Source organism: Triticum aestivum, chromosome 6B (assembly GCF_018294505.1).
Source record: "Triticum aestivum cultivar Chinese Spring chromosome 6B, IWGSC CS RefSeq v2.1, whole genome shotgun sequence".
In the NCBI taxonomy this organism is placed as follows: domain Eukaryota; kingdom Viridiplantae; phylum Streptophyta; class Magnoliopsida; order Poales; family Poaceae; genus Triticum; species Triticum aestivum.
The window spans coordinates 700,065,440-700,137,528 of NC_057810.1; the positions used below are offsets into that span (position 1 = coordinate 700,065,440).

Consider the following 72,089-nt stretch of genomic DNA (forward strand, 5'->3'; position numbering starts at 1 on the left):
CATATCTACTCAAGTCATCAGTGAGAGTGAGAACATAATGATATCCTCCGCGAGCCTCAACGCTCATTGGACCGCACACATCGGTATGTATGATTTCCAACAAGTTGGTTGCTCGCTCCATTGTTCCGGAGAACGGGGTCTTGGTCATTTTGCCCATGAGGCATGGTTCGCATGTGACAAATGATTCATAATCGAGAGACTCTAAAAGTCCATCAGCATGGAGCTTCTTCATGCGCTTGACACCAATGTGACCAAGGCGGCAGTGCCACAAGTATGTGGGACTATCATTATCAACTTTACATCTTTTGGTATTCACGCTATGAATATGTGTAACATTACGTTCGAGATTCATTAAGAATAAACCATTGACCATCGGGGCATGACCATAAAACATATCTCTCATATAAATAGAACAACCATTATTCTCGGATTTAAATGAGTAGCCATCTCGTATTAAACGAGATCCAGATACAATGTTCAAGCTCAAACTTGGCACTAAATAACAATTATTGAGGTTTAAAACTAATCCGTAGGTAAATGTAGAGGTAGCGTGCCGACGGCGATCACATCGACCTTGGAACCATTCCCGATGCGCATCGTCACCTCGTCCTTCGCCAGTCTCCGCTTATTCCGCAGCTCCTGCTGTGAGTTACAAATGTGAGCAACGGCACCGGTATCAAATACCCAGGAGTTGCTACGAGTACTGGTAAGGTACACATCAATTACATGTATATCAAATATACTTTTAGTGTTGCCGGCCTTCTTATCCGCTAAGTATTTGGGGCAGTTCCGCTTCTAGTGACCCTTCCCCTTGCAATAAAAGCACTCAGTTTCAGGCTTGGGTCCATTCTTTGACTTCTTCCCGGCAACTGGCTTACCGGGCGCGGCAACATCTTTGCCGTCCTTCTTGAAGTTCTTCTTACCCTTGCCCTTCTTGAACTTAGTGGTTTTATTGACCATCAACACTTGATGTTCTTTCTTGATTTCAACCTCTGCTGACTTCAGCATTGAAAATACTTCAGGAATGGTCTTCACCATCCCCTGCATATTGTAGTTCATCACAAAGCTCTTGTAGCTTGGTGGGAGCGACTGAAGGATTCTGTCAATGACCGCATCATCCGGGAGGTTAATGTCCAGCTGGGACAGGCAGTTGTGCAACCCAGACATTTTGAGTATATGCTCACTGACAAAACTATTTTCCTCCATCTTACAACTATAGAACTTGTCGGAGACTTCATATCTCTCGACCCAGGCATGAGCTTGGAAAACTAGTTTCAGCTCCTCGAACATCTCATATGCTCCGTGTTGCTCAAAACGCTTTTGGAGCCCTAGTTCTAAGCTGTAAAGCAAGCCGCACTGAACGAGGGAGTAATCATCAGTACGAGACTGCCAAGCATTCATAATGTCTTGGTTCTCTGGGACGGGTGCATCACCTAGCGGTCCTTCTAGGACATATTATTTCCTGGCAGCTATGAGGATGATCCTCAGGTTCCGGACCCAGTCCGTATAGTTTCTGCCATCATCTTTCAGCTTGGTTTTCTCTAGGAGCGCGTTGAAGTTCATGTTGACATGAGCGTTGGCCATTTGATCTACAAGACATATTTTGCAAAAGTTTTAGACTAAGTTCATGATAATTAAGTTCATCTAATCAAATTATTTAATGAACTCCCACTCAGATTAGACATCCCTCTAGTCATCTAAGTGTTACACGATCCGAGTCGACTAGGCCGTGTCCGATCATCACGTGAGACGGACTAGTCATCATCGGTGAACATCTCCATGTTGATTGTATCTTCCATACGACTCGTGTTCGACCTTTTGGTCTCTGTGTTCCGAGGACATGTCTGTACATGCTACGCTCGTCAAGTTAACCCTAAGTGTTCTGCATGTGTAAATCTGTCTTACACCTGTTGTATGTGAACGTAAGGATCTATCACACCCGATCATCACGTGGTGCTTCGAAACGACGAACTTTAGCAACGGTGCACAGTTAGGGGGAACACTTTCTTGAAATTATTATAAGGGATCATCTTATTTACTACCGTCGTTCTAAGTAAACAAGATGCATAAACATAATAAACATCACATGCAATTATATAGTAGTGACATGATATGGCCAATATCATATAGCTCCTCGATCTCCATCTTCGGGGCTCCATGATCATCTTTGTCACCGGCAAGACACCATGATCTCCATCATCGTGTCTTCATGAAGTTGTCACGCCAACGACTACTTCTACTTCTATGGCTAACACGTTTAGCAATAAAGTAAAGTAATTTACATGGCGTTCTTCAATGACACGCGGGTCATACAAAAATAAAGACAACTCCTATGGCTCCTGCCGGTTGTCATACTCATCGACATGCAAGTCGTGATTCCTATTACAAGAACATGATCTCATACATCACAATATATCATTCATCATTCATCACAACTTCTGGCCATATCACATCTCATGACAATTGCTGCAAAAACAAGTTAGACGTCCTCTAATTGTTGTTGCATCTTTTACGTGGCTGCAATTGGGTTCTAGCAAGAACGTTTTCTTACCTACGAATAACCACAACGTGACTTTGTCAACTTCTATTTACCCTTCATAAGGACCCTTTTCATCGAATCCGCTCCAACTAAAGTGGGAGAGACAGACACCCGCCAGCCACCTTATGCAACTAGTGCATGTCAGTCGGTGGAACCGGTCTCACGTAAGCGTACGTGTAAGGTTGGTCCGGGCCGCTTCATCCCACAATACCGCTGAAGCAAGATAAGACTAGTTGCGGCAAGCAAGTTGACAAGATCTACGCCCACAACAAAATTGTGTTCTACTCGTGCAATAGAGAACTACGCATAGACCTAGCTCATGATGCCACTGTTGGGGAACGTTGCAGAAAATTAAAAATTTTCCTACGGTTTCACCAAGATCCATCTATGAGTTCATCTAAGCAACGAGTCATGGGAGAGAGATTGCATCTACATACCACTTGTAGATCGCGTACGGAAGCGTTCGAGGGAACAGTGATGATGGAGTCGTACTCGCCGCGATTCAGATCACCGATGACCAAGTGCTGAACGGACAACACCTCCGCGTTCAACACACGTACGGTATGGACGACGTCTCCTCCTTCTTGATCCAGCAAGGGTGAAGGAGAGGTTGAGGAAGAAGGTTCCAGCAGCAGCACGACGGCGTGATGATGGTGGAGAGGCAGTACTCCGACAGGGCTTCGCCAAGCGCACAACGGGGGAGGAGAGGTGTTGGGGAGGGGAGGGGCTGCGCCTTGGATCAGGTGTTCAGCCCTCCCCTCGCCCCTCTATTTATAGGGGAAGGGGGAAGGGGCCCGACCCCCTCTAGATGAGATCTAGAGGGGGGGCGGCGGCCAAGGAGGAGGCTTGCCCCCCAAGCAAGGGGGGTGCGCCCCCCTTAGGGTTCCCCACCCAACCCTAGGCGCATGGGCCCAAGGGGGGGCGCCCAGCCCTCCAGGGGCTGGTGCCCTGCCCCACGCGGCCCATGTGGCCCACCAAGAGGGGTGGCCCCTCCCGGTGGCCCCGGTACAATACCGATATGCCCCCGAAACTTTTCGGTGTCCGCATGACAACTTCCCATATATAAATCTTTACCTCCGGACCCTTCTGGAACTCCTCGTGACGTCCGGGATCTCATCCGGGACTCCGAACAACATTCGGTAATCACATACAAGTCTTCCTAATAACCCTAGCGTCACCGAACCTTAAGTGTGTAGACCCTACGGGTTCGGGAGACACGCAGACATGACCGAGATGGCTCTCAGGTCAATAACCAACAGCGGGATCTGGATACCCATGTTGGCTCCCACATGCTCCTCGATGATGTCATCAGATGAACCACGATGTCGAGGATTCAAGCAACCCCGTATACTATTCCCTTTGTCAATCGGTACGTTACAAGCCCGAGACTCGATCGTCGGTATCCCAATACCTCGTTCAGTCTCGTTATCGGCAAGTCACTTTACTCGTACCGTAATGCATGATCCCGTGACCAAACACTTGGTCACTTTGAGCTCATTATGATGATGCATTACCGAGTGGGCCCAGAGATACCTCTCCATCATACGGAGTGACAAATCCCAGTCTCGATCCGTGTCAACCCAACAGACACTTTCGGAGATACCTGTAGTGCACCTTTATAGTCACCCAGTTACGTTGTGACGTTTGGTACACCCAAAGCACTCTTACGGTATCCGGGAGTTACACGATCTCATGGTCTAAGGAAGAGATACTTGACATTGAAAAAGCTCTAGCAAATCAAACTACACGATCTTGTGCTATGCTTAGGATTGGGTCTTGTCCATCACGTCATTCTCCTAATGACGTGATCCCGTTGTCAATGACATCTAATGTCCATAGTCAGGAAACCATGACTATCTGTTGACCAGCGAGCTAGTCAACTAGAGGCTTACTAGGGACGTATTGTGGTCTATGTATTCACACGTGTATTACGATTTCCGGATAATACAATTATAGCATGAATAAAAGACAATTATCATGAACAAGGAAATATAATAATAATCCTTTTATTATTGCCTCTAGGGCATATTTCCAACAACTATATCGTCAACGAACATTAAGCGTGCGAACCCTACGGGTTTGAGAACTATGTAGACATGACCGAGACACCTCTCATGTCAATAACCAATAGCGGAACCTGGATGCCCATATTGGCTCCTACATATTCTACGAAGATCTTCATTGGTCAAACCATTATGACAACATACGTAATTCCCTTTGTCCATCAGTATGTTACTTGTCCGAGATTTGATCGTCGGTATCTTCATACCTAGTTCAATCTCGTTACCGACAAGTCTCTTTACTTGTTCTGTAATACATCACCTCATGACTAACTCCTTAGTAGTTTGCTTGCAAGCTTATGATGTGTATTACCGAGAGGGCCCAGAGATGCCTCTCCGATACTCAGAGTGACAAATCCTAATCTCGATCTATGCCAACTCAACAAACACCTTCGGAGATACATGTAGAGCATCTTCATGATCACCTAGTTACGTTGTGACGTTTGAGGGCACACAAGGTATTCCTCCGGTATCCGGGAGTTGCATAATCTCATAGTCGAAGGAATAAGTATTTGACATGAAGAAAGCAATAGCAATAAACTGAACGATCATTATGCTAAGCTAATGGGCGAATCGTGTCCATCACATCATTCTCCTAATGATGTGATATCGTTATCAAATGACAACACATGTCTATGGTTATGAAACTTTAACCATCTTTGATCAACGAGCTAGTCTAGTAGAGGCTTACTAGGGACACAATATTTGTTTATGTATTCACACATGTATTTAAGTTTTCGATCAATACAATTCTAGCATGAATAATAAACCTTTATAATGAATAAGGAAACATAAAATAACAACTTTATTATTGCCTCTAGGGCATATTTCCTTCAATCTCCCACTTGCACTAGAGTCAATAATCTAGTTCACGTCGTCATGTGATTAACACCCATAGTTCACATCGCCATGTGACCAATACCCAAAGAGTTTACTAGAGTCAATAATCTAGTTCACATTGCTATGTGATTAACACCCAAAGAGTCCTAAGGTGCGATCATGTTTTGCTTGTGAGAGGGGTTTAGTCAACGGGTCTACCACATTCAGATCCGTATGTATTTCGCAAATTTCTATGTCTACAATGCTCTGCATGAAGCTACTCTAGCTAATTGCTCCCACTTTCAATATGTATACAGATTGAGACTCGGAGTCATTTGGATCGGTGCAAAAGCTTGCATCGACGTAACTCTTTACGATGAACTCTTTATCACCTCCATAACCGAGAAATATTTCCTTAGTCCTCTAAGGATAATTTTGACCATATGTCTAGTGATCTACTCCTGGATCACTATTGTACCCCCTTGTCAAACTCATGGCAAGGTACACAACAGGTTTGGTACACAACATGGTATACTTTATAGAACCTATGGCTGAGGCATAGGGAATGACTTTCATTCTCTCTCTATCTTCTGTCGTGGTCAGGCTTTGAGTCTTACTCAACTTCACACCTTACAATACAGGCTAGAACTCCTTCTTTGACTGATCCATTTTGAACTCCTTCAAAATCTTGTCAAGGTATGTACTCATTGAAAATCTTATCAAGCGTCTTGATCTATCTCTATAAATCTTGATGCCCAATATATAAGCAACTTCACCGAGGTCTTTCATTGAAAAATTCTTATTCAAGTATCCTTTTATGTCATCCAGAAATTCTATATCATTTCCAATCAGCAATATGTCATCCACATATAATATCATAAATGCTACAGAGCCCCCACTCACTTTCTTGTAAATAAAGACTTCACCGAAAGTCTGTATAAAACCATATGTTTTGATCACCTCATCAAAGCGTATATTCCAACTCCGAGATGCTTGCACCGGTCCATAGATGGATCAGTGTAGCTTGTACACTTTGTTAGTACCTTTAGGATCACTTCAAATATACTTATGAAGGATTGCTTCAGATATACTTTTTTTAACACACATGTATACAAATTTAATCATATACTATTTGCTAAATAGTATGATTTAACAGATGTACCTACATACTCTTTTAAAATAAAAAAAGGGTGTACATCTGTACAGGTTTAACAGATGTACCTATATACTCTTTTTAAACAGAAAAAATGGGTATACATCTGTCAAGGGATGGACATCGATCTCTTTTTGAAGCAAGCAGTCACAGATGATGAGTGGATGGACGATAGAAGTGGACTAGGTCAGAGGAGGCCGGGGGCGCCCAGGTGTTGCAGCGAGGAGCGACACAAGGAAGAGTTTGCAATTACTCCTCTGTCCTGAATTTCAGACGGAGGGAGTGTTTTTTAAGAAAGATTATTATTAGTAGGAGCCAAAAACAATTACCGTATTAGAGAGCGGTGTTTTGGCTCCTAGGTGTATATGCACCTATTGTCGAAATACACATTTTGAAAAGTTGAAAAATTCGGAACAAGAATCCCACATGTATATCCAGACATTTTATGTGCGTTCACAAGGTTTCGGTGAAAAACGAAGTTTTTTGTGGCTTGTGTAAAAAAGATAAAGAAATGCCTTGTGAATAGTTAGAATGAAGCATCAGAAATTATCTTTTTTACACAAGCCACAAAAAACATCGTTTTTCACTGAAACCTTGTGCACGCACATAAAATGTGCGGATATACACACGGGATTTTTGTTCCGAATTTTTCAACTTTTCGAAATGTGTATTTTGACCATGGGTGCATATGCACCTAGGAGCCAAAGACAATTACCGTATTATTCCAACCTTTTTCATTATTGTTTTGTTTTTCATATTTCCTTGTTTTATGGTTTTTAATTTCTGAATTTAGTGATCTGTTGTTTACACTCATTTTCGGATTAAACACCATACCATTCTTCTGATGTACACTTTCAGTCAAGTTTTTTTTGAAATACACAAACATCTATTTTGAAACACGTGGACACTTCTTTTGGTAGCCATGGATATTTTTATCGAAAGTAAATGAGTATTTCCAAATCAATATCAAAAATAAAAATGTTTGCATGTGATACAACTTCCATTTGCAACTCTGCAAATCACATTTCACCAATCGCGTAAACATTTTATTTGATATATATAGATGAAAAAAAAACCCGAAACTATTTGAACAAAATTCAGAAGTAGATTAAAAAATTTCTGGCCTATTAAGATTTATGTACATATTTTTTACTTAAATGATTTCTATCATTAAAAAAATGTAAGACACATGTATATTTCTCTTCAAAATTTCTTGAGAAATTACACAACACATTGCAAGGGGCGACGCCTCTTCCGCGGTGGGCCCACCCCGCGGCCGAGCCCGCTGGCGTGGGCCCCACTCCACGGCCACACGGCGCGCCCACAGCATTTCGAAATTTGAAACGCGCCTCCCCTCTCCTAAATCCCAAACCAAATCCGCCATTCCCAAATCAAACCCCCGTCCCTCCCCTCTTCCCCCAGAGATCCACAAACCCTAGCCCCTCCCGAGCATGGCCGCCCGCCTCAAGGACCGCGGCGGCGGCGGCAGCGGCGTGAAGGCGGCCTCCACCGCCGCCCCGCGCGCGCTCACGCCCAGGCCGTTCCCCCTCTCCTCCTCCTCCTCCTCCGCCCCGCGCCGCACCCCCGGCACCGCCGCCGCTGCGGCGGGCAAGGAGAACTCGGCGTCGAAGCTCTCCAAGCAGCAGCCCGCGTCGGCCGTGCGGTGGTCCACCTCCTCGATCCCGCGGGCCAGCAGGATCCCGGGGGGCTCCGTCGAGCCCTCCTCCAGGCTCGTCTCCACGCTCCGCGCCTCCGCCGCGCTGCCGGCGGGGAGGCCCTCCCTCGGGAAGGACGCGGAGCCGGGCCTGCGGCGGAGCGTCAGCGGCGGGATCAGGTCCGTCTCCACCGAGAGGGGGGGGAGGTCGGTGAGCGCGGCCGCCAGGCCCTCAGATGCCGCCAGGGGAGGCAGCGGCGGGGCTGCCCCCCGGGCTTCAGATGCTGCCGCTCATGAGATCGGCTCGAGGAGCCTAGGGTTCGATTCGAGGGGCCGGAGGGCGAAGGCGGCGGAGGAGATCAGCAGGAAAAGGGAACTCTTGGATGCCAAGGCCAAGCAGGCCGATGGCGTTGGCAGGAACAGAGAGAGCCTTGATGCGAAGCCGAAGCAGATCAGTGGGAAAAAAGTGAGCTTGGATGTGAATGGGGTGAAGCAATGTGATGTGTTCAGAGAGAGCAGCGGAGCATCTGACTTGACTGTGAAGAAGCAGAGTGATGAGGGAAATGGGAAAAGACAGGGCATCTTGGATGCGAGGGCAAAGCTAGGCGATGAAATTAGTGGGAAGCAAGAGGAGGGGCATGACCTGAGACTGGTGAATGAGATTAGTTCCAAGAATTTTGTTGCTGGTCTTACTGGTTCAGGGGAGGTTTCTGCCAAAGCATTTTCTGCTACCCAGAGTGACTGTGATGGAGGCAGCAGTTCTGTTATTCCTGTGTTTACCGTGCACGTTGTAGACTCAGATGATGTTTGTTCGGGAGTGAAAGAACATCAAAAGAAGCCTGAGGAGTTTAATAAGCAAGGAGAGAAGGGGAAATTGGCTGACAAGATTAGAGTTTTTGAGAAAGCAGCAACAAGTGGGGAGGGAAAATTGGTGAAAACTTTGTGCAGTGTGAACAAGTACCCAAGCAAGCTGCATGAGAAGCTGGCTGCGCTGGAAGGGAGGGTTCAGAAGATTGCCACCGATATCAAGAAGACCAAGGAGATGCTGGACGACAACAACCCAGATGAGCCAAAGCAGATATTGTCAAATATCCAGAAAGAGATTAATGCAATTGAGCAGGCGATTTCTCATGTCAAAGTTGATAACAAGAGTCAGTTAGGTACTGAAGAGAACAGTGACTGTGAGATTTCTCATGCTAAGAAGGGTGTGAGTGAGAAATCTGCTGTCGTGAAGCCACGCGACCTGAAGAATGCTGGAAAAGGAATGAATACTGATGAACTGGAGGCAAGGTTTTTCCCACATCATAAACTATTGAGGGATCGTAAGGCTTCTGCTACTCAACAGGAGTCGTGCGTGGCTCTGATAAAAGGCTGTAATGGAAAAATGGAACCTGGTACCCTTGAGCCCCGTGATGACGAGAACAGTATAGCCATGGAATTTCTGGCTTCTTTAGATGGTGAAGAGAGTGACTTCTTCAAGGATCGCAGAGCTAAGAACTTGGAAAAGCAAATGATTTGTGAAGCAGCAGATGCTAGTGGCAAGACGTCTAGCCAAGGTAGCTCAAAGATTCCAGATGGTTCAACTAATGAAGTGGAAATGGAATTGTGTGGTGAGAACCTAGAAGAGTTTGATGAGCAGGAAAACAAGTCATCAATGGCGATACAGGAGGAAACCGAGGAGTCTTCCATTGATCAATTATCAGGGATAGGAAATAAGTCTGCAACAGGTGGATGGTTTGTTTCAGAGGGGGAAGCTGTTCTTCTTGCTCATGGAGATGGCACCTGCTCTTATTATGATATTGCAAACCATGAGGTACTTGATTATTGACTTGAAATATTCTTTTATTTCCATAGTTTTGTGCACAGATAATGTTTCCGTTCAAGTGCTGATTCAATTGAACTTTTCTGATACAGTTCAAGTCTGAATATAAACCTCCTAGTGTGGTGTCACATAATACTTGGGGTGATTGCTGGTTGATCCGTGCCCCAGGTGTAGATGGATGCTCTGGTAGATATGTGGTCGCAGCATCTGCTGGTAATGCATTGGAACCTGGGTTTTGCAGCTGGGATTACTACAATAGAGAAGTGCAAGCATTTCATGTCGAGGAGGAGGCATCTCTTGCTCCTGTACCATCAGCCAGGACAGTTCTTGGGCCTCTTCCTAATATAGGTTCATCAAGATCTAGTTCTGCTATTTCAACCATAGAACGGCCGCAATGGTGGTACAGACCATGCGGACCTCTCCTCCTTTCTACTGCTAGCAAGCAGAAGATGGTCACGGCTTATGACATCCGCGATGGCGATGTGGTGATGAAATGGGAAGTAAGCAGTCCAGTACTCGGAATGGAGTACTCCAGCCCACTACAGTGGCGTAGCAGGGGGAAGGTCGTTATTGCTGGGACCGAATCAATTGGGTTGTGGGATGTGAATTCGCTTAACCCACAACCCCTATTATCTGTTGCTTCTGCTGGTAAAAGAGTTTACTGCCTTCATGTTAACAACACAGATGCTGAGGTGGGCGGAGGAGTTCGTCAAAGGTAGCTTAAACAATCTTGTCTTAACTGCATTTCACTGTTCTGTTATTAATGCTATTTGAGATCCTGCCTATAGATTAAGTTGACTTGTTCCGGTGAAGTTAGATGTTTTTTTGGTTACTATGGGCCTATGATGTAAGCATTTGATATTTGTCCTGATCATTGATAAAGCTGAAACTTCGAAAGGCTACAAGTATCTGAAAACAGATTTAGGCAATTCTGCTCTATGTGATCTGGCTCGGCTCCATCATTAACCTGTATGTGTCTGTGTTTTGCAGAGTTAGTTCATCCGAGGTGGAGGGAAATGATGGTGTTTTCACTACACAAGAAAGTGTTAATGTATTTGACTTCCGTGTACCTTCTGGCATCGGTCTTAAAATGGCAAGAAACGGTGGAACGGCGAACTCGGTCTTCTCACGCGGAGACTCAGTATTTATTGGTAGCACAGAAGGCAGGTTGCAAATAAAAGGGGGGCCGAAATCACGAGTTCAGCAGTATTCACTGAAAAAGGGGAGGCTTGTGGCAACCTATGAATTACCGGAGTTCAATGCCCACTTCCATCACTCTTCAATAACCCAAGTGTGGGGCAATTCCAATGTTGTCTTGGCTTCATGCGGTATGGGCTTGTTCGCTTTTGACACCTTCAATGAAGAAGGCGTCCAACAAACTTACAGCTTTGACCGTGGAAACACCATTGGAGCAAGAGAGGTTATTGGCTCTGATGATTTGTACTGCCCTACATTTGATTACTCATCATCGAGGGTTCTTCTGGTCTCGAAAGACCGCCCAGCCCATTGGAGGTACTTGCCATAGTTGTCTGTTTATTGTGTGCATCATGTGACATGTAAAATATGTACTGTCCGTATGCTTTGATTGTGTAGTCATTTGTCGTGATAAGCATCTTGCTTTCGCTGTATTATCGGATAATACTGGGCTTTTACTGAGTTAAGTTATGCCTATTGTATCTTGTTTCATCTGTTATTTTGTGTTCTTCCCCAACACTGGATTGTTGCGTGTGTGTGCCAAACCATTGTTCAAAATCAATTGTTGCGTTGTAAATATTAACACGTGCAATATTATCTTAGCATCAATCCCTAGCACACACAACACACACACACACACACACACACACAGCTTAATCATCAACAAAGCTAAAATCTTTGCTGATCTATGCACATCAATCTTCAATGGACAATGAGGATCCTACCCCCTCTTTCTTGACCAGAATGCCTCAGCTAGCTGTGCCCTGGCGAACTTGATACAATGCGCCATCTGAGCTTATTCCATCTTAAGATCAGCAACATTGTGATCTTGTGGATATGCTCTCTGAAGGCTTTATTACCACCTCGACACCAAATCTAGCAGCAAGCACTACTAGGGTCAGCTCAACCATTCCTGGAACTCTGAACCTAAATTCCCTTGGTATTGGGAGCATGCTGTCACACTATTCTCTCCGTCTAATCATCAATCCGTTTCGAGTTCACGAAATGGCAATGGGACAGTCTTCACTGCTCTGAACTTGCCAACATTGTTCAGGTGTTCGTTCTCCAGCCTGCAATCCCGTATACCCGAGTTATAACAAAAACATTAAACTGAAGATATTGATTCCAGCTCTACACTAGTTCCAAATACCTGTAGAAATTCCAATGTCCTCGCCGGATTATCTCCAAGGAGGCGAGGGAGAAATCCAGCAGGCGAGTCTCATTCTTATTAATACGGATCTTCATCACACTTTGAGCCCATGCTAGCCGAAGCACTAGATTTAGCATCTGCATTGTGAAAGAATTAGTGATCATAAATCTGGTAATTTTCTGCATTGATGCTGTACTATAACTCAGTTGGACAAAGTACAATACCATGGAAAGGTAGTAGGTGAACTTGTTCTTCAGGATGAGATCATCCCGAAGCCATAGATTCCTAGATTTGGGAGTGAAAAAGCCCCAATCCTTGACAAAGTCCCAGTAGAGCTGGTAAACGGTGGCGCCTGAGGACGAGATGAGGACCATCGACATCCAGAATGGCGTCGGTGTGACATTGTACTTGAATCTGACGGCAGCCGCCACCATCGCCGACACGTACTTCCCGGCGTTGGCGAGCTGATTAATGTCATGTTCCTCTATGTACCTTCTTAAACACTTCCAAGGAAAAGATGGCCACAAATTTCAGTTTGAAACCGATTTTGACAACTTGAGATCTTACTGTTGTTGGTATGTCGATTCATACCTGCATAGCTCTCCAATAGTAAGGGAGAAAAGAGATGACATAGGCCAGGTGTTTGTACTGCTGGCTGGTAGTACAAGTCTCATATGGGTTAGCCCTAAAGCTTCCTGCCATGAAGTAGCACGCTGCAAACTCCATGTGTCTTAACAATGGAATCTGGAACATGTACAAGTTTAGCTCGTAAGAACTTGCATTTTAAGGCCCCTAGGCTGTAGTGTAATCGTGCAATTATATTATTAATTATTACCTGGCTAGTTAACTGATCAGCCATGAAGAAATCGGCCATCAGAACCTGGATCACAAGGCAAGGCAGGTTTATCATCAGCTATATGTTCATAGCTGTTTTGCTGATTGGAAACTATAGATGTCTCCCCTTACCTTGTAGAATGGTGAGAACACGATGTTGCGCATGATGCGCATGAAGCAGTAACGCGTCGAGCGGTAGAACACATTGAACGGGCAGAGCAAAAGTCCGGCTGACAGCTGAAACAGGTAGATTCAGAATTTTGAGAATTGACATCAGTTGCAACATAGCCCAAGTTCGAAAGTCATCTTTTTGGTTCCACATATATAGTTTGTGTTTCTTACCACTATGAGCCCCCCGGGCACGGCGTTGGCGTAGGATGCGCCGGCATTCCTGAGGAAGAGGTTGATGACCAGCGCGGCGACGACGGTGCACATGATGGAGGCGGACATGAGGAAGGCGTCCCGGTGCGTGAGGGCGGTGTTGGGGGCGAAGTCGAAGATGAAGTTCTGGTTGATCCTGGTGCTCTTCCACATGAAGAGGTTGCACCCGTAGAGGAAGCAGTGCAGGCTGATGAGCGCGAACATGCTGCACAAGAGCAAAGGCACAATCTACTGTCAGGCCAAGGTAAAACTGACTGCATCCCTAACGATCTGAGATATGGAATAAAATGAAATCATGCCAAGAACAGAGCTCTTATCTATGATCCAAACCTTGGCCTTAGATTACCTGAAGACATGGTAGACTACCTCCATGTAGGCCGTGTTTCCAGTTGAGGCGAAAATGCCGGAGACATGTGCCAGGATGGCGTATATGATGAACAGACTCACAAATGTGCCCGTGAACAGCCCTGAAAATTTTAAAACCACAGAGTTAGAATTCTGAATTTCTTCACCATAGGTACATGGTAGGACTGAATGTGTGAATCTATGCGCCTGCCTACCTACGAGGAAGGTGATCATGTGGGTGTTCTTGGGCTGCTGCGGGTTGAGGTACTTCATTGCCACCATCCTGTCATTGCCCGCGAAGTGCTTCAGGAAGAGTGCCTCCACCTCGTCCGACAGCTGAAGAACCTGCTCGAAATTTCATGGCATATACACACATCAATTCATTCTGTTTCTGTGTCTTGTAGGTCTGAAACTCTTGTAAGAATTTGTAAGACGACGATACCTTGTCGGAGGTGCTGAACGACGATCTCTTCACCTTCTGCGAGAAAAGGTCCGTCGCCCGCTGCTGCTCCGACACCTGAGAGAGCATTTTGTGTCAGTTGCCGTCAGCAAACTACACATTAATTTTGTTACAAGTTTTTTTTCCAGTGCTGCCCATAAATCACTAGGTGTGCTATATCTGCAGCTGCCCATTCACTAGAACCACACAGATCACTAGCTGAGCTGTGCTATTTGATAATAGTTGACAGTATTCTTTTTCCAGATTAAGAGCTGATACTACTACACGATAGCAAGTATATACTCCCATAAAAGAAGTATTGAGAATACTCTCTTCTCTTTTTTCTGGATAAAGAGCTGATGCTACTAGTGGAGAATATACTGTCTTCTCTTTATCCTGTCTATTGTTTAGGACTCTAGACTGTTCCTGGCCATCCATTTTCCATCCAAAGTATACATATTCAGTAAATCACTATTGCTAGCATCAGTTCAACTATGCATGTCAATTCTATTGCTAGCATCTTTTTCTTTCAGAGCTAGGCCAGTGCAAACTGCAGTAGTATGTCAACTCAGTAAATCACTAGGACGACCCTAAAAGATACCATAACATGTCACTCACTAGCCATGTCTTGATTATAGCCGATGAAGAGTATATTCTCCCCTAAAAGAAGTGTTAATCAAGTACTACAACCTCCTTACTCATGTTGTTTAAGAGACTCCACACTGTTCCTGTCCATCCATTTTGCAAAGTACGTGTGCATTTTTATATGCTGCTAGCTAGTGGGCAGAGTAAGATAATTATGACGTAGCTACGTACCTTGACGAATTTCTTGAGAATCTTGGTGAAGGCCTTTACGTTCAGAGAACTGCACCCATCCATCCATCATCCATGCAACAGAAAAAGCACAACAAATCCGTCAGCCCCCAAAGATGTCACAGTTCTCACGGCGAAAGCAAAGGGAATTTTAATCAACTGAATCGGTCGTGCATGGGGAATGGCAATGGCGGCCGGAGGCGGAGTGTGCACCTGAACTTCTTGAGCAGCTCGAGGCCGCGGTAGAGGGCCATGAAGGCGTCGCGGATGTTCTTCTCGGCGTGCTGCACCTTCTTGCGGTGCACGAAGGCGGCGGCGGGGTCGGCGCCGTCCTTGCGCAGCACGTTCACCAGCTCCTCCCACACCTTGAGCGCCGCCCGCCCCGGGTTGCTCGCCGGGATGTCGATCCGCACCGTCGACGGCAGCTGCAGCCTCCCGCCCCTGCCGCTGCCCTCCTTCTTGGCGTCCTTTTTGCCGGGTAGCCCCACGAAGCTGACGCCGTTGCGCTCCAGCGCCGCCATCACCTCGTCGGCCACCGCCGCGCCCTCCGTCATCTGCGCCTGCTGCAGCTCCACGCTCCCATCTGCACCGTGCCATGCGTGTCAGTGCCTGCTGCAGCCTCCGATCGATCGATCGATCGATGGAGATGGTGCTCACGTGCCATGTTGCCATGCACACGCGTAAAGGAGAGATGATCGAGAGGCTGATAGTGGGGTTCATGTGCTGGGACGTGACGTGGGTTGGTTGGGTGTCGTACGTCGACGCCAACGGACGTGCGTGTGCGCGCACCGGTAGTATGGAGTATGGAGTATGTGCACCTACCTGACATGGACTGCGGCGTGGCGAGGCCCGAGAGGAGGTAGCGGCCGGAGCCGCTGAGCGCCGGCGAGGGCGGCGCCACCGCCGGCATGGAGCGGCTGCGGCCCAGGAGGGAGCCCCGGGCGCGGCGGGTGGCGGCGTGGTCGGCCAGGATGCGCTTGACGTCGGCGAGGATGCGCAGCTGGTCGATGAGCGCCTCGCCGCGGCCCAGCAGCTCCGCCTCCTGCGTGGCGTAGAAGGTGTTCACCTTCTCCAGCTCCTCGTCCGCCTTCTCCAGGAACTCCCGCTCCTGCACGGCATCAAACACGTCAATTGCTTGCACAATTTAGACGGATAATCAGCCGCAGGTGCACCGATGAATGCATGCGTGCATGCTCACATGCTTGTCCGTGGATCGCACGAGCTCGCCGGAATCCCCGCTCTCCTCGTCATCCTGCACGCAGAAATGCACATCAGTACCGTGCACGCACGCACGTAGCCAGATGATCAACTCGTATCGCCAGACGCGCGCAAGCACGCACGCACGCACCATGGAGGCCTGCACCCTGGGCCCGAAGCGGGCGGCGAGGGCGCGGACGGGGTCGAGCACGGAGAAGCCGGCGCCATAGCGGGCGCTCTCGACGCCGGCGGCGAGGGCGGCGCTCTCCGGCGAGGAGTCCCCTTCGGACTCGGCGTCGCGCCGTGCGACCTTGATCTTCTTGATGAGCTTCTTGAGGCACTTGTAGTCGACGAAGGCGCCCTTCCACTCGGGGATGATGCTGGCCTCGTACTCCCGCGAGAACTTCACCATGTCCTCTGCTAGCTCCGCCTATATACCACACTCCACTACGATCAGGGGTCGGGGATTGAAGCGGGTTGCTTCTCGTCCGAGCCGATCGATCGACCGAGCTGGTTACATGCGGAGGACAAGAGGAGGAGGGAGGCCGGAGGGGACAGGGACAGGCAGGAGTGATGGGAGAAGCAACCCTGCTTATATAGACGGAGGGAGGGACACACGATCGGGGAAGCTACAAACGATGGATACTCATTCTTTCCCGCGTCTCTTTCTCCCTCTCCTCCCACTCACGGATGAACGAATGTGTGTGTGTGTGTGCACGATTGAGCACCAAAATGGGAGGCACTAGTGCTCGCGATGAGGGCTGGATCGCTAGTGCTGCGGAAAGAGGGAGGAGATGCCCGAAAAGTATTAGGCCGGACGAATTAAAAGGAGGAACTAATCGTAAAGCAGCTAGCGGGGCCGATCGAGAAAGTCGACCAAAAATTTCTAGTGGACACAATGCGGTACGCGATGTATATATATTGCTGCTCGATCTGTAACTGGTTGCAATTTGCATGCGTCACTCAGGAAGAAAGCAGGGGCAGCAAGGAAAGGGTGGCCAGGGGTAGACGAAGATGAGTGAGTGAGAGAATTAAAGGGTTGCCTGCTTTAGTTCGTTCGTTCGTCTGATATAATTTTGCTTCTCGAGCTAGCTAAGCTTGGTGCCCCCATCTTTTGGGCGAAAAGACAGGGGAGCACGAGCGATTGCAGGGAGGGCAACGCGGTCGCTTGGGCGACCCGCTCACGCACGCACTCTGCCGCTCGTCCGGCCTGCCTGAAAACGCCAACCAACTGATCGCAGCTGGATATATCACACGTTTGGTTATTGCATTAGATCCATACGGCATGTATGATCGGCACCCCGTGTCGCGTCGCTATGGCCGTGTGTGCATCGCAATGATACAGAGGCGAAAATCTCGGGGTCTCGACGTAGGGCCCTCAGGGGCCGGGTTGAGTGGCCGGAGCACCCAAATTAATTATCAGGGCAATCTGGTTTCTTCTACTTCTAGTAGGTTAACTTGATTGATTAATGCCGTGTGTAACTACATAATAAATAATCACGCTTTTATTTAATTGATTTGGCGCAATGGCGCACGTTATACGTGGATGGGTCGATGAGTGTGGTGTGCTTTACACATTTCGTGGGTGGATTGGGCGGCAAAGGTCGACGGATTAATCGCAAGTTGGAGGGAGATCCATTAGTTGTACTACGTACGTGTGCGAGCGAGCAAGCACGCACTCACGTACGCCAGCGGCGGATGGTGGTGGCGGTGCGGGCGCGGCAGCCGGTGGTGGCGAGCGGCGGGGTCTTGACGTGGCCGTGACGCGCCGGCGACAGCCTCCGCACCTGACTGCGTGCATGCATGCACAAGTGGGACGTGCCTAGCTTTTCGCCCTGCACCGGGCAGTCGGGCACGTGGCGCACGTGGTGCTAACAAGGCTGCTGCATCGGTCAAAACTGGTGTATATATAGTACCTAGTAAAAATAAGTAGACCGTGTCTAGCCAAAGAACTAACCGATGCCAAAAAAGAGAGAGGAAAAACCACATGGCATGGACACGGCTCAAGTCAAGGCATTGGTCAGTTTTTTTTAGAAAGGCAGCAAATGTCATTTTTCACGCAAAAGAAGAAGCAAATGTCATTTTTATATTTGAATAGTTACGAAGGAAAACAGTAGTGAAAATAGTATATATAATGAAAAGACAGCAAGGCGCAAAACATCCAATAAAAACAATTACTTCAAAAACCGTACTGACCCTCTTCGGCCATCAAGAAAGCAAGTTAAAGCTAACGACCGATTTGTCTGATCCGAGCAATAATGACATGTGTGCTCGTGCGAAAAATCATCACCAGACAACCGTCAATATCGACCGAGAATAATCATCTGTAAATTTATTTAGCTATTTGCCACTCCCACGAACATCGCTGTCCTAAGTGCCACGGTTCGTCTCTTCCTTGTTTCCCCGTCTACTACGGTAGTGCAGTGTCGTAGCTCGGCGTACGACAACCATGCCTCTTCTCCTCTCGGATGGGCCTCCAACCCTCCACTCCTTCCGGCGAGTCAATTGCGAAAAACAACCCTCCACTCCAAACCTCAACTCCTTCATCCGGCCGACACACTACTCATATGCTCCACATCCGGCTGCCACACGTGTCGCCTCCTTCCAGCGTGATGGCCACATGCCTTGAGATATGGTAACTCTTTTTTTTTCTCATCAAATAGAGTGCCGCCTCAGATTTTTGTTTAGATGGCATGCTTAACACATGCTCCCTCCGTCCGGAAATACTTGTCCTCAAAATCAATAAAAGGGGATGTATCTAGACGTATATTAGTTCTAGATACATACCTTTTTATCCATTTTGATGACAAGTATTTTCGAACGAGGGAGTACTAGTATAGGAGTATATGGTAAAGCATTGGGACTGCCCTGAGACTGTGTGCGGCAGCGGAGCTCTGTTGGGGCCAGGGTGTACGCTGACCGCGTCGGGTCACCGGAAATTTTCAGACTCTTCGAGTGTTGTCGACCCCTTCTGAATCCCTGCACGGTTGTCTTGAAGGAAATGCTTAAAGAAGGTGACAAGAAGAGAAAGTTATTAGTTCGGATCGTCGGCCACACAAAAAATATCCCCTTTTGGCAAAAAGAAGAGGAGAACTGCTCTGACCGGTGGGCCCGTAAGTTGATGCTAAGGAAGAGCGTGCGTCTTACACTTTATCTTATTTTACACTTGTCACTACCGGTCCATGTTTTCTAGACTCTACATATGTAGTATGTGCCGCGACGGAGCTTTATTGGGGGCCGGAGTTGGTCCTGTCTACCTAGTAAATCACTGACAAATTTAGACTGTTTTGACCCCTTCTAAAATCCAGCCGAAGCTTTGAAATGTGCACGGTGCACGTACGGCGGAACGGAAAAATAATAGTTGGTCTGATCGGTGGGGCCGGAGGCGGATACGAAGGAAGAATGTGCATTGCAGCACGAGTCAATGGCTCTTTTGTTTTGTTGACCCTGCGTGTGTGTAGTGCAGGCTGAGCATTGTCCCACCTTAGATCACTGGAAATCTTCACTCTTTTGGACCCTTTCTTTCGAGATTTGACCGCCTCCAAAGTGCCGCTGCATCTGCATGCATGGTCAAGCTCTGCCACAACCACAGCGGTGTGCAACACTTGGAGACTCGGCACGTCGTTCGTGCCCTAATTAAGCAACCTCCAAACCTGGGCACGTGCACGCCTGGTTTCCATTGTCCATGACATAATACTTCCTCTGTCCCAAAATAACCGTCTCAATTTTGTGCCAGCTCTAATATAAATTTGTATTAAGCTTAAGACACTTATTTTGAAAGGAGTACCACTATATACTCCTAGTCCTAGACCGTACCGGGTCAAGAAACAAGACGGCCCGCTGCTCACTGGCAACACTTCTCTCATTTCCTGTACTATAGTCTTGTGTGTGGCGCCAGCGTGGGCCTTGTCCCCCAGTTAATTGTAAACCTTGACGGTATCATTGACTAATTGTGTGCGTACATAACATAAAATTACTACTGCCAAATATTTTCTTCGTACCAAACTAAGTGTCTTAACTGTAATACAAATTTGTAGTAGCGATCTAAACACTTTTATATTTCTTTACGGGGAATACTGAATTTAATACTACAAAACTGAGACACTTATTTTAGAACCAAGGAAGTATGAGGTAACATTTCTGAAAACACATGATGGCCGAGCTTCACGGAGCCATTTATTGTGGTCAGATTTCCCACCCGCAGCCTGCAAACAATTGCATTTGTTAATGCAACTTTGCACATATTTGAAAAACATGTACTGTATATGTATTTGTGGAAGAAAAATTAGGTATTTCGGACTCTTCTGACCCCTTCTAAAGTAAATCATGTCGTGCGTGTGCATGCAGGCATGCACGCACGGGCAAGCTCTGCCAGTGACTCCATGCGGGCACAGCGCGTGACCGTGGGTGGGTACGTGCAATTTCTCTCGAGACCCAGCACATTGTTCCTGCCCTAAGCAACCTCGACCAAGCTTTAAGATATATATAATATACTCCTCCATTGACATATAAGATGCACCCAGAGTGCACCGTGTCAAAATGACAGGACGACCCGCCGTCGTTCTCCACGCCCCGTATCTGTTTGACTCCGGCCACCGACGGCCGGTCACCCACGGCGAGTTCGTTCGTTCGTTCGGTGGGACGTGACGGCGTCGAGGGTAAAAAATTTGCTAAAGGGCATGCACACAATGGACGGTCGTAGCGTGCACCACGATCCGTTCGCCGGGCGAGGTGGCGCAACGGAAAGCTTGTCCGGCCTGGCCGCTCGGCGACGGCAAGGCCACGCAACGCAAGCGGCGGTAGCGTCGTCGTCGTCGTCGTCGTGCGTGACACGTACGCGTTGGTTTATTTGTTCTCGTCGCGGGTATGTGTCGCTGTCACCGGCGCATGCAGCCGGTTGTTGCCGCTGGCCACAAGATCTCTAATGATTCCACTCGGTTCCAAAATTACTACGGCGTTCCAGGGTCCTAAAGCACATCAGAGATGCGATTATGATCCTTGTTTTTATAAGGAAGTGTTATTCTGAAGCTACTGTTTTTTAATGGCAGCTTTAAACTTTGTTAGACGGGCGTAGAAATTGCTCCCGTCTGTCAAAACATCCGGAAGCTTCTTTTTGCGACGAACGCAGTTAGATTCCTTTTCCCCAAAAAAAAAAACATTCAAGGATATTTTGTTTTTAACAACTAGTAAGACATGTGCTAAGTACATTGGTGGTATAACTAAACTACTACTAATCCAGCTGGCTGTACTAGTGATGGTCTGGCCGTAACCGTAGCCACAACGGACTAGTGTCTTGTGTGCGTGTCACGTGATTCGTGACGTCACGTTTTATGTCATTTATTGTGTATACATCTCATATTCACATAAAAATCCTGAATTTATTGTTTAGGACCCAACGCTCATGAAAATCCTGAATGGAGGACGAGCTCCATAGAGGCTGGATTTTGTAAACTTAAAGGCCTATACTTTACATTTTCTTTTGAAAAAACTACACATATATCTAGAGGTATACTATACTACATGTGTGTAAATTTTCATGATAAAAAAGGTTGAAATAAGGGCTGTGCAAAAAATAATACTTTTATGGCTTTTCAGCACCTGTACTGTGCATTGCTCAAGGTCCAAGATTTTTGTTTGTACAAGACGCAATTCAATGCATTTCATCATGAAATTTTGCACACATACATTACATCCTTATATACATGTATATTTTCCACAAAAAATGAAATCGAAATGTTTGAATTTTGAATTTTTCAAAATTTCGTCGTCCATGGAGTTCGGTCTCCACAAAATGCCCTACTCTAACGCTCGTGACTACTGCACTCCCAGCTTTTGTGATTATTCAAATAATAAATGTAACTCCCCGTAAAGAACAGAGTAATAAATGTAGCATGATCAAATGACAACTTCAGAGTTTTTTTCATATACTTTTTCTTGGGCGAGTCCCACATGGAAGTAACATTTTGTTCTTTTCTCCCCTCCCCCCCCCCCCCCTCCCCCGGTTGGTCCCACATGTAAGAGAAGAACGCATTTGTTTTTAGTCAAAGGGTCCACCTGTAAGGAGGAGCAATCGTGTCCTGAAATTGTTGCCATCACGGTCGAAGGTCTTTGACCAGACGGAAACGAGGTGGAAGGGCAAAAGCATATGACCACCTTACTGTTTAGGGGTAAAACTGAGGGAAGGTGAAAATTAAGGGTAAAATCGTCAGACAGGCACCAACTAAAAGCATGAAAAAGAAATATCCAATAGTAAATATACCATGATCAAATGGAAACTTAATAGAGGTACTCAAAACACACACACACACACACACACATCTGCACCCTTCTAATAATATCTCTCTCTCTCTCTCTCTATATATATATATATACATATATATATATATATATATATATATATATAGACACACACACACACACACTAGTAAATTGCACGTGCTTTGCACGTCATTTATATATATAAAAGCATGGGAAAAATACATATTCATATCTATTCCCTTTCAAATCGTATCGGACAAGATCCAACTTGGTTCTTACCTCTCTTGAATCTAGATTGTTCTAGTCTCTTTCATTAGAGTATCAGATAAGCATGTGGATAGATACTTCTAGAACACATGAGATGGTAGAGTTGGTGGTTCAATTAGAAGGCCACGTGGCAGAATCCTATGAGTTGAAAACTTTATCCAATGGATGATAATGCTCGGATTTGCCATCTCTTGGCCTTGGATGGGCATATCCGACGACTAATATTTGAAGCTATTGACACACTATATAGTGGTATATATATTATATCATAGTTGATAAATACGACCATGGTTTTATAAGAAAAACTAACTAGTATATTTCTCGTTGCAGGGCTTCTCCACACAATGCTAACTCCAGTGTATGATAAAACACCTAAGCACTGTTGAGAATCAAAGCTTACGGCTACATTGTTTCACCGCTCGTCCCAGCATATGAAGATGCATACAACCACATGAACCGTGTAAAAATATAACTAAATTATGCAACCATACTTTGGCTAATTGAGCACAATGAATGAAAAATGTGAGGGCACATGTCATGCCATAGAAACTCATTTCGTATCCCCCCCCCCCCCCCCCCCCCCTTTTTGAGTCCGTCCAAGATGAAAACAATTGCCAATCAAGCCAAGTGTGCACGGGGACAACACATGATTGTGGTGTTTTTGTTAGAATACTCTCTTATTATATATTTTGCATGAGGAAATCAGGTACCGTCCACATCTATATATAAGATTTACACAACCATATGAACCGTGTAAAAATATAACTGAAATTATGGACGATGATAAAAAACATAAGACCAAGTATAATGCAATAGAAACTTCTCTTTCATCACGTCAAATGTGCATCAAGTAATCTTTCCCCCTCTCTTTTTAGTCCTGCCAAGATCAAATTGAGTTGGCAATCGAGCCAAGACCAAGTGGCGCATGAGCACTACATCCGATTGCGGCATTTTGGTAGAATATTCTCTTGTTGATATGTTTCAAGAGGAAATCAGGTACTGCCCGCCTTTGCATGCAAAAATGCACACAACCACATGAACCGTGTAAAAATGTAACTGAAAGTGTGGAAGCAGGATTTGGCTATTTGAGCATGATGATAACAAACGTAAGAACAAGTGTCGCGCCATAGAAACTTCTCTTTCGTCACGTCTAATATGCATTCTCGATCCCCCCCCCCCCCCCCCCTCTTTTTGGGTCCTGCCAAGATAAAAATCAGTTTGCAATCTGAGCCAAAGTGTGCACGGGTAGAACACATGATTGTGGTATTTTTGGTGGAATATTCTCTTCTTGATCCGTTTCAGGAGGATACCATGTCACTGAGCACAAACCATAAAGCCTCAAGATGAGGCTTGTAGGGATATCTTAATTAAACTTGAACATATACCACCTAGCACGCAAGACACTGGCCAAAGCATACTTTATCTGAATTTTAATTCTCCCTGTAGACGAAAATGCCAAAGCCTAAGATGAGAGAGAGAGAGAGAGGGAGGGAGAGAGCTTTCTCCAGAAAGGAAAGATCGTTGTGAGCTTGCATGCTTTCTTCTGATAATTAAGGGCACCCTCTTATTGGCCCGTGCGTACACAAATCCAAGAAAGGACAACATGACAGCTCCATCGCACTACGCTTATAATTGTATGAAAATGGATACTTGATGAGTTGGCACGGTGCGTGCATGCATGCATGCATGTTCAGGGTAAGGGCCGGCTAACTCGTGCATCATTAGCGGTGTGTGGGTTGGGTTGAGTGGTGCTGATTCCAACCCGTGCACGTCTTGTTTTGTGTCCATATGTGTTAGCGGGGAGGTATTCACATAGCACCAAGAAACCCATGGCCAGTTATGGATGTTGCTTTACCTTGCATTGCTTGTGCTTTAGTTTGTTAATTTGGTACTACCATGGATAGGGTCAGTGTAGCTTAGAAAACTGCAGTTTACTTTTGGAAACTAAAGGCGCGTTTGGTTACACGCACTTGAGCCTGAGGTTACGTGAGACAAACCACGGAAAGATCTTACTAGCTCCTTTTTCTATAACGGAGGTACATATGTTTTTAGCAAACGACCCGCGATTTACTAGTCAATCCGCGAGACTTCTCATCAGAATGTACATGTAGTATGAGCTAGAATAGGATAAAAACCGACCCGCAAAATCTTTAGTGAGTAGCATGTTGGAGGGTTTGTGACGTCCGTGCATCCAGAGTAACAGGTTGTCGATACACTTGTCAGGGGGTTGTATTGTGCGTTTTGTTTTCTTGATTGAACACAAGGGTATGGAGCTATCGTGTGGTAACATGGGGCTCTGATCTCCTAGTGGTGTACGGTTCCGCCTCTATTCAAGTCTCCGAGGATGATGTTACGTTCAAGCACATTATCTAGCTAGTTTTGTTAAAGAAATAAAACAGTCTGAACTGCGAGACAACCTGAGATAGTAGTGCAATTGTTAGACCATCTCCAACAGGTGCCGAACGCGCAGCGCGCTAAATTCCGGTTTAGGGCGCGCCCTTCGCCAGGTTTGGCGCAGCGCGCAACGCTGGCTCCAGCAGTGCGCGCGCATAGCTCCAGCAGGCGCGCTAAAATGCAGAGCGCGCGCTCTCGCACAACATTTTTTTAATTAAAATAAACTTTGCATAGATTTAAAAAAATACATAGTAGCATAGAAAAAAAGGATACAAAGATATTTTACATAGTTCCAAAGCATAGATAGATAGAACTACGGTGCAACTAGATAGAAAAAAAAACTACGGTGCAACGAGAAAAACTACAGGGACTCCCAGCCGTCATCATCATCACCATCATCATCCTCGGTGGTGTTGTCCGAGGTATCGAGCCACATGTCATCCCAATGCACATCGTTGGGGGAGAAGATCGACTGCCCGCCGTTCTCGACGATATCGCACTGCGATGAGGCCAGTGCCTTGCGCCGACGCCTGTCGGCACGCTCTGCGCGGCGCCTTGCCGTCCTCTCTGCCCAGAAGGCGTTCTCGGCGGCGACGTCCAACGGGTGGCGCCGGCGCCACTCCGCCATGGCTCGCTCGTCCTCCTCGGCGACGAGGAGGCGGCGCTGCAGCCGAACGTGGTCCGTCCGCTCCTGTTCGGTGATGAGACAAGGGGGGAGGGGCGACGCGATGCGCCTGCTCGCGCGTGAAGACGTCCCGGAAGTTCATCTGCGACGGGGGCCTCTCCAAGCGCCATGCCGTCGCGTCATACGCACGGGCCGCCTCGTGCGCGGTCTGGAACGACCCGAGGCCGAGCCGGACGTCGGCGGACCAGATCTCGGCGGAGTACCAGCCGCTCGGGCGCTCGCGGACGCCGCGGTAGCCCGAAGAACCCCGGCGGCACGGCGGCATGGTGGCGCGGTGGTGGCGGGGAAAGCGACGAGAAAGAGCGGCGAGGTGGCGAGGAGAAGGACGCGTGGCAGTGTGGTGAGCGCGTGGCGAGCGCCGGATTTTATAGGCGCGCGCGAAGCGGCGCGCCAAATCTACCGCGCCAGCTGCCGCTTTCTCCCCGCCGCGCGCAAACGCTTTCCGCGCGCGGTAGATTGCCGCCACCGCTGGAGCGTGCGAAACCGGACCGCGCGCACTAAATTTCGATTTTACCGCGCGGGCGCGTCTTTTGGCGCTGGAGATGCTCTTAGTATCCCGCCAATATGGCCCGATTAGATAGATAAAATCATGAATCAGCAAATACAGGAGGGTTTTGAATAGTCCAAAACCCCCGCTTATGATGCACTTATGTACCCATCCTCCCTAATGAACTTCTATCCTCACTCATGGCATTATCAAACAACATTTGTTTTACATTTTTTTCCGAAAAGGTTTTGGCTTAGAATAAAAAGATCATATAAATTAGGCTTCTGTACCGGTTTATAGATATAAAACCGGGCCAACACATTATAGAGGAGGAACCCCGATACGCCAAACCAGTAGAATAGGAAGCTCATGACAATCCTACATTGTATCTTCTCCTATAAGCTATGCTCTTATTTGTTCAATCTTCCGAAGTAAGAATAGAATAAAAATAAAGTCAACTCCTAAATTCGACCCTCTCACTGACTCATGCCTACAAAAAATTGAAAAGGCCAAGAGAGCTAAAATAATACTAATATGAAAATGTCAATTTGAAAGCACCTCCTATTGGTTCATGCCTACACAAATAACACGAAGGTCAAACTGAAGTGGCATGCACTTGCTGGTCCATGCCTACCTACACAATTAAGAAAGTCCAATTGGGTTTTAACTCTTACTTGATGTGTCAGTGTACGTTGCATGTTTGGGGTAACCGCTGCTTAATTTTGCCCCGTCCGTAGCTACTTTTGATGCACTCTCGGCCCGATTTGCACACGTACAAGCTTCTTCTACATGGGAAAATATGTATAAACTTGGAAGACAATGTCAAATGCGAGGCTGACAAGCTATACGGTGTAGAACGTTTGTTAGTGAGACAAAAAAAAGGTTGCTTTCAAATGATGCAACCTTTTTTGTCTTGTTACTGGGAAGTTTGTACACTGACAACCAAAATTTGGTTTAACTTGATTTCTTGACAATGTGCCATCCTCTTAGTAAGATTCCCTTTGCCCATGGAAAGATCCCTTTTACGTATAAAAAGATTCCCTCTAGATTCCATCAAAGATTGCTCAAGTGAAGATCAACTCTTTTATCTTGTTACTGGGCAGCTTGTCTAATGACAACTGAAATTCGATTTAATTTGTTTTGTTGACAATGTGCTATCATTTTAGTAAGATTCCCTTTGCGTATGGAAAGATCCCTTTTGCGTATAAAAAGATTCTCTCTACGTATGAAAAGATTCCATCATAGATTGCTCAAGTGAAGAGTAACTTTTCTTATCTTGTTACTGGTCAGCTTGTCTAGTGACAACCGAAATTTGGTTTAATTTGATTTGTTGACAATGTGCTATCCTTTTAGTAAGATTCCCTTTGCCTATGGAAAGATCCCTTTTACGTATAAAAAGATTCCCTCAAGATTCCATCAAAGATTGCTCAAGTGAAGATCAACTCTTTTATCTTGTTACTGGGCAACTTGTCTAATGACAACTGAAATTCGATTTAATTTGTTTTGTTGACAATGTGCTATTATTTTAGTAAGATTCCCTTTGCGTATGGAAAGATCCCTTTTGCGTATAAAAAGATTCCCTCTACGTATGAAAAGATACCATCATAGATTGCTCAAGTGAAGAGTAACTTTTCTTATCTTGTTACTGGTCAGCTTGTCTAGTGACAACCGAAATTTGGTTTAATTTGATTTGTTGACAATGTGCTATCCTTTTAGTAAGATTCCCTTTGCCTATGGAAAGATCCCTTTTACGTATAAAAAGATTCCCTCAAGATTCCATCAAAGATTGCTCAAGTGAAGATCAACTCTTTTATCTTGTTACTGGGCAGCTTGTCTAATGACAACTGAAATTCGATTTAATTTGTTTTTTTTGACAATGTGCTATCATTTTAGTAAGATTCCCTTTGCGTATGGAAAGATCCCTTTTACGTATAAAAAGATTCCCTCTACGTATGAAAAAATTACATCATAGATTGCTCAAGTGAAGAGCAACCTTTCCAATCTTGTTACTGGTCATCTTGTCTAATGACAACCAAAATTTGGTTTAATTTGATTTGTTGACAATGTGCTATCCTTTTAGTAAGATTCCCTTTGCGTATGGAAAGATCCCTTTTATGTATAGAAAGATTCCTTGTACATATGAAAAGATTCCATCAAAGATTGCTCAAGTGAAGAGCAACAGTGTAACATGAGACAGACGACAAAGGAAATCACAAAACTAATAATTTATGTCTTGTAAGAAAAGATGAGTGGATAGTATCAATAGTGTTAGGACAGTACTAATTTCTGTACCCGATGTGTTGTATTTGGTAAAAATGAACCAGGCTAATGCTCGTTGTGGTTGCCTTACTCACATGTTATAGAACGTGTGCGCCAACTAAACTCAGTAAGTGGCCAAAGAATGTGCGAAACGAAAAAGGAACGTGCAGCTTTTCGACATTTTATCCGGGTAAATGCGTACACATCGATCTGGGAGAGTTTAATACGTTTCAGTAAGTAGCCATATCTACGAGCAACAAGGACTGACCTGAACATGGTAACGGAAGTTCATCATGGTTTTTTTTTTTTGCGAGATGGAAGTTCATCATGTTGACCGGCTTTGTCAGTCCACCAGTTTGTTCACACCATCAATTGTCGGTACAACCAAACTGAGATAGCATGTTTAAATTTTCAAGAGAAAACACACGTCTTCGAACTCTGCAGATTTGCTACTAATCAAGTGGTGAACTCTACTTCGAATTCCGCAGATTTGCTACTAATCAGGTGATGTACGACTTGGAATTCTGCAGATTTGCTACTACAAAAGTAGTACACTTGCTTAGCATGGAGGATTTACGAGTGAGTAATCGATGACATTGCTGTCTACCTCTTCTTTTAATTAGGAAAAGCTCGAAGTGATAGGCGCTGTGTCGGGGACGATAAAGAAATTTGGTCCGGGGCCAGGCTAATGATTCAGCCCTTTTTTTAGCAACGTACTAAATTTTGATGTGCTCTTTTTTCTGCAATAGTGGCTGAAATGGTCGCTGAAATTTAGCTTTTCGCTTGAGAAATGAAGATGTTGTGTGTGGGATTTTCCGTAATCCAAGGCTACTCAAAATGACAAAACTAAACTAAAGAAATTGTCAAAGCGGTGTTCCTTCAGATGACACAATCTGTTTTGTCTTGTTACTGGGTACTTTGTTTGATGACAACCAAATTTGGTTTAATTTGATTTGTTGACAATGTGCTATCCTTTAAGTAAGATTCTCTTTGCGTATAAAATGATCCCCTCTACGTGTAGAAAGAGTCCCTCGCACGTATAGAAAGATTCGACAAAATATTGCTCAGGACATAGAGAGAGTAATCTAGACAGCAGATCTCGGGTCCAAAAACTGAGACACGTCTAAGTTCTTATAAAGAAAATAAATACTTCCTCCGTTTCTAAATGTAAGTCTTTGTAGAGATTTCACTAGGTGGACTACATACGGAGCAAAATGAATGAATCCACACTTAAAATGCATCTATATACATCCGTATGTAGTTCATAGTGGAATCTCTACAAAGACTTATATTTAGGAACGGAGAGAGTACAAGTTAAAGCGAAGACAAGTTGTAACATAAGAAAAGCAAAAGAAGACTCCAAAATTAGGAATATGTGTATTGTAACAAAAGACAACAAGTAAATGGTATCAATAGTTGTCAGGATAGTACACTCATTTGACTCCTGCCTGTCTTTTGCTCGCATGTTATAGAATGCGCCACCTCAACTCAATATGCGGCGATGGGTCGATCTCGACAAATTTTGCATCAGAGGTTACCACCGAAAGATTGTGCGAAAGGGAAACGGAATGTGTGGCTTTCAGCATTTTCTCCGGGTAAATGCGCATTGATCTGGGAGAGTGGCATACGTTTCTATAAGTAGGTTCAAGCAATAAAAACCGATGTGAAGATGACAACAGAAGTTCATCTTGTTGCCTGCTTTGTCAAACCACCGCACCAAATTCAGACGTACGGCGCGTTAATCAGGTGATGTACCAAACTGTTTTGCTGCACTTAACATGAAAGATTTATCATTTATGAATTATGAGTGAGGGACGCCATTGGTATCTATCTGTCTTTATTAGGAAAAGCTTGAAGCGATTGGTGCTGTATCGTGTGCGAGAAAGAAATTTGAGCTGGGGCCTGGGGCCAAACTGATAATTCAGCTTTTTTTTAGCAATGGTACTAAATTTTCCAGTACTCTTTTCTGCAAAAAGGCGTATAGTGCAACTGAAATGGTCACTGAATTTAGCTTTACATCCTAGAAAAGAAGATAGTGTGCGTGTGGGCGGCGTTTTCGGTAATCCAAAGCTATTATCATCGCCACAGTTCACTACTTTCAGTCACATTCCTTTTATATCATCTTTAAGGTCACCTATTTTTTTTTCTAAAGTTTGTTTAAACCGACACTGAAAGCTCTGCCTATTCATATCACACACGAAAAGAATATTACAAACATAGCCATATGTCCCAAAAAGACATGTTGAGAAAATAAAACCATGGCACATATATATGATACTGTAGGTGGAGTGAATTGCCTCTTTTAAGAGTATATCATGTTTTTTTTAAGAAAAATAATAGTAGATAGTGATGCATAAATGTGTACACACCCAAATCCCATTAAGTTGGCTGTGCATAGGTAGGTGTGCTCAGAGATTACCAGTAAGTTGTTGCTGCAATCAGTGGACAGAAACTGGTCTCTCTCTCTCCTTTTTTTTTGAGGAGAACAGAAAAAGGTCTCTGTCACATAGATTTCTGAATTTCCAATCTTACTTTTGATTATTATTTTCTCGAAAAGGAGTTTTAAACCCAAACTTACTTTTGATCCTCCATGCTTTAAAAGAAACCCATTCAGAACCCAAAATAATCTGCTGATTTTGGTCTGCACTGTTGAGAAAATGACACTCCAAATTTTGCAGCAGCCTTGGTGAGCTTCAGACAGGGACTGCACTTAAATAGCTACCTTAAACCAGTGGGCAGGATGAGCCTAGCCGGTGCAGGTGTTGGTTGGGTGGAGGCTGACGTCTCCCAACTCAAGTGCCCGCTCGCCTCTGCTCCTCACAATTCCGGCTGATCTGATGATACACGGCAAAAGGCGCCCGATATAGCGGTTTTCAGCTGTAAAGAGAAACGGCTCATCTTTTTCTTCTTCTCCTTTTCTGCATTTTTCTTCTTCTCATTTCTGTTTTTGTGGGAAATTAATCGTGAATGCGACGCCGACCGACTCGACCGGATTTGCGACGCATCTGTCCAGCGAAGTTGTTCAGTCAGTTTATGGCCTCGAGATAGAGGCCAAAATTTTGCCGGAAATGCTTTGGCCAGTTGCATTGAGCTGACCTTGGGGGGTCTTGTCCTAGCGACTGAAACTGTTGGTGGTTTCCATGCTTTGTCACCAGCATGCAATGCAACCTCTTATCACCATGACATATCAATTATATCCATATCTCACATTTTGGCAGCATTTGGGTATTTGTTTTTCAAGGAGAAAAAAAAGGATCACCTGCTCGGTAGACCCTTTCTTTTCCATCTTTTCATTTGGAGAAGACAAAATTGAGTTGATTGTAGCCTACAGTCCAGATGAAAAGATGCATTCCACTCAGCAAAAGAAAAGGAGAAGATTGCACTCTCTTGATCTCTGTTTTTTTGCTTTAGTTTCTTCAGAGCAACCTTGAGTTGCATCAGCATACCAGTTTTTTCCATGCAGTGATAGGCTGCTATGCAGAATCTCCACCTGTCAGATAAGGATGGCACCCATCTGGTACTGTCATGAGAATATACCACTATCTGATACCTAACATTGCCATTGAGGCCATCCCAATAATTTAACCACGCAGCAGTGCACACACTTTCTTCAGAAAGAGAAAAATGCAGTGCACTTCCACTGCTTTCTGAATTTCATTGCATCCCAATTCCCAATCCAATTCACACAGTTGCTCCCACAAACACAAACCATTTGCTGACTGAACCCACCGCTGCATTGCCCCTCATCCAAGCTGAATCACCAGGTCAATGGATCCACCGAGGCGCCATGACACGCTCTCGCGCCTCGCGCACAGTCGACCGGTCGATCCATTGCCGACTTGGACCCCAAAGGAGCCTCACCACCCCACTTGAAGTGGGGAACAAGCCGAAACGCAGTGAGCTCATGGCCACTAGCACCCTGATTCAGATCCTGTGATGTGTTGCACTCACCAGGTACTACGTTGTGCCGCCTTTTCCTTGAGGGCGCTGTTACAGTGTCCATTTCAGGGTCCATCCATCCATCTCCCGAAGCAGTGGGTGAATGGATGGTTGAGCAGGGACCGGTGCGTCACCCTTGGCAAGGATCTGCATATTGGCATGGAAAAAGTTAGGATAAAAATCTGAGTGCATGCATTCATGCTATACCATTCCTTTCTCTATTCAGAAATAGCACATTTGACATTCTTTTTCGTATCACTTGCGACATAGGTTTCACATTCGGAAATATAGCACATTTGACATGCTATACATAGGTTTCATACCCACTGAATGTTGGCTTAAATGACCACTCAAAGTTAAATGTAAGTAAAGATGAGTGAGTACTTTCTCAACCTAGAGATGACCCATCAGTTATATTTCACTACCTGAAGTTGGTGGGTAGAGATTTTCTGGTAAGATCCTGAGGAAATCAAATGGTTGACAACTAAAGAGGGAAAAGGTTCAGGTTATTCCAGGATGCAGGAAACGTGTGCCTGTCAATCTCTTCTCCATGGGGGCAGCCGTTACTGTCATACTACTATAGAGAAGTTGTGTAATTGGATCTCTCGTGTACCACTCATCCGCATTGTGCGCGCCACTGAAAACCGAGTAAGTGCATCCTCTTTTCCTCAATATGTTGGTCCTCCAAGATAATATATGTGTATGGCCTTCAGTGGATACCAGATCAAAAGACATGGGCCTGATTTGATACCACAAGTACAGCATGCTCTCCTACTTGGTTCATAAGTTTCGTCATGGGCTAAAGGCTAGCACCTATATTGCTCTACAGACAAGCAAGCAAGCTATGACATAACATCTTGTATTTGTGGGCGCGACGAGACGGTCGACAAGGCATTGCTGCTTTCAGGTTGCTTACTTACCAGAATCTATCTCTGTTCACCGGTAGATATTTGGACACGACCTCTCCTTTGGCGTTCCTCATTCCATAGACGACGTAGCACCATGTTGATCCCAGCACTCGGATGAAGGAATCTGCTCCTCATGAAGTTGACGAGGGGGTTGTTCGTGCCGGTCTCGCAGCCTAGACTGGCTTCGTACATCTCCGTGGTCATGTTGCTGTCATGTGTCGCCACGTTTGTGAAGTAGAAATTCCAGTTGGGATAGAGTTCATTCAGTTCTGTCGATAACTTCCTGCGTTTCAAACATTATGAGAGCTGAGGTTCAGACTAACTGCAGAAATGCAATAAAAAGCAGGATATATTGCGGTCGCACCAAATGGAGGAATTGGGAGCTAAACTTGCCTGCATTTCAGTAGATAGCAAGATGTTCTTGAGACTCCATCGGCAGAGGCGCGCAGCCACTGCCAGGTTTGGGTGTATATGGTTCATGCTCTGACCACACAAGACGTTCGATGTCAGATTCCATCCTTCCGACAATATTGTCATGCAACTGTGACTCTTCTGGTTACATAATCTGAAAAGGCAGAACTCAGAACAATAAAACTAGATGGCAGCTTTTGCCGCAGAACCTCCAGCGGATCAAGTCCGCTCTGAACATTTTCAAGAACCAACTTTGCACCTGCATACCGAATGCAGAAAGCCTGGACACGTTCAGTAGTCTGCACATATACTCGGTCCGGAACATCATTAGGTATCTTACTGGCTGATGCATGCAATCAATAACATTGTCATACACAGTGATAGCCAATCATGTAAATATACTCCAACCAATGCTGTTTGGATGGCCGTATGCATCGTTCTGATGCAGAGGCCAGGGCAAACCCCCTTTCCGGAAAAAAAACCAATGCTGTTTGGAATAGCAAGGCATAGATAGAGGGAGCACAGCTTGGATCAAACCAGTGCAGCTGCAAATTAGATCATATGGGACCACAAGGCACAACACATAGGGAGACACAACACTGTCGTCCAAAGTAATTGGTTCTATGAATTTCGTACCACGTAGACTTCAAAAATGGAAAGGCAAATCTGAGTAAGGGAGGAACCCCTTTGTAAGCACTAACTGGTGTTACAGAGCAGGGGACTAGTGCATGACACGTTGCTTTGCAAGAAAACGGAGCTCATCCAGTAACTTTTTGGCATCCTTGTTCTTGACATGGCATTTCTGTGGGACAGCAGGCAGAGGGTAGCTCTTGCATCAGCAACTTGCAACGCATGTCTCAGCTATGCAAAGGTCGTAATCTGGATAATTTAAGAGGAACGAAACAAATGCATTGCAAGCACCAAAAAATGGAAGACAAATCACAGTTGCTGATGGAATCCATTACCCGAAACAAGACGTTCGTTCGCCTTTGCAGAAGGTAATCATCACCACGGTTACTATGCTATCATGAAAAAAGCAATACAACCTCCTGTACTGAATGCTTGCCTCAGGTAAGTCAACTATTGATGATAATCGCAGAAGCCAATCATGTACTCCCTCCGTTCCTAAATATTTGTCTTTCTAGAGATTTCAAATGGACTACAACATACGGATGTATATAGACATATTTTAGAGTGTAGATTCACTCATTTTGCTTCATATCTAGAAAGACAAATATATTTGGGAACGGAGGGAGTATGTGTGTGACAGAAATCCTGTATGCAACCAGCCAAATAACCCATATGAACTATCCTACGTATTTTCAAGACGATCCTCATCATTGCAGTGTAGCATCCTACAGGCAATGCGTCTCAATTGCAGTACAGCGGCCAATCTCGGAGTGCACGGCCGCCGGCGTCTCCCAATGCTCCGCCCCACGTGCGTCTCCGCCGCGGGGAGCTGGGATGGCCGATTCCCGGCCGAAGCGCGCATCGCCTCCATCTCCCTCGCCCTCCCCCGTCTCCGGCCGGCCACCTCTTCTGCTCTGCGGTGGCGCAGCCGCGCAGGCATCCTCCAAGAGGTCATGGATGGATGGAAAGGAGCTCGCCAAGGGGATGGATAAGAAAGAACTCGCGGCAGCGGCAGCGGCGACGGAGGGTCCCGGGCCGGCCGGCGGTCTGCGCGATTTGGAGACGAGCCAGTGTTGGCTGTTTTTTTTTCTCTTTCTCTTTTTTTGAGGTTTTTTTTCTCTTTCTCTGACGGGAATGACGAGCCAGCGGTGTGTTTGTTTCTGCCCACGTCCACCTATTCTAGTCCGCTATGATCCAGCCCACGAAACAGCCGGAGGCCCAATAAAATAATCTCTTATTTTCTTCTCAAAAACTAATAATCTCTTATTAATTTCTCCACACGCATCCATTTTTTTTGAAAAATGACAAAAATCTATAAAAAAAAGCATATATCTTTCCTTCGCTTCTCACCCCCCTCTACATTATTGATGTTTTTGTTATATAAAATAATCATAATTATCCAAAGGAGACAACGTTTTCTTTTTTAATGACTCATCAGGCCATGACGTACCTCTACATTACTAGCGTGTACAATAAATTGTGTGCATTGATGGGAATGTATATCTGCACGCTACTACATGATTATCTATATAGGTCATTAATTTGATAAATAGTGCTTTAATGCGGCAAATCCAATATAAAAAGGCTTGTCCACTATGTTGGTTCTCCTTCAGAGCTCACAGATCGGGCAACTATCGGCAAGTCTTTCCTTCAACTCAACAATTAGCTAAGATGAGGTGTATCCAAATGTTGCTCCTGCCCATCGCCTTCCTCGTGCTATCATCAGGTACTCATTTATTCATGTAATATGTTCATCGAAACCTCATCCGATAAATAATGATCATCATGTTGTGATCCTCTCTTCCTCATGTTGGGATTTTGCAGATGTGATAATGGAGGCGTCGGCGGGCATTGGCATTGATCCCATCTCCTGTATGTCAAACATTATTCAGCCGTCGCCAAAGCCATGTGATAACCAAACTTGTCGTAAGGCATGCGTCGAACGTATAGGGTACGGCACAGAAGGCAAGTGTGTTACCGAGGGGTGCGAGTGTACGTACTGCACAAATTGGCCTCCACGACAATCAACAAATGAGCCCTGATTTAGATAGGATGGGATGTCATGTTGAATTGAATAATGCAACAGAGATCATAAATGGTGTAATAGCAATGTTGTTCACTGATAAGTCATATGAAGAATGATGAATTTGGACTTGCTTATTGAATTATTTGAGGTTATGAGGTGAGTTATGTGATGTTTACCTCTACAGAAATATTATACGTATTGGAAAGGGAAGAAATAGAAGCGGATACCCCTGAAAAAAGATAATTTGGTTTATGGAATGCATTCTGCGGCAAATGCATGCCCCATCGCACAAGGTAAAAAATCGAAAAAGTTCGTTTGCGGTAGCTGGGATTCAAACGCACGCAAGTAAAAAAGTAATGGTGTAACAGTAAGGTTGTTCACTGGAAATATAATCAAAGAGATCTGGTGGCAGATATGCATCGCAAGTATTAAAAAGTAATGGGAATTTGTAACTTCCTTACGTGAGGATTTTAGCATTAGATCCGAACTACGCACGCCGCCAGTTTCCTTTTCGGCAATTTTCTTTTATTTCGGTAACTAAGTAGTCTGCGCATATAATTATATTTCCTTTTTCTTTTTAATTTCTCAATTTTCTCTTTCCCAACCGTTTCCCTTTTTTTCGATCGGGCAGTTTCCTTTTTTTTTCTGCCATTTCCTTTTACTCCCTCCGTACCGAAATACTACTAATTAGTCTGCGCATATAATTATGTTTCCTTTTTCTATTCAATTTTTCAGTTTCCTTTTTCCCAGCCGTTTCCTTTTTTTCGACCAGGCAGTTTCCTTTTTTTCAGGCAATTTTCTTATACTCCCTCTGTACCGAAAGACTTGTAGTTGGGGCGACCATTTCTTTTATTTCGACCACTAATTTCTCAGTTGCGCATGTGTGTGTGTGTGTGCGTGCATGCGTGCGTGCGTGTGTGTGTGTATGTGTATGTGTGTGTATTAGAAAAAAATACTCTTCAAAAATACATTTGAAAAAAATGTTGAACAAGAATTTGAAAAATACTGAATAAGTATTTAAAATGTTGAAGAAGTATTTCAAAAAATGTTGAATAGGTATTAAAAATGTTGAACATGTATTTGACAAATTTTGAACAAGTATTTGAAAAAGAATAAGTACTACAAATGTTGAGCAAGTATTTGACAAATGTTCAATAAGTATTATATATTATTGAACGAGTATTCAAAAACTGTTAAATAATTATTTTAAAATGTTTAATAAGTATTCAAAATGTTGAAAAAGTATTCTAAAATGTTGAATAAATTTCGAAAAATGTTGGACGAGTGTTTGAAAAATATTGAACAAGTCTTTGAACAATGTTGAATAAGTACTAAAATGTTGAACAAGTACTTGACAATATGTTGAATAAACGTTCGAACAATGTGGAACGTGTATACAAAAAATAGTAAAAAGGTATTTTTGACACATACGAAAATGTAGAGTGAAAACGAAAAAAACATAAGGAAAAACAAAAAATGAAGAAAAAAGAAAACCAAACAAAATTTGAGAAGAAACAAAAGGCAAAAAACCAAAGACAGAGAAATAAAATGCAAGAAAGAATGAAAAAAACTGAAGAAGAAAAATTAAAAGAAACAAAAGGAAAAGGCAGAAAAAAAATCCGGCTAGCAGCACCAATCGAACTTTTCATCTCTTGTCTTTTTAATATGTACGCGCGCATGAGTGGGCCGGCCCAATGAAACCAGAAACGAACAGCGCTCTTGTCTTTTTAATCTGTACGCATGCGCGAGTGAGCTAGCCCAATGCGAAACACGTGGAGGAAAACAAGCTAAAGCTTCCCTCTCGCATCGCGGCGTTTACTATTTAGCGCTGCAGCCGCCCGTTATAGACAAATTTACAAACGCACACCTGCAGCACCCCATGTTGACCGGCCCAATTCTCGTCGTATGAGAAAAAACTGGGCGCGCTCAATAGGAATCGAACCAGCGCCGCCGAGCGACCTGGCGCGCACCCCCTGGCGCGCTGGGCGTTCGTATGGGCCAGCCCATATACCGTTTATCTTTCTTTTTCGTTTTTTCTTGATTTATTTTTTTTCTGTTTCCCTTTTACTTTTTTCTTCTCTCTTTTTCTTTCCAAATCCGTGAACATTTTTTTGTAGCAAAATCAAAATATGTTTGTCAACGTGTATAAACGCTCAATGATTCATAAAATGTTCATAAAATTATTTTTTTCTTCATCGGGTTGAAAAAATGTTCATCAAAATTTAAAATTACTTCATCTAACTCAAAAAATGTTTATCAAATTGGAATTTTGTTCATTGATTTCATAATTTGTTCATTGATTTTCAAAATTTATTCATCATTGATTTCAAAAATTGTTCACCACATTCAAAAAAATTCATCAATTTCAAAATTGGTTCATAAAATTCAAAATTAGTTTTTTCATTTTTTTTCTCTTTTCTTTCTAATTTCGTGAACATTTTTACGTATAAAATTCAAAACAAAATCATCAGTGTGTAAAAATGCTCAACGATTCGAAAAATATTCTTAAAATTCTTTTTTTGCTAATCGGATTGAAAAAATGTTCATCAAATTTCAAAATTTGAAACAGTAAACATTTTCGAAATCTTCAAGATTTTTGAAACTCCCAAGTAATTTTTAAAAATAATTAACAATTTTTCCTAAATTGTGAACATTTTTCTGAAATTGTGTGCAGTCATGAACATTTTTTCGAAATTGTGAATATTTTTCAAAACAAAAGAAGATTATTTCAAATCCTAAACAATTTTTCGAAGTGTTGAACATTCTTTAAATCATGATAAAAAATTGAATTCGAGAACATTTTCTGAAATCATGAACATTTCTTTAATTCAAGAATCACTTTTGAGAATCATGAACATTTTTTACAAATTAATGCACATTTTTAAGAATTCGTGAACATTATTTGAAATCATGAACATTTTTGAATTTATGAAAATTTTCTTACAAGTTTTTGAACAATTTTTTAATCATGATTGTTTTATTTAAAATTAGTAACTTCTCTGAAATTTAAAACCTTTTGATATCCCGAATTACTGAGAAAAATAAAAAATAGAAAATAAAATAAAACAGGCAGTGGGCCGGCCCAACATGGGCCGGCCCAACATGGGCCGGCCCATATGGGCGCGAAGGGGGAGCGGGGTGGTGCGCTCTCGCTGCGTTCCCGGCGCCTTATGCGGGGAGCTCCTAAGTGGCGCCTTAAGCGCCACTCGGAGGAACCGGCGCCCACGTGCGCCCCCTTCTTGGGCCGGCCCGCTTTGGATTCCCTCCTTCGCCGCCGCTCGCTCGGGACGTCCTAATATGTCGAGCGGCAAAAAAAGAAACGCACCTGTGGATCTAACTCCAGACCTCCCAATGGATTCCAGCGTGCATAGCCAGCCAAGCTAGCATCCTACAACCGTTTTAGTGCAACGCTAGTTTAAAAGTAGACAGCGGCAAATCATTTTTTGCAAATAAATATTTTTTTTGTAATATACGTTGAACAATTTTTAAAATACAGTGAACTTTTTTGTAAGAAAATATTGAACAAATTTCAAATACACAAATGAAACATTTTGTGGTATGCATTGAACAATTGTTTAATGTATGATGAACAAATTTTAAGTACACAATGAACATTTTTTAATATACGTTGAACAATTTCATAATATACGATGAATTGTAATACATGATGAACATTTTTATAAATTCAAAGGTGAACTATTTCATAAATATATGATGAACATTTTCTTAATACGACCAAACAAAAAAAAACAGACTGGAAACGTGGTACCGTTATATTTACTATACAAAAATCATAAAAGCAGAAAACTAATCACAACCATAAGTTGTCCCGGTTGGCTACCTGCACTTGAACAAAAGCCGTGGGTCTAGAGTTCGACTACTGCGGCAGGCACATATTTTTGTGGATCATTAAAGGAATGAAAAAAAAGAAGTAAAACGGGCCTGGCCCATGAAGGGAGGGGGGGGGGGGGGGGGGGTGCGCCCGTTTGGGAATCAGCCTATAACGGGAGCTGAGGGTGCCGTTTAGGAAATGCCCCTTATGCGCCCTATAGGAGCTCCCCCTCATTAGTGCATGTTCGTTCGTACAACCACCGCGCCAGCAAGCAGTATCTGATAAGCTTAAACTATTTACTTCTTTCATTCCTTGCGTCTCTCTTTTCTCTTTTTTTCTTTTTTGGTTTTTCAAATTTTCGTTTTCTGTTTTTCTTTCTTCTTTCTTTCTGGTTTATTCCCTCATTGATTTTTTCATTTTCCACTTTTCTAAAATGCGTGAAATTTTTCCAAATCGAAGGTGTTTTTCTTCACAAGTTTGATGAATTTTGGTTTTCAAAATCAATGAACTTTTTTCTATTTTTTAGTGAACTATTTTAACAAATGATTTTTTTTCCAAATTCGATGAACTTTCTTCAAATTTGAGCAAATTTTTTCAATTCGATGAACTTTTTTTCGAAATCGAAGAACATTTGTCAAATTCAATGAACTTTTCTCATAGTCAATGACCATTTCTCAAATACAATGAACTTTTTTCAAATTTGATGACGAGTTTTCAAATTCGATGAACTCTTTTTCAAATCCGATGAACTTTTTTGAAAAGTTGATAAACTTTTTTAAATATTGATGAATCTTTTCCAAATTTAGTGAACCTTTTTTCAACTTCGGTGAACTTTTTTCAAATTTAATGAAGAATTTTCAAATTCGATGAACTCTTTTTTAAATCTGATGAACTTTTTTGAGAAGTTGATGAACTTTTTCCAAATTTAGTTATCTTTTTTTAAAATTTGATGAACTTTTTTCATATTTGATGAAGATTTTTCAAAATCGGTGAACTCTTTTTCAAATTTGTGATCTTTTTTTATCAAAATCATTGAACTGTTTGAACTTTTTTACAAAGTCCGGAGAATGTTTTTTGAATTCATATTTTTTTCATTTAAATTGATGAAATGTGTTCTAATATATGAACTTTTTTCAAGCTATGTTTCAAATTGTTGACCTTTGTTGATTTTTGTGCCTTTTCAAATTCATGAACTCTTTTTCTTCAAATTCATGAACTGTTTCCATTTTAGTGTACTTTCTTCAATTACTACGAATATGTTATATGTTAATGTTGTACTGAAAGAAGGGGTCAAATAGAGCTGCTTCTCAATAGTTGCCAACAAACCAACAAAATTTAGCTCGGTCTAGTGGTTAACGCATGAGACCGTTGACCTGGTTGTCCAGAGGTCGATTCCCCCTTCTCCCGTTTTATTTCCCGCGAGAATCGAATAAGCGAGCGATTTTTGTTTTTTGTCGAGCGATCAAGGCAGCAATCGGTTTGTGCTAATTGGGCCGGCCCAAAATGAACTTCACGTGAGCGCCAGTATGCCAAATGGGCGCATAAAGCGCTGAACAGGAGCTCCCTCGCATCGCTGGGAGAGTTCGGCGCTGCAAGCGCCAGCTAGCCGATCCTGGCGCTCGCACGCACGCGTAGCCAGCCGGCCCAACGTACATGTGGAAAAAAACAAACGCGAAAGAAAAGAGCTGACGTTAATTTGTGGGCAGTAGGAATCGATTCCTGCACGTCTAAGTCAAGAGCATAGAGCCAACACCACTGCACAAGGTTCGGTTCATTCCCAATAAGGAAATAATACTATTTGACCCCTCTTTTAGTACAACTTTGTTCATGTTGATTGGTATAGAAAAGGAAAAAAATCACAAAAAAGAAAAGGATTACGAATTAAAAAATGTTCACGAAAATTTCAAAAAACTTCACCAAAATTGAAAGTTTTTCATCGAATTTGAAATAAAAGGTCATCGTATTTGAAAAAAGTTCATCGATTTTGAAAAGAGTTCATCGATTTTTTTGAAAAAAATAATCAAATTAAAAAAAATTGATTTTGGAAAGAGTTCATCAGATTTGAAAAGAGTTCATCGATTTTCCAAAAAAGTTCATCGATTTAGAAAAAGTTCATCGATTTTGAAAACAGTTCATCATATTTTGGAAAAGAGTTTGCCTATTTTTTTAAATAGTAAATTGAATTTTAAAAAAGTTCATCGATTTTCAAAACAGTTCATCATATTTGGAAAGTCAAGTTTTTTGAAAAAGGTTCATCTAATTTATAAAAAGTTCATCAATTTGGAAAACAGTTCATCATATTTGAAAAGAGTTCATCGATTTTTTGAAAAAAGTTCAACGAGTTTATGCAAAGTTCGTTGATTTTGAAAACAGTTCATCGTATTTGAAAAGAGTTCATCGTTTTTTTGAAAAAAGTTCATCAAATTTGGAAAAAAGTTCATCGATTTGAAAAAACGTCATGAAATTTCAGAAAAGGTTCATCGAGTTAAAGAAGAGTTCATGTATTTTCAAACAATTCATCAAACTTGGAAGAATAAAATAGAAAAAACAGAAATGAAAAAATGAAAAAGGAAAATGAAAAAGGTAAAAAGGAAAGAGTGAAAAGAAAGAAAAAGTTCAATCCTAGCAGATTCCGTGAGTTGCCATGGTGGTTACAGCTGGTTCGAATCACGATTAACGCGTGTATTTTTGCTGATTAAAACATAGAAGAAAGGAACGCTAATGGGCCGGCCCAGAGCGGGAGCGCTTCAGGCGCTCGTTTGTAAACGGGCGCATATGCGCCAAATAGGATCCACCCGCATCGCTTTAAGTGATAAATAGTCGCTGACTGCTGTAGCGACCATTTTTTCCCTATTCTTTGTTGGTACACTGCAGCGAACTAACACACTCTAGAGGCCGATGCACTATAGCGGAGAATTTGTCAAATTTTGTACGTAAATATATTTATTAATTCAGACATTTTCTGAAAATAATAAATTGTTTTGAAAACGTAAGCAATTTTTGTTTTTAAAAATATGAACATTTTTTAAAATTACAAACACTTTCGAAATTAGGAACATTTATTAAACATTTTGAGCATTTTTAAAACACTAACATTTTTTGAATTTACGAACAAAACTTGAAAACTGGATTGAATTTTTTGAAATTCTGCTTTTTATATGAAAATGCAAACATTTTCTAAAATACATAAAAAAGTTGAAGACAAAAAATTGGAATTCCCCAAACTTTTTTTAATATGTGAATAATTTCTAAAAAGACATAAACTTCTTTTAAGTTTGCGAGTTTTTTTTTTAAAAAAAGGTAAAAGAAGAAACAAAAGAAAACAAAAAAAAAATACTAAATCCATAATAATAAGAGGAAAACCAATCTTCTAGAAAGTTCTAAAAACCAGTAAAACTGGGCTGGAACCTTCTAGAAGATTTCCAAAATTGATATTACGTACTTGTTGAATATGGGTCAGACCAATAACTCGATCGCTATGCATAGCCTATGCACGTTTGGTCGACTATTGGACACAACGAGCGTCCGATAGGATTTTCGCTTGAGGATTGCAATGACGCAACGATGTATGGTTGTTACTAGGGTAGTTTTTCTCTGCCAATAGGCTTGAATTGGGCAATCGGACCATATGCGTGCTTTGTTTGTGTCTAGCTGGTGTACAACCAAGCTGGCAGCTTGGTAAGCTGAAAAAATGCAATCTGGCTAGTGGCCCTCATGACTGATGTAGCACATGAATTTCTTAGAACTCCTTTGTTTTTCTTGTGAAATAACTCTTGCCTTACTCAATGCCTCAAGGTTTAAAATCAAGTTCGACAAATTCTAAAGCATCGTCACGGCCCGATCCAAGCCAAACAATAGTACGACATTGAGATCTCCAAAAGTTTACCATGAATTGACTCCTTATTTTGGCAGTAGGGAATGTGAGTAATACAAGAACTGCATTCCTCCAAGCTTCTTTTGATTTCCTGGAGCTCCTTTGGTTCATAGGATAGAAAGATCATAAGAACTTACTATTTGTCGGACTCCAATCCCATGCATCAAAGTGAAGAAGAGACCTGACCACAAATGTACGTATGTGCGTACCTAGGATACACACAATCACACAGGATACAACACACACACTCCCTTTCCAAAATCTCTCTTTTTAGCTTCTTTCCAAATCTCTTGATTTTAGTGCCTTGCACCAAGAACAAACAACATGCCAAGTTAGCGATGCGTGTATGGATCTGGGACAGTCAATATGCATGCTTGCTCGCCTGCCTAATGAGGGCCAACTTTCGCAACCTAATAGACATCATTGTCGAGCAAAACAACATCGTGGAGTTTGATCTTGATACTGAGGGAGTGTGCCTCAAATCTTACATGCCACTGGTATGTTCCCTACTTGCCAATATTTTCTTTCGGGTTATTTCCTTTCATAAATTGTTTGACAATGTGAGAGGTACTTTTCTTTCGAAGATCGTCTTTGATAGATTTCAACCACTCATGCTCTTGCTTCAAATTAAGCATCTCAAAGTGTAGCTTCTCATGAGTTCTCAAAAACTCTCCCCCTTTTCAAAAAATTATTTATTTACCAACAATACTTATGAATTATTTGCCACAGTTCGAACACTTTTGTTTTGACACTTGAAAACTTTTATTTTTGACTTTGTTTTAAAATTTGAATTTTGAACCGTTTTGAATCTAAACGAGATTAGCAATAGTAAAAATGATGACTTGGCATCATTAGCCGAGAATTACTGTAGCTTAATTATCCGGGCGTTACAAATCTCCTCCACTACAAGAAATCTAGTCCCGAGATTTTAGGAGGTAGAAGGAAACAAAACAGGTTATTAATTGAGAAGACGATCCTCGAGTTCCCAAGTGGCTTCATCTTCAGAAGGATTGGACCACTAAAACTTTTTAGAATTTTGGAAGCCCTCTGACGGTGCGACGTTCAATTTGACCGAGAACGCGGACCAAAGAGATACTTCAGATTCGAAGTAGTGTTTTTCAGTCATCCAAGGAATAAATCCGTGCTTCGGCATTCCGAACAAGATGAGCATGGTAGCTCACTATCTCACTTGACGGATGTAGTAGATGCACGGTTTTAGTGGCGCAAATGATAGAAGCGGTATGCGTTTTCAACCATTCCATTCCCAGGATGAGGTCGATATTGGACGACTTCAAAACAATGGGGGAAACATGGAATTCCAGCCCTTCAATTTCAACGGGGACGTTGAGACTAACCATGGTGGTTCAACATTGCCCCGCGGGGGTGTGTACCACTAGCGGGTTGTTCATTTCTTTGAATTTAAGGCCATGCATGGATGCAAAATCTTCGAATATGAAAGAATGCGATGCTCCTGAATCGAATAAAACAGAAGTTGGTGCCGAGTTAACAAGAAGAGTACCCAACACAGTAGCAGGCCGATCTTGAGCTTCATTCAAATCAATGTGGTTGGCTTGACCACGACCATAAGGCCTGGCATTGTTGTTGCGGGGCTGATTATTACCACGGCCAGTTTGAGGAAGTGCAAGCTTGTACTGATTCTGAGAGCAGTCCCTGGCACGGTGTCCTGATTGACCACACTTGAAGCATAGCCCATCATTGGGACGGGAAGCAGGAGCTTGAAGTCTCAGCTGTCCAGGTGGTGGAGGAGGCAGACGAGGTGCAACATGAGTCTGTCTTGGTGCAAGGGAAGCTGGTGGATACATGCTGTGGGGGATCCATATCTTGCGCTTCTGCGATGACGGGCCCGAAGATGAACCCGCATCACGGTTGCGCCTGAGGGATCCGAGGTGCTCCTGCAGACCAGTTTCGACCTGAATGGCCTTGTTCACCAAGGTGGCTAAATCCACAAAGTCATGCACGAGGAGCGCCAGCTTGATATCGGCTTGAAGTCCATCACGGAACTTTTCCTGTTTAGGTGCATCAGTGGCAATGTCATCTTCAGCATAGTGGGACAAGTCAAGGAACTCCCGTTGATAAGCATCCACGGTCTTGTTGCCTTGGGTGAGGTTGCGGAACTCGTGCTTCTTCCTGTCCATAATTCCTTGAGGAATAAAGCAGGCACGGAAAGCAGCTTGGAAATCTGGCCAAGTGATGACCGTTCCAGCAGGTAAAGAGCGCATGTGGCTGTCCCACCATTGAGCAGCGGGACCCTTTAGATAATATGCCGCAAAGGTGACATAGCTGGCAGGGGCTACACCAGCAGACTCTAGCTCGAAAGTGATGTCATAGAGCCAGTCGTCAGCATCAAGTGGCTGAGTTGAGCTGCGGTAGATGCATGGGTTGAGATGTGCAAAGTCGTTCAGTGTCACAGTGGCTGGCTGCTGGTTCACGTTGGGGCTAGGAAACCGAGCCAACATTCCTTCCATGAACTGGCGGTTGAGCTCATACTGTTGGATCATACCAGCCATGTATTCAGGCGGTGGTGGGGCGTTGCCACCACGACCACGACCAGCGGGTCTAACCATCCTGCTAACATATAACAGGGGTAGTTCAGCATGGGGAAATTTGCAAAGACAAGGAATCCTTCACGATGAAACATGCATAATGAAAGAAGTTCGATGGATACAACATAGTAGCCAAACACGACATATAGATCCATACATAAGTTCAGTTACAAGCCATAAGTACTAGAGCAGATAGGGAAAGGTAGTCTAGACTGACTAGGCGGCGCACATGCACGCGGTGGAGGGATACAACAATGCGACATAGCGATATGCTACATCAACATCGGGGAAAACCTCTGAAGGCAGGCAGTTGTCGGTGAAGAAAAGCCTGGCGGTGCTCGAGGGAAGGAGGCTACGTGCCGTGGCGGCTCTGGTGTACCAGCTGATCTCCAGGCGGAAGAAGAGGTCCACGAGCAGGAGTATCACCCCCAACCTCAGGCCACACAAGACCTGGTGGCATCTCCGTCCTGCGCGGGTAAGGAATGAGCGAAGGAAGAACCACAGTGGTACCTACTGGACGCATCCGCTCCAGAGTGTCGTAGTAGCGTGCATGCATGGCGTACAACTCAACAGTCAGAGCTCGAACAGTGCGATCCAGAACCTCAATGTATCGAACCATATACTGAGGGTCGTACCGATGGCTCACGTAGGGGGTACACACAACAGTGTACCACCTAGTATCATCCCCAGCTGGTGGGTACGGGAAGTATCTGAACCCTGTCTCCTCCAAGCGTGGATGTTCTCTACGGAGGCTGGTGATAGAAATATAGGCAACCTCCTATACTGCCATCTCGACAGTCACTCCAATACCCTCAAAGGTATGCAACTCGTGGGTGGAGTTGTTCTGTGCTACCTCTTGAGCACTGCGTTGGATTTCCCCGAAGAGGAGAGGATGATGCAGCAAAGTAGCGTAAGTATTTCCCTCAGTTTTTGAGAACCAAGGTATCAATCCAGTAGGAGATCACGCACAAGTCCCTCGTACCTACACAAAACGATAGCTACTCACAACCAACGCGATTAGGGGTTGTCAATCCCTTCACGGTCACTTACGAGGGTGAGATCTGATAGAGATGATAAATAATATTGGTATTTTTGATATAGAGATGCAAAGTGAAAAGTAAAAAGCAAAGTAAAAGCAAAGCAAATAATAAAGTGATGGAGATTGATATGATGAGAATAGACTCGGGGGCCATAGGTTTCACTAGTGGCTTCTCTCAAGAGCATAGATATTCTACGGTGGGTGAACAAATTATTGTTGAGCAATTGACAGAATTGAGCATATCTAGGTATGATCATGTATATAGGCATCACGTCCGAGACAAGTAGATCGAAACGATTCTGCATCTACTACTATTACTCCACTCATCGACCGCTATCCAGCATGCATCTAGAGTATTAAGTTAAAAACAGAGTAACGCCTTAAGCAAGATGACATGATGTAGAGGGATAAATTCATGCAATATGATAAAAAAAAGCCATCTTGTTATCCTCAATGGCAACAATACAATATGTGCCTTGCAACCCTTTCTGTCACTGGGTAAGGACACTGCAAGATCGAACCCAAAGCTAAGCACTTCTCCCATTGCAAGAACTACCAATCTAGTTGGCCAAACCAAACGGATAATTCGAAGAGACTTGCAAAGATAACTCAATCATACATAAAAGAATTCAGAGAAGATTCAAATAATTCATAGATAAGCTGGATCATAAACCCACAATTCATCGGTCTCAACAAACACACCGCAAAAAGATGATTACATCGAATAAATCTCCACAAGAGAGGGGGAGAACATTGTATTGAGATCCAAAAAGAGAGAAGAAGCCATCTAGCTACTAGCTATGGACCTGAAGGTCTGAAGTAAACTACTCACACTTCATCGGAGAGGCTATGGTGTTGATGTAGAAGCCCTCCGTGGTAGATGCCCCCTCCGGCGGAGCTCCGGAACAGGCCCCAAGATGGGATCTCATGGATACAGAAAGTTGCGGCGGTGGAATTAGGTTTTTGGCTCCGTATTTGATCTGTCGGGGGTACGTAGGTATATATAGGAGGAAGGAGTACGTCGGTGGAGCAACAGGGGGCCCACGAGGTAGGGGGCGCGCCCAGGGGGGGGGCGCCCCCCACCCTCGTGACCGCCTCTTTGTTCCTTGGAGCAGGGTCCAAGTCTCCTGGATCACGTTCGGTGAGAAAATCACGTTCCCGAAGGTTTCATTCCGTTTGGACTCCGTTTGATATTCTGTTTCTTCGAAACACTAAAATAGGCAAAAAAACAACAATTCTGGGCTGGGCCTCTGGTTAATAGGTTAGTCCCAAAAATAATATAAAAGTGGAAAGTAAAGCCCAATATAGTCCAAAACAGTAGATAAAGTAGCATGGAGCAATCAAAAATTATAGATATGTTGGAGACGTATCAGGCATCCCCAAGCTTAATTCCTGCTCGTCCTCGAGTAGGTAAATGATAAAAAAGAATTTTTGATGCGGAGTGATACTTTGGCATAATTTCAATATAAATCTTCTTAATTGTGACATGAATATTCAGATCTGAAAGATTCAAGACAAAAGTTCATAGTGACATAAAAGTAATAATACTTCAAGTATACTAATCAAAGCAATCATGTCTTCTCAAAATAGCATGGCTAAAGAAAGTTATCCCTACAAAATCATATAGTCTGGCTGTTGCTCTATCTTCATCACACAAAGTATTTAATCATGCACAACCCCGATGACAAGCCAAGCAATTGTTTCATACTTTAGTAATCTCAAACTCTTTCAACTTTCACGCAATACATGAGCGTGAGCCATGGACATAGCACTATAGGTGGAATAGAATGGTGGTTGTGGAGAAGACAAAAAGGAGAAGATAGTCTCACATCAACTAGGCGTATCAACGGGCTATGGAGATGCCCATCAATAGATATCAATGTGAGTGAGTAGGGATTGCCATGCAACGGATGCACTAGAGCTATAAATATATGAAAGCTCAACAAAAGAAACTAAGTGGGTGTGCATCCAACTTGCTTGCTCACGAAGACCTAGGGCACTTTTGAGGAAGCCCATCATTGGAATATACAAGCCAAGTTCTATAATGAAAAATTCCCACTAGTATATGAAAGTGACAACATATGAGACTCTCTATCATGAAGATCATGGTGCTACTTTGAAGCACAAGTGTGGTAAAAGGATAGTAGCATTGTCCCTTCTCTCTTTTTCTCTCATTTTTTTATTTGGGCCTTTCTCTTTTTTATGGCCTTTTTTTTCGTCCGGAGTCTCATCCCGACTTATGGGGGAATCATAGTCTCCATCATCCTTTCCTCACTGGGACAATGCTCTAATAATGATGATCATCACACTTTTATTTTTCTTACAACTCAACAATTACAACTCGATACTTAGAACAAAATATGACTCTATATGAATGCCTCCGGCGGTGTACCGGGATATGCAATGAATCAAGAGCGACATGTATGAAAATTATGAAGGTGGCCTTGCCACAAATACAATGTCAACTACATGTTCATGCAAAAAGCAATATGACAAAAGTAATGTGTGTCATATGAACGGAACGGTGGAAAGTTGCATGGCAATATATCTCGGAATGGCTATGGAAATGCCATGATAGGTAGGTATGGTGGCTGTTTTGAGGAAGGTATATGGTGGGTGTATGATACCGGCGAAAAGTGCGCGGTATTAGAGAGGCTAGCAATGGTGGAAGGGTGAAAGGGTGTGTATAATCCATGGACTCAACATTAATCAAAAGAACTCATGCACTTGTTGCAAAAATTTAAAAGTCATCAAAAACCAAAGCACTACACGCATGCTCCTAGGGGGATAGATTGGTAGGAAAAGACCATCGCTCGTCCCCGACCGCCACTCATAAGGAAGACAATCAATAAATAAAATTGTGCTCCAACTTCATCACAAAGCGGTTCACCATACGTGCATGCTACGGGAATCACAAACTTCAACACAAGCATTCTTTAAATTCATAATCACCCCAACTAGCATTACTTTGATATTATCACCTCCATATCTCAAAACAATTATCAAGCATCAAACTTATCTTAGTATTCAACGCACTCAAAAGAAAGTTTCACATATCTTGAATACCAAGTATATTAACATTAAGCAAATTACCATGCTATTAACGACTCTCAAAATAATCTAAGTGAAGCATGAGAGATCAATAGTTTCTTTAAAACAAATCCACCACCGTGCTCTAAAAGATCTAAGTGAAGCACTAGAGCAAAAATTATCACGCTCAAAAGATATAAGTGAAGCACTATGAGCAAAACTATCAAGCTCAAAAGATATAAGTGAAGCACATAGAGTATTCTAGAAAATTCTAATTCATGTATGGCTCTCTCAAAAGGTGTGTACAGCAAGGATGATTGTGGTAAACTAACAAGCAAAGACGCAAATAATACAAGACGCTCCAAGCAAAACACATATCATGTGGTGAATAAAAATATAGCTCCAAGTAAATTACCGATGGAAGTAGACGAAAGAGGGGATGCCTTCCGGGGCATCCCCAAGCTTTGACTTTTTGGTGTCCTTGGATTATCTTGGGGGTGCCATGGACATCCCCAAGCTTAGGCTCTTGCCACTCCTTGTTCCATAATCCATCAAAAGAATTCACCCAAAACTTGAAAACTTCACAACACAAAACTCAATAGAAATCTCGTGAGCTCCGTTAGAGAAAGAAAACAAAAGACTACTTCAAGGTACTGTAATGAACTCATTCTTTATTTATATTGGTGTTAAACCTACTTTATTCCAACTTCTCTATGGATTATAAACTATTTTACTAGCCATAGATTCATCAAAATAAGCAAACAACACACGCAAAACAGAATCTGTCAAAAACAGAACAGTCTGTAGCAATCTGTAACTAACGCAAACTTCTGGAACTCTAAAATTCTACCAAAATAGGAAGTACTGGAAATTTGTCTATTGATCAGCAGCAAAAAGAATCAATGCAAAAGCACGTTTCCTGTGATTTATTGAATTTTTTCTCGTGAGCGCAAAGTTTCTGTTTTTCAGCAGAATCAAATCAACTATCATCGTAGGTTATCCTATAGGTTCTACTTGGCACAAACACTAATTAAAACATAAAACCACATCTAAACAGAGGCTAGATGGATTATTTATTCCTAAACAGAAGCAAAAACAAAAAACAAAAAATAAAATTGGGTTGCCTCCCAACAAGCGCTATCGTTTAACGCCCCTAGCTAGGCATTGATATTTCAATGATGCTCACAAGAAAGACAAGAATTGAAGCACAAAGAGAGCATCATAAAACACGTGATAAACACATCTAAGTCTAACATACTTCCTATGCATAGGCATCTTATAGGCAAACAAATTATCAAGGCAAGCAAAAACTAGCATATGCAAGGAGGCGGAAAGAAACAATAGCAATCTCAACATAACGAGAGGTAATTTATTATCATGAAAATTTCTACGACCATATTTTCCTCTCTCATAATAATTACATGTGGGATCATAAGCAAATTCAACAAAATAGCTATCACATAAAATATTTTCAACACGATCCACATGCATGCAAAGTTGACACTCTTCCGAAATAGTGGGATTAACATTAACTAAAGTCATGACCTCTCCAAACCCACTTTTATCAAAAATTTCATAAGATTGAATATTCTCCAAATATGTGGGATCTAGAGTTGACACTCTTCCAAACCCACTTTCAATATTATTGCAAACAATATTATCAATCTCATATTCATCATGGGGATTAAATAAATTTTCAAGATCATAAGAAGAATCACCCCAATCATGATCATTGCAACAAGTAGTAGACATAGCAAAACTAGCATCCCCAAGCTTAGGGTTTTGCATATTATTAGCACAATTGACATCAAGAGAATTTATAGTAAAATCATTTAAATCATGCTTTTCGTTGAGGGAGCTATCAAGCATGGGTGCAATAGCAACGATCTCATTTTTAACATAAGGAACTATAGCAAATTCGTCTTCATAAATATTGGCTTCATGGCCACAAGAATAGCAAGCATCATGTTCATCAAGGGATATTTCAATCAAATCATCGGAATCATCATTATCTATAGATTCATGCATATCATTATTTTCTTCCAAAGCAACAGTCATTCTTTCAATAAATTCTTGGACATAGACATTATGAGCAAGGTTTTCATTGCAATATTTAAGTATGACGGAATTTTCAGATTTGTTGAGAGTAAAATCATACTTTTCAATCAAAGAAGCAACTTCATGAGCACCCTTAAAAACGACAAATTCTTCAATTTGTTCGATATCATAGTAACTATAAACACCCTTTGCATAAGAAGATAAGATTTCATTATCATTGAACTCACATAGGTAGGGAAGGTGTTTTTTAGGGTTCTTAGAGCAACAAGTAAAATCACACATTTCACAAAGATTCCAAGCATAGCATAGCAAACTATTTATATGATACCGTAAGAGTCTCCCTTTTTCAGATAAACGATGACGCACAAAATGAGCATGCTCATCTAAAGATTTCCCATCAACTAGGCTAGTTGGGGTTTCAGCACGAGCGCATAAGGATCGAAGATGATCCAAGTAGAACACTTTAAGTGGATCCATATCAATAGATTTTTAGCAAGCAAAGATGCAAGCATATAGAAGGCACAAGGAAACACAAACAAAGATACATACGGGAAGAAGGCGAACGAAAAATAGAGGGCGAATAAAACGGCAAGGATGAAGTGGGGGAGAGGAAAACGAGAGGCAAATAATGTAATGCGAGAGATAGGGATTGTGATGGATACTTGGTATGGTTGACTTTTGCGCAAACTCCCCGGCAACGGCGCCAGAAATTCTTCTTGCTACCTCTTGAGCACTGCGTTGGATTTCCCCGAAGAGGAGAGGATGATGCAGTAAAGTAGCGTAAGTATTTCCCTCAGTTTTTGAGAACCAAGGTATCAATCCAGTAGGAGACCACACACAAGTCCCTCGTACCTACACAAAACGATAGCTACTCGCAACCAACGCGATTAGGGGTTGTCAATCCCTTCATGGTCACTTACGAGGGTGAGATCTGATAGAGATGATAAATAATATTTTTGGTATTTTTGATATAGAGATGCAAAGTGAAAGTAAAAAGCAAAGTAGAAACAAAGCAAATAATAAAGTGATGGAGATTGATATGATGAGAATAGACCCGGGGGCCATAGGTTTCACTAGTGGCTTCTCTCAAGAGCATAGATATTCTACGGTGGGTGAACAAATTACTGTTGAGCAATTGACAGAATTGAGCATAATTATGAGCATATCTAGGTATGATCATGTATATAGGCATCATGTCCGAGACAAGTAGATCGAAACGATTCTGCATCTACTACTATTACTCCACTCATCGACCGCTATCCAGCATGCATCTAGAGTATTAAGTTAAAAACAGAGTAACGCCTTAAGCAAGATGACATGATGTAGAGGGATAAATTCATGCAATATGATAAAAACCCCATCTTGTTATCCTCGATGGCAACAATACAATACGTGCCTTGCAACCCTTTCTGTCACTGGGTAAGGACACCGCAAGATTGAACCCAAAGCTAAGCACTTCTCCCATTGCAAGAACTACCAATCTAGTTGGCCAAACCAAACGGATAATTCGAAGAGACTTGCAAAGATAACTCAATCATACATAAAAGAATTCAGAGAAGATTCAAATATTATTCATAGATAAGCTGGATCATAAACCCACAATTCATCGGTCTCAACAAACACACCGCAAAAAGAAGATTACATCGAATAGATCTCCACAAGAGAGGGGGAGAACATTGTATTGAGATCCAAAAAGAGAGAAGAAGCCATCTAGCTACTAGCTATGGACCCGAAGGTCTGAAGTAAACTACTCACACTTCATCGGAGAGGCTATGGTGTTGATGTAGAAGCCCTCCGTGGTAGATGCCCCCTCCGGCGGAGCTCCGGAACAGGCCCCAAGATGGGATCTCGTGGATACAGAAAGTTGCGGCGGTGGAATTAGGTTTTTGGCTCCGTATTTGATCTGTCGGGGGTACGTAGGTATATATAGGAGGAAGGAGTACGTCGGTGGAGCAACAGGGGGCCCACGAGGTAGGGGGCGCGCCCAGGGGGGGGGCGCCCTCCACCCTCGTGACCGCCTCTTGGCCTTCTTGGAGCAGGGTCCAAGTCTCCTGGATCACGTTCGGTGAGAAAATCACGTTCCCGAAGGTTTCATTCCGTTTGGACTCCGTTTGATATTCTGTTTCTTCGAAACACTGAAATAGGCAAAAAACAGCAATTCTGGGCTGGGCCTCCGGTTAATAGGTTAGTCCCAAAAATAATATAAAAGTGGAAAATAAAGCCCAATATAGTCCAAAACAGTAGATAAAGTAGCATGGAGCAATAAAAATTATAGATATGTTGGAGACGTATCAGGCATCCCCAAGCTTAATTCCTGCTCGTCCTCGAGTAGGTAAATGATAAAAAAGAATTTTTGATGCGGAGTGATACTTTGGCATAATTTCAATGTAAATCTTCTTAATTGTGACATGAATATTCAGATCCGAAAGATTCAAGACAAAAGTTCATATTGACATAAAAGTAATAATACTTCAAGCATACTAATCAAAGCAATCATGTCTTCTCAAAATAGCATGGCTAAAGAAAGTTATCCCTACAAAATCATATAGTCTGGCTGTTGCTCTAACTTCATCACACAAAGTATTTAATCATGCACAACCCCGATGACAAGCCAAGCAATTGTTTCATACTTTAGTAATCTCAAACTCTTTTCAACTTTCACGCAATACATGAGCGTGAGCCATGGACATAGCACTATAGGTGGAATAGAATGGTGGTTGTGGAGAAGACAAAAAGGAGAAGATAGTCTCACATCAACTAGGCGTATCAACGGGCTATGGAGATGCCCATCAATAGATATCAATGTGAGTGAGTAGGGATTGCCATGCAACGGATGCACTAGAGCTATAAATATATGAAAGCTCAACAAAAGAAACTAAGTGGGTGTGCATCCAACTTGCTTGCTCACGAAGACCTAGGGCACTTTTGAGGAAGCCCATCATTGGAATATACAAGCCAAGTTCTATAATGAAAAATTCCCACTAGTATATGAAAGTGACAACATATGAGACTCTCTATCATGAAGATCATGGTGCTACTTTGAAGCACAAGTGTGGTAAAAGGATAGTAGCATTGTCCCTTCTCTCTTTTTCTCTCATTTTTTATTGGGCCTTCTCTTTTTATGGCCTTTTTTTCGTCCGGAGTCTCATCCCGACTTATGGGGGAATCATAGTCTCCATCATCCTTTCCTCACTGGGACAATGCTCTAATAATGATGATCATCACACTTTTATTTTTCTTACAACTCAACAATTACAACTCGATACTTAGAACAAAATATGACTCTATATGAATGCCTCCGGCGGTGTACCGGGATATGCAATGAATCAAGAGCGACATGTATGAAAATTATGAAGGTGGCCTTGCCACAAATACAATGTCAACTACATGTTCATGCAAAAAGCAATATGACAAAAGTAATGTGTGTCATATGAACGGAACGGTGGAAAGTTGCATGGCAATATATCTCGGAATGGCTATGGAAATGCCATGATAGGTAGGTATGGTGGCTGTTTTGAGGAAGGTATATGGTGGGTGTATGATACCGGCGAAAAGTGCGCGGTATTAGAGAGGCTAGCAATGGTGGAAGGGTGAAGGGTGCGTATAATCCATGGACTCAACATTAATCAAAAGAACTCATGCACTTGTTGCAAAAATTTAGAAGTCATCAAAAACCAAAGCACTACACGCATGCTCCTAGGGGGATAGATTGGTAGGAAAAGACCATCGCTCGTCCCCGACCGCCACTCATAAGGAAGACAATCAATAAATAAAATTGTGCTCCAACTTCATCACAAAGCGGTTCACCATACGTGCATGCTACGGGAATCACAAACTTCAACACAAGCATTCTTTAAATTCATAATCACCCCAACTAGCATTACTTTGATATTATCACCTCCATATCTCAAAACAATTATCAAGCATCAAACTTATCTTAGTATTCAACGCACTCAAAAGAAAGTTTCACATATCTTGAATACCAAGTATATTAACATTAAGCAAATTACCATGCTATTAACGACTCTCAAAATAATCTAAGTGAAGCATGAGAGATCAATAGTTTCTTTAAAACAAATCCACCACCGTGCTCTAAAAGATCTAAGTGAAGCACTAGAGCAAAAATTATCACGCTCAAAAGATATAAGTGAAGCACTATGAGCAAAACTATCAAGCTCAAAAGATATAAGTGAAGCACATAGAGTATTCTAGCAAATTCCAATTCATGTATGGCTCTCTCAAAAGGTGTGTACAGCAAGGATGATTGTGGTAAACTAACAAGCAAAGACGCAAATAATACAAGACGCTCCAAGCAAAACACATACATGTGGTGAATAAAAATATAGCTCCAAGTAAATTACCGATGGAAGTAGACGAAAGAGGGGATGCCTTCCGGGGCATCCCCAAGCTTTGACTTTTTGGTGTCCTTGGATTATATTGGGGGTGCCATGGGCATCCCCAAGCTTAGGCTCTTGCCACTCCTTGTTCCATAATCCATCAAAAGAATTCACCCAAAACTTGAAAACTTCACAACACAAAACTCAATAGAAATCTCGTGAGCTCCGTTAGAGAAAGAAAACAAAAGACTACTTCAAGGTACTGTAATGAAATCATTCTTTATTTATATTGGTGTTAAACCTACTGTATTCCAACTTCTCTATGGATTATAAACTATTTTACTAGCCATAGATTCATCAAAATAAGCAAACAACACACGCAAAACAGAATCTGTCAAAAACAGAACAGTCTGTAGCAATCTGTAACTAACGCAAACTTCTGGAACTCTAAAATTTCTACCAAAATAGGAAGTACTGGAAAATTTGTCTATTGATCAGCATAAAAAAGAATCAATGCAAAATCACGTTTCTGTGATTTATTGATTTTTTTCTCGTGAGCGCAAAGTTTCTGTTTTTCAGCAGAATCAAATCAACTATCATCGTAGGTTATCCTATAGGTTCTACTTGGCACAAACACTAATTAAAACATAAAACCACATCTAAACAGAGGCTAGATGGATTATTTATTCCTAAACAGAAGCAAAAACAAAAATAAAAAATAAAATTGGGTTGCCTCCCAACAAGCGCTATCGTTTAACGCCCCTAGCTAGACATTGATATTTCAATGATGCTCACAAGAAAGACAAGAATTGAAGCACAAAGAGAGCATCATAAAACACGTGATAAACAAATCTAAGTCTAACATACTTCCTATGCATAGGCATGTTATAGGCAAAAAAGTTATCAAGGCAAGCAAAAACTAGCATATGCAAGGAGGCGGAAAGAAACAATAGCAATCTCAACATAACGAGAGGTAATTTATTATCATGAAAATTTCTACGACCATATTTTCCTCTCTCATAATAATTACATGTGGGATCATAAGCAAATTCAACAAAATAGCTATCACATAAAATATTTTCAACACGATCCACATGCATGCAAAGTTGACACTCTTCCGAAATAGTGGGATTAACATTAACTAAAGTCATGACCTCTCCAAACCCACTTTTATCAAAAATTTCATAAGATTGAATATTCTCCAAATATGTGGGATCTAGAGTTGACACTCTTCCAAACCCACTTTCAATATTATTGCAAACAATATTATCAATCTCATATTCATCATGGGGATTAAATAAATTTTCAAGATCATAAGAAGAATCACCCCAATCATGATCATTGCAACAAGTAGTAGACATAGCAAAACTAGCATCCCCAAGCTTAGGGTTTTGCATATTATTAGCACAATTGACATCAAGAGAATTTATAGTAAAATCATTTAAATCATGCTTTTCGTTGAGGGAGCTATCAAGCATGGGTGCAATAGCAACGATCTCATTTTTAACATAAGGAACTATAGCAAATTCGTCTTCATAAATATTGGCTTCATGGCCACAAGAATAGCAAGCATCATGTTCATCAAGGGATATTTCAATCAAATCATCGGAATCATCATTATCTATAGATTCATGCATATCATTATTTTCTTCCAAAGCAACAGTCATTCTTTCAATAAATTCTTGGACATAGACATTATGAGCAAGGTTTTCATTGCAATATTTAAGTATGACGGAATTTTCAGATTTGTTGAGAGTAAAATCATACTTTTCAATCAAAGAAGCAACTTCATGAGCACCCTTAAAAACGACAAATTCTTCAATTTGTTCGATATCATAGTAACTATAAACACCCTTTGCATAAGAAGATAAGATTTCATTATCATTGAACTCACATAGGTAGGGAAGGTGTTTTTTAGGGTTCTTAGAGCAACAAGTAAAATCACACATTTCACAAAGATTCCAAGCATAGCATAGCAAACTATTTATATGATACCGTAAGAGTCTCCCTTTTTCAGATAAACGATGACGCACAAAATGAGCATGCTCATCTAAAGATTTCCCATCAACTAGGCTAGTTGGGGTTTAAGCACGAGCGCATAAGGATCAAAGATGATCCAAGTAGAACACTTTAAGTGGATCCATATCAATAGATTTTTAGCAAGCAAAGATGCAAGCATATAGAAGGCACAAGGAAACACAAACAAAGATACATACGGGAAGAAGGCGAACGAAAAAGAGAGGGCGAATAAAACGGCAAGGGTGAAGTGGGGGAGAGGAAAACGAGAGGCAAATAATGTAATGCGAGAGATAGGGATTGTGATGGATACTTGGTATGGTTGACTTTTGCGCAAACTCCCCGGCAACGGCGCCAGAAATTCTTCTTGCTACCTCTTGAGCACTGCGTTGGATTTCCCCGAAGAGGAGAGGATGATGCAGCAAAGTAGCGTAAGTATTTCCCTCAGTTTTTGAGAACCAAGGTATCAATCCAGTAGGAGACCACAGACAAGTCCCTCGTACCTACACAAAACGATAGCTACTCGCAACCAACGCGATTAGGGGTTGTCAATCCCTTCATGGTCACTTACGAGGGTGAGATCTGATAGAGATGATAAATAATATTTTTGGTATTTTTGATATAGAGATGCAAAGTGAAAAGTAAAAGGCAAAGTAAAAACAAAGCAAGTAATAAAGTGATGGAGATTGATATGATGAGAATAGACCCGGGGGCCATAGGTTTCACTAGTGGCTTCTCTCAAGAGCATAAGTATTCTACGGTGGGTGAACAAATTACTGTTGAGCAATTGACAGAATTGAGCATAATTATGAGTATATCTAGGTATGATCATGTATATAGGCATCACGTCCGAGACAAGTAGATCGAAACGATTCTGCATCTACTACTATTACTCCACTCATCGACCGCTATCCAGCATGCATCTAGAGTATTAAGTTAAAAACAGAGTAACGCCTTAAGCAAGATGACATGATGTAGAGGGATAAATTCATGCAATATGATAAAAAACCCATCTTGTTATCCTCGATGGCAACAATACAATACGTGCCTTGCAACCCTTTCTGTCACTGGGTAAGGACACCGCAAGATTGAACCCAAAGCTAAGCACTTCTCCCATTGCAAGAACTACCAATCTAGTTGGCCAAACCAAACGGATAATTCGAAGAGACTTGCAAAGATAACTCAATCATACATAAAAGAATTCAGAGAAGATTCAAATAATTCATAGATAAGCTGGATCATAAACCCACAATTCATCGGTCTCAACAAACACACCGCAAAAAGATGATTACATCGAATAAATCTCCACAAGAGAGGGGGAGAACATTGTATTGAGATCCAAAAAGAGAGAAGAAGCCATCTAGCTACTAGCTATGGACCTGAAGGTCTGAAGTAAACTACTCACACTTCATCGGAGAGGCTATGGTGTTGATGTAGAAGCCCTCCGTGGTAGATGCCCCCTCCGGCGGAGCTCCGGAACAGGCCCCAAGATGGGATCTCATGGATACAGAAAGTTGCGGCAGTGGAATTAGGTTTTTGGCTCCGTATTTGATCTGTCAAGGGTATGTAGGTATATATAGGAGGAAGGAGTATGTCGGTGGAGCAACAGGGGGCCCACGAGGTAGGGGGCGCGCCCAGGGGGGAGGGCGCGCCCCCCACCCTCGTGACCGCCTCTTTTGTTCCTTGGAGCAGGGTCCAAGTCTCCTGGATCACGTTTAGTGAGAAAATCACGTTCCCGAAGGTTTCATTCCGTTTGGACTCCATTTGATATTCTGTTTCTTTGAAACACTGAAATAGGCAAAAAAACAGCAATTCTGGGCTGGGCCTCCGGTTAATAGGTTAGTCCCAAAAAAAATATAAAAGTAGAAAATAAAGCCCAATATAGTCCAAAACAGTAGATAAAGCAGCATGGAGCAATCAAGAATTATAGATATGTTGGAGACGTATCATTCTGCCGATCATAGATATCAACCTTAGCGTGATACATCTCATGGTTGAACTCTTGGTAGAGCTCGTACACAGTGTACTGAGGATACCAGTGATATCCCAGCAAGGTCAAGAGGTCGACCAGAATGGCCGGGAACCCAGGCGTACCGATCGCCATGGTATTGCAAACGATCTGCACCGCGGGACGCATCTGAAACAAGGAACTTTAAGGATGTCAAATGACGATGCGAGTATTATTCCAAATACAATTCAAAGAAATAGTTGTAGATAATCCAGCTCTCCGGGTGAATGTGATTACGAGATCCTAATGTTGGAGTTAGTAAATTCATTTAACCCGAGTAGAAGAGAGATCAGAGTCCTAGAGTATAGATGAGGAGTAAAAGATCATAATACCACCCAATGGCGACATGGGCCCGTAAGCCACAAAGCCATGTTAGTAAAACAGTTTTTCAAATACAAGACTCAACTTCGGCCAAGGAGTTGGAAAGGGGGATCCTACAGGCAGTCGGCTCTGATACCAACTTGTGATGCCCCTGATTCAATCGTACACTAATCATACACGCAAACGTGTACGATCAAGATCAGGGACTCACGGGAAGATATCACAACACAACTCTAAACACAAAAGAAAGACATACATTCTTCATACTACAAGCCAGGGGCCTCGAGGGCTCGAATATAAAAGCTCGACACACAAGCGAGTTAGCGGAAGCAACAATATCTGAATACAGACATAAGTTAAACAAGTTTTGCCTTAAGAAGGCTAGCACAAACATCAATGATCGAAGAAGCAAGGCCTCCTGCCTGGGACCTCCTAACTACTCCTGGCCGTCGGCGGGCTCCAAGTAGTAGTAGGCACCCTCGGGGTAGTAGTAGTAATCGGCTGGGGTGGCATCATCTGGCTCCTGGGATCCACCATCTGGTTGCAACAACCAGAAAGAAGAAAGAAGGGAGAAAGGGGGAGCAAAGCAACCGTGAGTACTCATCCAAAGTACTCGCAAGCATCAGATCTATACTAAGTATGCATTGGTATCAAATGGAAGGGTTGTATCTATGGATTGAACTGCAGCATGCCAGAATAGAGGGGGGAGGCCTCGCCTATCAAAGACTAGCATCTTCAAGCAGCTCCGAGCATCTTGCAGCATGTAGAAGAGTAAAGAATAGCAGTTTATAATTAATAAGCATGTTGTAACATTAATGCCCAAAGATCCTTCCTCGACTCCCTACGAGAAAGCAATCCCGGAGGCACATATCTCAAGTATCCATTTCTAGTTATATGAGACTAGGATACAAGTCTGAACGTCCATTACTGTGGACACGGTATTCTAATATATGTCTTCCCTACAGGGGTGCGACACGTTACCCAACACACTCGATCACTCTGGCCGGACACACTTTTCTGGGTCAATGCCCGGCCTCAGAAGATCAACACGTCGTAGCCCTACCTAGGCTCAGCAGAGAGGTCCCCGCCGGTCTACATCCTAAGCACTCCGGGGTCTTGGGCCCATCGCATGCAGCACTCCGGGTCATTGCACGCATGGTGAATACCATCACCGCCTCGGATGGCCAACATGATCCGACCGTGCCGCACTGCTGAATTGGACGTCTGACAAAGCTTCGGCTGATACTGCAATGTCGAGGCCCATAACTATTCTCGCGTGGTGGTTAGTGCGTAAAGCCCAAAGGCCAACTCAGAACAAATACCCAAACCTGTTAGTGCATTATTAAAAGAAGTGACGGCTGTCGGGACAAGTCCGGAGCTATCACCCCTCCCGGGTGATACCGCTAAACAGCCAGCCGCCACCATCACATCGCACGGGTGCTCTCTGGGCCCGCCCGACTTTCACAACGGTCTCAAGTGAAATCAAGGTAACTGTGTGTCCAGACATCAAGGGGAAAACCCGAGGAATCACCCCCGATGGATTCCACTCGATGTAATCATCAAGGTGAATGTAAGAGGAACCACCCTCGAGGTTCACACTTGAGGTGTTGCACGACAGAGCCGTATCAGGAATGGTGAAGGAGGAACCACCCTCGATGACCACGACCGAGTAGCTACACTACAAAGATCTTATCAGGAGTGATGTATGAGGTTCCACCCTCGGCACTCGATGGTAACTCTACAGAGTCGAGCAACAGAAAGGGGCGTGATGTGATGTGAGGTGCCGGGCTTCGGTCGTCGATCACGTTGATCAAGTCATCGATGATGAAGCAAGGGCAACAAGGACAAGGTGGGGGTCACTGATGGATCACTAACCAACCTATGCTAAGCAGTTTAGGATAAGCAGGTAGGTAACAATAAGCAGGTTACAAAAGCAGGCTATGCATCAGAATAGGAGCAATCCGATACAGAATGCAAGCATGAGAGAATGGGATGGGCGATATTGGGATGATCAAAAGGGGGGCTTGCTTGGAAGCTCCGCTGAAACGGAAGAAGGGTCGTCATCGACGTAGTCGATCACAGGGGCATCAACAGCGGTCTCGGAGTCTACTGGAGAGAAGAGGGGGAAGAAATAGTAAATACATGCAAACATATGCACAACATGATTATAAGCGGGGCTAGAGGTGTTCTAACACAGTGCTAGGTGTTACTAGCGATGGGGGAAACATCCAGGAAAGTTTTCCCGGCCCCGGACGTCTGTCAGACAGATGAACCGGAGGGGAAAGATTGCAGGTTCGCTATGCTAGGGACGTGTGGCAGATGAACAGACCACGTATCCGGATTCGTCTTGAAATTCTGAGCAACTTTCATGTAGAAAACTTTTTCAAACTTTTTCATCCCCACCCCCTGAGAAGAGGGGAAAGTTTGAAAAAGTTTTCTACATGAAAGTTGCTCAGAATTTCGAGACGAATCCGAATACATGGTCCGTTCGTCTGCCACACGTCCTAGCATAGCGAACATGCAAACTTTCCCCTCCGGTTCATCTATCTGACAGACTCCGGGACCGGGAAAACTTTCCAGGATGTTTTCCCCTTCGCCAGTAACGCCTAGCACTGCGTTAGAACACCTCTAGGCCCACTTATAATCATGTTGTGCATATGTTTGCTTGTATTCACTGTTTCTTTCCCCTCTTCTCTCCGGTAGACCCCGAGGCCGCTGCTGATGCCCCTGTGATCGACTACGTCGATGATGACCCTTCTTCCGTTTCAACGGAGCTTCCAAGCAAGCCCCCCTTTTGATCATCCCGATATCGCCCATCCCATTCTCTCATGCTTGCATTAGATTTTGCTACTGTATTTGATTGCTCCTATTCTGATGCATAGCTTGCTTTTGTAACCTGCTTATTGTTACCTACTTGCTTATCCTAAACTGCTTAGTATAGGTTGGTTAGTGATCCATCAGTGACCCCACCTTGTCCTTGTTCCCCCTGCTTCATCATTGACGACTCGATCAACGTGATCGACGACCAGAGCCCGATACCTCACATCACATCACACCCCTTTTTGTTGCTCGACTCTATAGAGTTACCATCGAGTGCCGAGGATGGAACCTCATACATCACTCATGATGATATCTCTATAGTGTAGCTACTCGGTCATGGTCATCGAGGGTGGTTCCTCCTTCACCATTCCTGATACGGCTCTGTCGTGCAACACCTCAAGTGTGAACCTCGAGGGTGGTTCCTCTTATGTTCACCTTGATGATTACATCGAGTGGAATCCACCGGGGGTGATTCCTCGGGTTTTCCCCTTGATGTCTGGACACACAGTTACCTTGACTTCACTTGAGACCATTGTGAAAGCCGGGCGGGCCCGGAGAGCAACCATGCGATGTGACGGTGGCGGCTGGCTGTTTAGCGGTATCACCCAGGAGGGGGTGATAGCTCCGGACTTGTCCCGATAGCCGTCACTTCTTTTAATAATGCACTAACAGGTTTGGGTTTTTGTTCCGAGTTGGCCTTTGGCCTTTACGCACTAACCACCACGCGAGAATAGTTATGGGCCTCGACGTTGCAGTATCAGCCGAAGCTTTGTCAGACGTCCAGTTCAGCAATGCGACACGGTCGGATCGTGCTGGCCATCCGAGGCGGTGCTGGTATTCACCCTGCGCGCAACGACCTAGAGTGCTACGGGCGATGGGCCCAAGACCCCGGAGCGCTTAGGATGTAGACCGGCGGGGACCTCTCTGCTGAGCCTAGGTAGGGCTGCGACATGTTGATCTTCCGAGGCCGGGCATTGACCCAGAAAAGTGTGTCCGGCCAGAGTGATCGAGCATGTTGGGTAACGTGGTGCACCCCTGCAGAGAAGACATATATTCAAATATCGTGTCCACGGTAATGGACATTCAGACTTGTATCCTGATCTTATATAACTAGAAATGGATACTTGAGATATGTGGCTCCGGGATTGCTTTCTCGCAGGGAGTCGAGGAAGGATCTCTGGGCATTAATGTTACAACATGCTTGTTAATTATAAACTACTATTCTTTACTCTTCTACATGCTGCAAGATGCTCGGAGCTGCTTGAAGATGCTAGTCTTCGATAGGCTAGGCCTTCCCCCTCTATTCTGGCGTGCTGCAGTTCAGTCCACAGATACAACCCTTCCATTTGATACCAATGCATACTTAGTATAGATCTGATACTTGCGAGTACTTTGGATGAGTACTCACGGTTGCTTTGCTCCCCCTTTCCCCCTTCTTTCTTCTTTCTGGTTGTTGCAACCAGATGGTGGATCCCAGGAGCCAGATGATGACACCCCCGCCAACTACTACTACTACCCCGAGGGTGCCTACTACTACTTGGAGCCCGCCAACGACCAGGAGTAGTTAGGAGGTCCCAAGCAGGAGGCCTTGCTTCTTCGATTGTTGACGTTTGTGCTGGCCTTATTAAGGCAAAACTTGTTTAACTTATGTCTGTACTCAGATATTGTTGCTTCCGCTGACTCGCTTGTGTGTCGAGCTTTTATATTCGAGCCCTCGAGGCCCCTAGCTTGTAATATGAAGCTTGTATGTATTTGTTTTGTGTTTAGAGTTGTGTTTGGATATCTTCCCGTGAGTCCCTGATCTTGATCGTACACGTTTGCGTGTATGATTAGTGCACGATTGAATCAGGGGCGTCACAAGTCTCATGCACCAAATTAAGAGTATCTTGCTCTTTAGTTAGAGTTTCATTCTCAATCTTTGCATTAGCAAGTAACTTTTCTCATCTATTACACATGTTAGCAAGTGTGTCATAGCTCGCTTCACAACCATCTTCATCAAACAAGCCATTTTCATCACCATTGAAATGAAAAAACTTGAAATGTGTTACCTTGGGGTCATGAGCCATGAAGCCTCTCGAGGATTCATCAATTCCTTCATTTGGGGAATCAAATAAATCTTTGGACTTGGTGGAGATAAAAGCACTACCAGCAACACCTTCATCTTCACTATAATTGGAGTTGTTGACAGATATGGAGCTAGATACCCATTCACCAATGTTTGCATGAGATATTAGTTATCTTGGATTTTCTCTTGGGGACTTGTCCTTCTTCTTCGTTTCCTTGTATCTTCGTGGTCTTCGATCAGTTATATCATCTTTATTTACCCGCTCTTTCTCTCTGAGGTGAATCATCTTCCTTTTTTCGAGGATACGTGCAATATGGAGTGAAATGTCCAGGTCTTTTAAAATTATAGCAATTACGATCACAATTCGCCTTGAATCATCATATCTTGACTTGGAGTAGCTTCTATCTTTGTGCTTGTTCTTATGGGACTTGTTGAAGTTTCACACCATAGGATTTAGCTCATCACTGGATACATTCTTTAGCTTCCCACTTGGGGTATTTGGATTACCACTTGAAGCTTTGTAAGCACCACTATTCTATTGATTATGAAGCTCTTCTTTCTCTTTGAATGTCATCTCATGAGCCACAATCCTTCCAATGACTTCAGTAGGTTTGAGATGTTTGTAGTTTTGCATCATTTGGATCAATGTGCACACGGTTTCATACTTGCTATCCAAAGCCCTAAGGATATTATTGTCGATTATTATTGTCGATCGCCTCTTCGCTTCCTAAGTCGGCAATCTCGTTGATGATGGGTGCAATACTATATTACATCTCAGCGATGCCTTCACCATCTTTCATCTTGAACTTCTCTAGGTGACCTTGTAGCACATCAATTTTGAATTCCTTCATGGACTCAATACTTTCATGCATTTCCAACCAAAGTGTCCCAAATCTTCTTAGTACTTTTGTAGACGACGAATATTATTGAAGGGCATAGAGTGTTGAAGAGGATGTGACATGCTTGAGCATTGTGTTGCAACATCTTTCGTTCTTCATGCCAGTGGCTTTGACCCACGAAGGATGTGTGGTCACAAGGATCTCGGTTGATAAATTACACAAGGGAATAAGGTCCACAAAGGACTCACCCATGAAGAGTCCACAAAGGAGCAACCACACCTATTCCACCATGGCATATGCCCGTGAAGTACTAGCATCACTAAGGTCGATCTTCATGATGTAGGTACCTCCAAGCCCATACAAACTTTCTTGGATTCTTCCCAATCTTGAAGACTTCCAGGCGACACCTTGCCGATCTAGGAGGTGCAGACTCGAAAGTAACAAGATACATGTTGCTTGGTCATGAATCCCTTGCTCTTGTGCTTCAAAAGATAATCTCCTGAACACTCAAAACCTCTCAAGATTTGACTATGGATTTGCAGAAGGTAGGAATGGAAAGCAAGAGGGGATTATATCTCAAAGGTTTGATTGGATGGTTGGAGTAGAAAGCCCATTGAGATCATCACAAGGATGTGGAGTTCTTTCTCGAATGATACTATGGTCGTGCTTCGAGTGAACAGGCGGGATAGGTGGGGGTATAAATAGGGAGGACGAGAAATCTAACCATTACTCACCTTTTTGCACATGTCGGAGGCTCTAATTGGAATTGCTTGATGGGTCCGAAGTGAACAAAGTGAAACTTTTGGATGCATGGGTAGGTCCGAATGGAAATCAATCTGTGGCTCTGAAGAGAGCACTTCAATGGTGGCTCACTCTCTATTAATGCTTAGGAAGTTTTGACTAGTTTTGCTCATAATTTTTTATGTGGCAACATAAGGTTTGCCAGGTAACTTCGGTGGCTCTAAATGGAATGTTGGAGGTTCTAATTGAACTAAGCTTTGTACAATGGCTATATCTAGATGATTCGGTGGTTCGGAGAGGAAGTGCTTCGGCAACACCGAGATGAGTGGCAGAATGTTGATATAGTGGAAACTTTGAGGGATTTTGAGGAGTTTGATATTTAAACACATGGAGCAAAAGGCTCATTACCACATTCTCATTCCCTTTTGATAGTATCGTCATGCCTATGGACTCAGCATGATCTTGGATCACTTAAATGAAACCGTAGGATCCTTTGGCTTGTCCAACACTTGCCTTTTATGTTTTTAGGGCTCACCTTCCATCACAATGTTGTACCTAAAGAAACATTACCCGAAATATTCTTTGAAGTAGGAATTCACTCCTTGAGATACGTTGGCATGAATTGCCAAAATCCACCTTGGAAATTAGATGCACTTTCAATTTTTCTCTTTGAAACGTAGGCTAACTATATAATGCCAACCAGTTTATGGCAGAGTTCATTTTATGATAGAGTTCCGTCTTTAATATCCAGATCCACTCACAAAACATGTAAAACCTAGGTGTTCTATCGGGCAAAGAGGTCAACAATAGAGTTCATCTTTGAGCTTGTTGGGTAGGAGTAACCTTTTTTGTGTGAAGCTGCTTGGAGCAAATGGCGAGTTTCTCAATTCCTGGGACAATGATCTCACCATAGATAACCCAATCATGGTATTTGGCTGAAAGGTGGACCAAATGGTCTCTAAATCCATAGCTCCTTGAGTCCGGGGAGGCGATGCAGGAATGCAATTAAGCATGAAGGATTTTCTCAATCCTTCATTTGTAGGCCCAATACTTTCCATATGATTGTATTTGTCCTTTTATACCCATTTCATTGAAAAATCTAATGTTGGTTATTGTTTTGCAAGGAAAAGTTAGTTAGTTGACCATTGGTGTTTGATTGGTTTAGTAGCACGGTCAGAATTTTCCATGACATGATTTCACAAGGCACACAAACTATATGTTATTAGTTGTTCGTCATGTGGATTCAAGTAAAGACCTCGATGGTGAGGCTATATCAAAATATTAGTCACTTATGAGTTTTGGTAAAATATATATTTAATTTTATGTTCTTAAAAAAGGTTATTGCATGGTTTTCAAATGTTTTTTTTTAATTCTCGATGTGAAGATAAAATCTTGAATAAGAGACATTTTTATTTTTATAATGTGTTTAAATTTATTTTGTTACATTAACATAAGATTGAAAATAAATAAGGAATATTTTTATTTAATATACAATAAATTTTGTGGATTGATGGATGTGTGTATGTACATGTACATGATTACTAGTGGCTCGGTTTGCTCGTTCATGGAGCTATCATCAAAATAAAGAGAATATTTATATTTTAATTCATTAATTGGCTATTAATATAGCTCTCGAAATCAAATAAATATATAGTATGTTATCTTAGTGGCTATTAATTTTGTAAAATTCACCAAATCTTGTACTTTAATGTGGTGAGTCCAATATAAAAAGGCTAGCCCATTACGTTTGTTCTCTTTTAGAACCCATAGATTAGGCAATGATCGAGAAGTCCATCCTTCAACACAGCAACTAGCTAAGATGAGGCCTGTTCCTATGTTGCTCCTAGCCATCGCCTCCTCGTGATAACATTAGGTACTCATTTGTTCATGCAATATATTTATTCGGAACCTCGTCCAACAAATAATTATCATGTTGTGATCGTCCTTTTTCCTCATGTTGAGATTTTGCAGATGTGCTAATGGACGCATCTGTCGACATTAGCATTGATCCCATCACTTGTATGTCAAACATCACGCCATCGCTAATGCCATGTGATAATCAAAGTTGCCATAAGGCTGTGTCGAACGTCTAGGGTACTTCGCAAAGGGCAAGTGTGTTGCCCAAGGGTGCATGTGTAGGTTCTGCACGTACTGGCCTCCACGACAGTGAAAAAATGGGCACTAATTATCTAGGATAGGTTGTCATGTTCAATCAAATAATGCAGTGGAATCTTAAGTGGTGTATGATAACCCACAAGTATAGGGGATCAATTGTTGTCTCTTCCGATAAGTAAGAGTGTTGAACCCAACGAGGAGCTAAAGGTAGAATCAATATTCCCTCAAGTTCTATTGACCACCAATACCTAGAACAAGAATAAAACTATGAATAAATTGCAAGATAAAATTTTTAGTAGTGTAGTAGAAAGCTTTTTGTAACACAAGAGAAGGATTTTGTCCCTAGGCAATCGATAACTCGACCGGTAATCATTATTGCAATTTTATATGAGGGAGAGGCATGAGCTATAACATACTTTCCGTACTTGGATCATATGCACTTATGATTGGAAATCTAGCAAGCATCCGCAACTACCAAAGATCATTAAGGTAAAACCCAACCATAGCATTAAGTATCAAGTCCTCTTTATCCCATACGCAACAACCCCCTTACTCGGGTGTAAGCTTATGTCACTCTAGCCACCCACCATAAGCGAATCATGAACGTATTGCGACACCGTACAACAGGGATCCCTCACTCTTGCGCGACACAGAGGGCACCATAGGATAGCACCAAAATAAAATATACAACCCAAACCAATCATGATCGTCAATCAATCCAAAGGACAAAACAGATCTACTCAAACATCATAGGATAACCACATACCATTGTGTAAGTGCATCTAGTGCCACCCCTAGTTGGTTTTGGAGTATTGACGACAAAGTTGGTTGAGGGACTAATGCGTTTGTGAGAATTGCAGGATAACGCAGGTAGTGTCCCTCATTGATTCGGTTTACCTACCGGAGATGACCCCTAAAAATGTATGAAGACATTGAAGACAGTGGTGGTATGAGAAGATATTCATATTGAAGACTATGACATGAGAAGACATTACGTGAAGACAATGGAGCGCGAAGACTGTGTGGTTTCATCATTTCCTTTCTTCTTTGTTGAGTCATAGGAACCACCGTACTGTTAAGTGGGGTCCAAGTGAACTAAGTCAGAGTGACTGAAGTGATGCTCAACCCAAATCCTATGTCTTCGAGCGAAGACAATGAGAGCAAATCTTATCCAGAGTTGGATGAGTCAGCTTTGCTTGTAGCCCAAGTAAAGTTGCCGTGTGTGTTTGAAATCTGACCGTTGGAACATGTGTCAGTTCCTTAGTGGCCCAGGGTCATTTCGGACAAATCAGGTCGGGTTGCCTGGTGGCTATAAATAGCCCACCCCCTACACCATAAATTGGTGGCTGCTCAGAGTTTGTATACGGCTTTTGTCGTTTGAGAGCAACCCGCCTCGAAGCATTTTAGAGAGAGAAATCCTTGCGAGGACAAAGCCCAAACACCCAGAGCCAAAGAGTGTTAGGCATCACTGAAGTCTTTCTGTCTGTGTGACCTGAAGACTTATTACACTTGATGACTGTGTATCCTCCAGCCGGTTAGGCGTCGCATTCTGAGCATCCAAGTGTCATTGTGGATTGCCGAGTGAACGAAGTCTGTGAAGGTTTGGAAGTCTCCCTTGAAGACTTACCAGAGTTATTGGGCGAGGACTAAGTGACCTTAGCTCAAGGGGAATAAGGTGAAGACACGGTCTTCTGAGTTAAATCTCAGCCTCCCTAACTAGACGTACAGTTGTCACAGCAACTGGAACTGGTCCAACAAATCCTGTG

The 72,089-nt window shown here is 43.0% G+C and overlaps 2 protein-coding genes and 1 long non-coding RNA gene across 4 annotated transcripts; 2 read left to right on the forward strand and 1 right to left on the reverse strand.

The window, feature by feature from the left end:
• Positions 1 to 7,948: 7,948 nt before the first annotated feature.
• Positions 7,949 to 11,733, forward strand: LOC123139518 (KIN14B-interacting protein At4g14310). Its single transcript, XM_044559296.1, has 3 exons — positions 7,949 to 10,038; positions 10,140 to 10,762; positions 11,038 to 11,733. Exons 1-3 carry the CDS (start codon positions 8,023 to 8,025, stop codon positions 11,570 to 11,572), a joined length of 3,174 nt encoding a protein of 1,057 aa, XP_044415231.1. The 5' UTR covers positions 7,949 to 8,022; the 3' UTR covers positions 11,573 to 11,733.
• A 70-nt stretch (positions 11,734 to 11,803) lies between these two features.
• Positions 11,804 to 17,239, reverse strand: LOC123139519 (phosphate transporter PHO1-2). 2 transcript variants are annotated; one of them, XM_044559298.1, is made up of 15 exons: positions 16,552 to 17,203; positions 16,402 to 16,455; positions 16,026 to 16,311; positions 15,417 to 15,786; positions 15,207 to 15,255; positions 14,394 to 14,468; positions 14,167 to 14,296; positions 13,953 to 14,073; positions 13,568 to 13,811; positions 13,358 to 13,462; positions 13,227 to 13,271; positions 12,983 to 13,135; positions 12,616 to 12,894; positions 12,392 to 12,528; positions 11,804 to 12,311 (listed from the first exon to the last, which is right to left on the reverse strand). In XM_044559298.1, exons 1-15 carry the CDS (start codon positions 16,810 to 16,812, stop codon positions 12,224 to 12,226), a joined length of 2,397 nt encoding a protein of 798 aa, XP_044415233.1. In that variant the 5' UTR covers positions 16,813 to 17,203; the 3' UTR covers positions 11,804 to 12,223. The 2 variants fall into 2 exon arrangements, with proteins under 2 accessions (XP_044415233.1, XP_044415232.1); XM_044559297.1 differs by having other exon boundaries at positions 12,392 to 12,894; positions 16,552 to 17,239.
• An 18,972-nt stretch (positions 17,240 to 36,211) lies between these two features.
• On the forward strand, positions 36,212 to 36,798 carry LOC123134965 (uncharacterized). Its single transcript, XR_006465784.1, has 2 exons — positions 36,212 to 36,364; positions 36,463 to 36,798. It is a non-coding gene; the product is annotated as an uncharacterized lncRNA (long non-coding RNA).
• The last annotated feature ends 35,291 nt before the right edge of the window (positions 36,799 to 72,089 follow it).

What these genes read in the sequence shown, in the direction of transcription:
- LOC123139519 (XM_044559297.1), bottom strand. Translation starts at nt 16,812, where the DNA reads ATGGTGAAGTTCTCGCGGGAGTACGAGGCCAGCATCATCCCCGAGTGG. An exon ending in CACGCCGCAGTCCATGTCAG is followed by an intron (nt 15,787 to 16,025) that starts GTAGGTGCACAT and finishes GGCACGGTGCAG; the next exon opens with ATGGGAGCGTGGAGCTGCAG. An exon ending in ACTATTGGAGAGCTATGCAG is followed by an intron (nt 12,895 to 12,982) that starts GTATGAATCGAC and finishes TTTCCTTGGAAG; the next exon opens with TGTTTAAGAAGGTACATAGA.
- LOC123139518 (XM_044559296.1), top strand. Translation starts at nt 8,023, where the DNA reads ATGGCCGCCCGCCTCAAGGACCGCGGCGGCGGCGGCAGCGGCGTGAAG. An exon ending in ATGATATTGCAAACCATGAG is followed by an intron (nt 10,039 to 10,139) that starts GTACTTGATTAT and finishes TTTCTGATACAG; the next exon opens with TTCAAGTCTGAATATAAACC. An exon ending in GGCGGAGGAGTTCGTCAAAG is followed by an intron (nt 10,763 to 11,037) that starts GTAGCTTAAACA and finishes TGTGTTTTGCAG; the next exon opens with AGTTAGTTCATCCGAGGTGG.